Source organism: Macrobrachium nipponense, chromosome 22 (genome assembly GCF_015104395.2).
Source record: "Macrobrachium nipponense isolate FS-2020 chromosome 22, ASM1510439v2, whole genome shotgun sequence".
NCBI lineage: Eukaryota > Metazoa > Arthropoda > Malacostraca > Decapoda > Palaemonidae > Macrobrachium > Macrobrachium nipponense.
In genome coordinates, this window is record NC_087213.1 from 54,663,047 (window position 1) to 54,722,665 (window position 59,619).

General features: G+C 38.7%; 5 protein-coding genes across 13 annotated transcripts; all 5 read right to left on the bottom strand.

Annotated features, from left to right (window-relative positions):
* Nucleotides 1–87: 87 nt before the first annotated feature.
* LOC135198669 (uncharacterized) lies at nucleotides 88–15,817 on the bottom strand. 2 transcript variants are annotated; one of them, XM_064226479.1, is made up of 11 exons: nucleotides 15,516–15,817; nucleotides 11,748–11,833; nucleotides 9,182–9,550; nucleotides 7,038–7,341; nucleotides 6,430–6,584; nucleotides 4,900–5,090; nucleotides 3,800–3,936; nucleotides 3,528–3,640; nucleotides 2,279–2,530; nucleotides 1,871–2,011; nucleotides 88–1,453 (listed from the first exon to the last, which is right to left on the bottom strand). In XM_064226479.1, the coding sequence occupies exons 2-11, from the start codon at nucleotides 11,803–11,805 to the stop codon at nucleotides 1,290–1,292; spliced, it is 1,884 nt and encodes a 627-aa protein (XP_064082549.1). In that variant the 5' UTR covers nucleotides 11,806–11,833; nucleotides 15,516–15,817; the 3' UTR covers nucleotides 88–1,289. The 2 variants fall into 2 exon arrangements, with proteins under 2 accessions (XP_064082549.1, XP_064082550.1); XM_064226480.1 differs by lacking the exon at nucleotides 15,516–15,817 and adding an exon at nucleotides 15,461–15,482.
* A 4,778-nt stretch (nucleotides 15,818–20,595) lies between these two features.
* Nucleotides 20,596–32,845, bottom strand: LOC135198667 (piggyBac transposable element-derived protein 4-like). 6 transcript variants are annotated; one of them, XR_010310860.1, is made up of 5 exons: nucleotides 28,502–28,702; nucleotides 26,900–27,046; nucleotides 26,532–26,678; nucleotides 21,755–23,782; nucleotides 20,596–20,695 (listed from the first exon to the last, which is right to left on the bottom strand). XR_010310860.1 is itself a non-coding variant. In XM_064226475.1 (5 exons), the coding sequence occupies exons 3-5, from the start codon at nucleotides 26,963–26,965 to the stop codon at nucleotides 21,821–21,823; spliced, it is 2,175 nt and encodes a 724-aa protein (XP_064082545.1). In that variant the 5' UTR covers nucleotides 26,966–27,046; nucleotides 32,346–32,508; nucleotides 32,716–32,845; the 3' UTR covers nucleotides 21,394–21,820. The 6 variants fall into 6 exon arrangements, 5 of the variants coding, with proteins under 5 accessions (XP_064082545.1, XP_064082543.1, XP_064082544.1 ...); XM_064226475.1 differs by lacking the exons at nucleotides 20,596–20,695; nucleotides 28,502–28,702 and adding exons at nucleotides 32,346–32,508; nucleotides 32,716–32,845 and having other exon boundaries at nucleotides 21,394–23,782; XM_064226473.1 differs by lacking the exon at nucleotides 20,596–20,695 and having other exon boundaries at nucleotides 21,394–23,782.
* Nucleotides 32,846–32,892: 47 nt separating this feature from the next.
* On the bottom strand, nucleotides 32,893–43,266 carry LOC135198670 (THAP domain-containing protein 1-like). Of its 3 annotated transcripts, XM_064226481.1 has the most exons (5): nucleotides 42,376–43,263; nucleotides 41,240–41,567; nucleotides 38,892–39,087; nucleotides 36,486–36,659; nucleotides 32,893–35,581 (listed from the first exon to the last, which is right to left on the bottom strand). In XM_064226481.1, the coding sequence occupies exons 2-5, from the start codon at nucleotides 41,305–41,307 to the stop codon at nucleotides 35,120–35,122; spliced, it is 900 nt and encodes a 299-aa protein (XP_064082551.1). In that variant the 5' UTR covers nucleotides 41,308–41,567; nucleotides 42,376–43,263; the 3' UTR covers nucleotides 32,893–35,119. The 3 variants fall into 3 exon arrangements, with proteins under 3 accessions (XP_064082551.1, XP_064082552.1, XP_064082553.1); XM_064226482.1 differs by lacking the exon at nucleotides 38,892–39,087 and having other exon boundaries at nucleotides 42,376–43,266; XM_064226483.1 differs by lacking the exons at nucleotides 38,892–39,087; nucleotides 41,240–41,567 and having other exon boundaries at nucleotides 42,376–42,681.
* A 2,292-nt stretch (nucleotides 43,267–45,558) lies between these two features.
* On the bottom strand, nucleotides 45,559–46,578 carry LOC135198274 (uncharacterized). Its single transcript, XM_064225844.1, has one exon. The coding sequence runs from the start codon at nucleotides 46,576–46,578 to the stop codon at nucleotides 45,559–45,561; it is 1,020 nt and encodes a 339-aa protein (XP_064081914.1).
* A 1,655-nt stretch (nucleotides 46,579–48,233) lies between these two features.
* LOC135198275 (uncharacterized) lies at nucleotides 48,234–49,613 on the bottom strand. Its single transcript, XM_064225845.1, has one exon. The coding sequence runs from the start codon at nucleotides 49,611–49,613 to the stop codon at nucleotides 48,234–48,236; it is 1,380 nt and encodes a 459-aa protein (XP_064081915.1).
* Between the last annotated feature and the right edge of the window lie 10,006 nt (nucleotides 49,614–59,619).

A 59,619-nucleotide genomic window follows, 5' to 3' on the forward strand; every position in this document is an offset into this window, starting at 1 on the left:
TATATATATATATTATATATAATAGTATATAATATATAATTATATATATATTATAATATATATAGATATATATATATATATTATAGTTGTATGCAGTATTTGCAACGAAAACATCTGACCTAACTTCTCAATTTCTTATTAAGAGGTCACTGCTGCTATTAAGACTGCACACAAGGTATATCTACTAAGGAAGTGACCAAGAGATTCCATCTACTTATGTCTATAAAAAAAAAAAGCTACCTAGTATTTTCCTACCAATATATTGTCCATTCCTACATTTTCCCTTTTGCCTTGAGTACTTATTGCATCTTAAAGAAAATTAAAAGAATACAGTACTGATGGATTATCCATAAAAATAAGAAGAAACATTCTTGAAATATTTGAAGATGGCTTTAGTCTTTAAAGAATTACTAATGCAGGTCTTTGTTTTTTCTTTCTTTCCCCTCTTGCACCAACCTGGGCTAGGCATATCAGCTGCCCTTTACTGTTGTTGCACAAGGCCATCTAAGCTGCCTTTCACTGTGCCACTTACCTTATATTGAAATGTGAAAAAAGAAATTGTAGTCTTTGTTACTGTCGGTTAACAGAAGGCAGCAAAAAGAGCAGAGGAGCCATGTGAACAAGGATTTTAGTGTCTCAAACACTGGTGACGTCAACATTAGGAATAAATTACTAATACAGTACTACATTACACAATTACTCAAGCTCATACCCACACATTCATTATATATGCAGTGACATGGCTGCATTAGCTCCTTTGATTAAGCAATTTATCTGAAATGCTGTAGAATGCAGAGCATTTTTGAGCTCAATGTTACCAGAGTGATGTAGAATCACAGATCTTGAAATAATGTAAAACAAACACTTTATATACACAAACAACATACAGAATATTATATCACGTATGTACACTTTAGGAAAATGTTCCTAAATAAATATATATCAACTGCAATTTAAATTTTTCAACTAATGTGTAATGCAAAAATTAAACTCTAAATAAGAAATATCTATTTATCTACTTAACAAAATGTTTACGACAGCATTTAAGACTAAATCTACGTCTAACTTTTAAGATAAGTCACTTTTTTTTGCAAAGTTAAAAAATACACAAATACTACAAAATTCAGAATGTAAAGTGATCAAGAACCATAAGTGAATCATGGAGTCTACCAAATGCAATACGCAAGTCTGTCATCACTCAGGAACAACAGATTCATCATCAGCCTAACTTTCATTACAATAATGATAATGATCATAATAATTATAATGTTAGTAATATACCATAATAATTACTTCAATTCTAGTGAAACTGTCTCCTCTACAGTCTGGGCAGACTCAATACTTCCTCGGTGGCTTCTGTCTGGATCATCAGCCTCATTAAGGGCCATTTCCTCTTCTGGATCTCTTCCAGGCTCCTCTCTTTTTGGGGATGCTGCAACCCCGTTGGCAAATTCTGGAAATTGGGGAGGACTGAAACTATTCTACTCTAAACGTAAAATACTTAAAAACAAATCTTATTGTTTTTTACTGTTTTCCAGCTGGCACCGAAAGATTTTTCCTAATGTTAAAACCCAAGTTTGTTCCGCACATGAACATGACTTAACTAGAAACAATTTTTAGTTTTTTCTAAATGTTCTCAAACAGCTTTTAAAGAGTATAATAAAATCTACTTTATAAAGCACACAATTACAGCAATAGTCAAGTGCTACGAATGTAACACAATAATAAGATAGTTCCCATACAAAACAAAGCATAAACTTAATTGAGTACTGTATTAAGTACATATACTGGAATGTAAGACATGATATACATTGACATATGTATTCATGCATGCACAAATAAGATAAATAAGATAAAAATAATATCTTACCTTCAGGAGGTGGAAGGAATTTAAGCGACAAATAATGCAAAAAGAAAGTTACGATTGATGCAAAGCCCATGACCAAGTACATCTTGGCACCCCCTAAGGCTTCGAATAACAGACCTCCAAGAAAGGCAGCCAAGGCATAACCTGAAAGATGACAGGAGTAAATATAATTTTCTTAACCTAGCCTACACACTTCTGTTCCTCTAATCAGACCTCAAATCCTCTATCAAGTACTTCTAAAGGGCACTGGATACAGTCCATGCAAGAAATGCAATACGTACAGTATACCTCCATTTCATTATTAAAAGTTTATCATTTCTTAAAATCAAGTCACTACTCAATCATGATTATACCTAACAAAAATCCATATCATTCCAAGTCAGCTAACGTTAACACAAGCATTTGGCTTACCAAAGCTTTCATAGCAGATATTGACAATACTTTGGATGGTTGTAGATGTGCCTGGTGGAGAAATTTTTGCAGAGAAGACTACTATTGCTGTGTAACCAAGCCCATAACACGGTCCATTCAGCAATTCGGTCAGAAGAGTGGCCCAAACCGGGCCATAAAAACCAACCATGGACAGGCCAAGGAGACGGAAGATGTACAAGAAAAATACCAAAGATGTGACTCTCTGTGCTCCTAATTTCTGCATAAACCATCCTGAAAAGATCAGTAAAGTAAATACTTCTCTGATATGGAAATGGATAAGTAAGAGAAACGACAAAACTTTAAATATATAACTACTAAAAAAGTAACTATAACTACTAAAAAGTAACCAAACAGAAAAACATACACTTCACATGGTTGTAAAAGCCACAGCTCCAGTCACCCTAGCATTGTAACTTTCTACCTTTCTTTCTTGCCCATCTCATGAATACAATACCATATATTTTTAAGGCCTTTGTGACAGTTCACAAATATAAACTACTAATGGCCAAACACCTTCATTCAGCAGTCTTTGCAGGTCCAACCACCACATTAATCAAAGGTAATTACCAAAAACCCAATATACATTGCCTAAATTCATGTAATTTACTTACTTTTGGCCCTTAAATTTTGATGAATAAAAATTGTGAAGCTTTAAGATTCTTTTAAACTGTCCAACTCTGTAATAACTTATGACCTTGACAAGGAATAAGGCAAGTCCTTATTTGTTATGAAGCTGCACAAACAGCACAGGTGACAAAATTCAGCAAGCCAGAACCAGATGGAAGCACCTTGACTTCTGGAATCTAAAGCCACTGAGATTCCATTTTCAATTTCATTGGCCTATCTCTTTCATTTGGCCATTGGAATAGCAGTTCTAAAACCTGTTTAGATTTAATGGAACATCACCATTACTGATATTTTTACAACAGGTTTCCCCTTTTCAGGGTCAGACATGTATTAAGTCCATGTCACCCAGATTTGAGAATGATGATAAGGGGTAAAAAGTGAAATGCAAGTGTGACAGCAAACATAAATCCAAGATAATTTGATGGCAAACAAGCCAAGATTGAAACTGAGTGACAGAATCAGGTCCTGAAAAGCAGAATCAGAAAATCATAAAAAACTGGTAGAAAAAATGTGTAAAAACAACAGTTTTTACCTCTGATTAGCCAGTGGTTCTACTACACCTCACCCATGCACAAACCAAAGTAAACTTTTTTCTACTCACCATAGACAAACATGAAAGGAGCTTCAATGGAACACTGAACAAAGAGTGTGAAACCCTGAAGGAACTTCATATATCTCATTGCACTCGTCCCCTGAGCCATTTCTTCCTGTAGTCTGAAAGTACATCCCGGAAGATATATAAGGCCATTGAGCCTTCTGGTTTTTTAAATATTATGCATGATTCATGGGAATGTGGGGCACTGAATTAAAATACACAAAGAGAAGTTTTTTCTATATTAAAGTGAATTATATTTGAGTGCACAAAATACTTACATGAATATAAAATTGGCTACAACACCATCAAATAAGCCATTCATAATGACAAAGCAGCAAAAAATGAAAAACCTAGGCTGACGGAGAAGGGGACCAACATCTTTCATGACACTTTTTTCACTTCCTATTTGTGGAACCTGAAAAGAAGTAAAAAGTCCTTAATACAACTTTTAGTATTCAGACCTGTTTTCTTATGCAAAGCTCAATCCAATGAAAATACGTAAAAGGCTCAAAACAGTACAATTTACTCTTGTGTAACCATTAACTGTATTCTGACATTCTTGCCCAACTATATCCTTCAAATAAAATCATCTGGGCATTAACTTTGTAAATGACAATAAAACTGTTCATAAATAAAAGGGGAAATGGAAATAAAATAAATAGCAGTGATATGCAGCAATTTCAAATTCTATTATTCCCACAGATAAAGTGCAATTTTTTACTCCAATACAAAACATATATTACAGGTAGAAGCCTTAGAACCATTAACACAAGTTGCAATGGAAATCCCAAGCAAAATTGTATAATGTAGTTACCAAATTATATTTAACCTTTTTCATATAAGTATTTACTTAATATTTAACAAGAAATGTAACACAATATTGTACTGTACGGGAGGACGGTTCGTGTTATCCTGTTGGGCATAAAAAATTACATAGAGAAAATAGAAATCTTATGGACTTGGCCTGTTTCTGGGACTTGCAGAAAAGGAGGTATGTATAATGCCTTCATAGAATTTTCATTATGTCATGAAAATTTAGTTAACAGGAAAAGCCTAAATCAGAATTATGAAAGATACTAAAGTGATGATAATTATTAAGAAAAGAAAGGAATATTCACAACTGTACAGGATATAATTCCTTCTATTTACCTAAACACGATGTCAAACCATCGAAGCAGTCCACCTTATGAACTTGGATAAGGCCATAGCTAGGTTCTCAAAAACCAAAGGAATTAGACCTCAAAAGTTCAACAATTACAGATTTACTTTTGAGCATTCTCAGGCACTGCCATTTTCATTTGCAAAGTTGCTAGATTTCTGCACAAATCTTCTACAGACTAGAGATGCTTTAATACATACTACCATCTCATCATAATACCTTGAGAGAAGAAGCACAAGTGATGATGTCAAAGGATCCCAGAATGAAAACCAGAAGAAACGCCGGGGTATAGTTTTTCGTGATGGAAGACCCAGACCACAAATCTACGAGCAGCCCACTGATGGGTCCCATGAGACCCCATCCTACAGTACCCCAGGCCCTCTGAGAGCCATAACTGCCTTGGTTGTCACCTGCAATAATGATTACATCAAGGTCCTAGAAATTGAACAAAATCGGTCCAATTTCTACACCATTGTATTTACATCTGTTAAAATTCTAAAACTTTCTTATTCAAGCAAATCTGTAGTAATATTCTCTCTCAATGTTTTTATAAAAGATTCTCAATATAAATATGTCACTCTCTATAACTACATATGTAAGACTTTTTGACTATGAATTAATGTTTCACCATTCATTCATACCCTATAAACCAAAAGTTCAGTTTATCAGACTTCTTTTCATAACAGCTTCTTTATTATGGTAGTCTTTGCGAGGTTATCTTTTCAAATAGAATGTAATTTTCTTATACATAGTTATGTTGAATACTAAAGAGAAGGTATACAGTCTTATTCAGTCTAGAAAGAATATTTTGTTACACATCTGATTAATATGTCAATCATCAGATGGCCAGACCAATAAGTAGCTGATAAGATAAGAGCCTACTGTAATTAGAATCAGATTTTCATTGTACATTGACTAAGAAAATTTCTTGGAGATAAGAGCACACATTCGGTATCAAAATGGTACGATCTACAGATTGCAACAGCTTTCCTGCTGTCCGTATCTCTCAAGGTAAAAGGGTTCAACACAGCTTTCAATTGTGTGCTGAAGGTTACTGTGATAAGAAAGGCGTACCTAGCAAAGTTAAACCTCATATTTCCCACAGGTGGCATATAATAAGGCTTCCCTTTCAACAAGGTAACAGATAGTGAGGGACATTTGAAAAAACTCTATGCCTGAAGAAAGTTACATTAGAAGGATTCAATCAAGTTACACCATCCAACTACACAGAGACCTAAGTACACCGTGTCAAATGTGGCTCATTTATTTCGAAAGACTTCCAATCCAAAAGAACTTTTGATTCTCCTAAATATTTCTGAACTTGCAAAAGATCTATAATAGCTAGATAGTGAATAACTTGCAGTTGAGACAAAGTTCAAAGCATTACTACAGGAAAATCCAGTGAGTTTTAATCTCCCAATGAGAACAAGAATGAAGGTGTCTTACAGACTCATAAAATACTTTGGAAATGGAAACAATACAGCAGATTCTCAGATATAATATTTGCTGAAGGCAGTGAAAAAAGCAACTACTGTTTTAGAGGCAAACCAAAAAGAACTATGTATCACAAAATTTCCATATACTAGTATAATATAAAAAGTATATTACATAACAATTAATAAAATTAACATAATCAACATAATCATATACCAAAAAAGAAAATGTATACAAGTGGAGGAAAATGAAACAAATTTTACTTAAAAATTACTGTGCCAATAATCAGAGGAATGTATAGCAACAGCTACTTACTTGTAGAATCCACTGCAATGGCATCCGTGATAGAAACACCCGTAGCAAAGGAAATCTGTCCAAACAGCAGCAAGAAAATGTACACCCAGAACTCCCAGTAGTTCCAAGCAGCTTCACACTTCTGCCCAGACATGTTTGCTCGGGAACAAATCAAACTGCAACAAGTTTAAAAAGAGAAATCCATTAACACATCTTTTCACGACAAGTGAGTTGGATTTGAGCAGTCCTGCCTGCCTTGGGTTATCCACTGTTAAAATATTCAAATTAGAAAGGTATATAATTACCTTCTGAGTACACATAGCATAAGGGACACAGAGGATACAACGAATTAATGTAATCTCTAGCAACATCCTATAAGCAAAAAAATTGATTCAATTAAAATCAAATATAACAGCTATTTATTTAATTTGAACAAACATCACCGGAGCTATAAAGGAAGGTAGCTATAGGAAAAATGTTTTTATCAAGTGGAGCTCATACATGGATATACAACGTACAATTAATCAACAATGATGGACAAAGTACTATATTTTTCATCACAATTAAGTACTCTCATTTGCATATTTCAGAAAGAGAGTTACTTTACATATCTAATTCTAGGATCGTACCTTACATTTTCACTCATGTGATCCCAAGATAAGTCAATACCCTCCAAATGATAAAGATGACCTTTGGCAACGTCATAAGGAATTTCTGTAGGAACTGTCCAGTTGAGCATCGTGACATTGTCTTGAATGACCAAATCTTCGTCAGTTGGGAGGACATCTGATGGGTCAGTGGCTATCTGGAATTCTTGGTCTCCATCGACTTTCCTTGCTTTAATGTTTCCTTGAGAGCTATTTCCACTGATGCACATCCATGGCTCGCTACACAAAGTTACACAATCCCACGCTACAGCTATGTAACAGCTTCCTGTAGATGGTGACTGAAAGATCATTACTTCAACCCACAATATTCAAAAGAGGAAATAAATACATCAACTTTAATTTACTCAAGTAATATTGCAATGAAATCAGCGTACTTCATCGTGTTTGCTTCCCCTGGATAAGACATATCTCCAGTCCTAAATGAAGCACAATTATGGTCAAAATAAAATGGGAAATCATCTAAATTTAAAAACATAATGACACACACTTAATATTATCAATATGTATATAAACATCTGCTATTCCTTTCTGTGCAATTCTACTGCAAATGAGCAAACCACATCTTGGAGAGAATGCAGTTTGGTTGCATTCAAGCACTGGATAGAAAGCTATAATAAACTAAGCAATGGTGTACAGTCTACAAGTAAGCAGTTAAAAGGACAAGTCATAAACTATGTGGGTGTCACCTCTCTCTCTCATCAACGAACAAATTAGTCAAAGACATTGCAACAAGACAATGAGAATTCAAGAACCATACTCTGCCTAGCGTAACGACTTTAAGAAAACAAATTGAGGAGCTTTAACTTTTGTGAGGAGGTTGTTCTCCTAAGAACTACCAACCAAATGATTTTGTTACCATAACTTCATTGTGGAAATGAGAGTTGAATGTCCTGCATTCTAAAGCATAAGTAAAATTCTAAGTACGTACACAAGATTATGAAGTAAATAATAAAAAGTTTGATGCATGAAAGCAAAACAACACATAAAACAGAATTTTAAGGACAAGAGAAGATACAGATATGGAATAAAATGAGGACTTTACTGGACGATCTAGTAGGGTTTTCCTTCCTATGCAATATCATGAGAGCTCTGAAGCTTAAAACTTGAAGGCCAATTTTGGAAGAGACGTGACTGAGCATGCAGCCACACTCTGGAAATAACGTCAACTGACAGACCATGAAAGTTATGAAAAAAACAAACTTTTATTTCAAACACTCAACTGTATATGGTATTTAATGTACTTTACATAACGAACTAAAACATATGAGCACAAAAGTTCTGTATATTGACAGCAAAAAGCCCTCATTCCATGAAGCAGTTGCTGATTTTCCAAACACTAGACTAAACAAATTACAATTCTGAGTGTCAAAATCCACTTCAGCTGTGCTGACAACGAGCCAATTTCATATATGTACGTATTTCATTATTTGAATCTATTTTTCAAGCTGTTATGAAAACAAAGTGCCAATTTTGAATACAGCAGGGTATTTCATTACTTAAGGTTTTTTTAATGTAAAATCTAAAAATATTCCCATTTTATCTTCTAGAATTTCATTAACCAAATATCAACATCGAAAAGAAACTGCTCATTGCAAAGTAAATGGCATCATCCTCTGTCAAAGTCAGAGGCACAATACTTCATTGGGGTAGTGCTTATGGTGTTCCTTGATAGGGCTTATAGTGTTCCTGTCTTGCAGGTGCTTTGATGTCTAACCATTTACCTTTATCTGCTATCTTTGCACTCCTCCCATCTACATAGCTGTCCCACTTCTTTAACTTTACTTCCATCCCATTTTCATCTTCCATTTAAGAACAATCTTTTGGGGGAGCTCAAAAGTCTTGCAACAATTTACACTTGGTCTTGTTAAACTGCTTTAAAATAAACTAGAAATAATAAAGATGTGCTAACAATAACAATAAAAGAAGAACTTTGCTGCCTACAGGTCTTTCTCCCTATACATAAAGTCTTAGATCTCAAGTGGCCTCTCGTAATTACAAAACCATGCAACAAAAACTGAAGTACATCTTGCAAAGACCGTCACAAAATTGTCCGAAAAGACAAACACTTTTCTCTCATAATAATTTACCAACAGAAACAAACTGACCAGTATCATAGGACAAGAGCAGAGGCTGCGAAGTGAAATCTGCCAGGGCAGCCCTGCCGTTCCCAGGGAAGGATACCTTGGAGGGCACTTTAGACTTGACGGACGCCCTTACAAGCTGCCCACTGAGGACGGGCGTCTCTCTCATGGGCGGAATGAACCACACAGAAGTATAGCAACAAACCATCAACGTTAATGTGACCAGAAAGATGCCTTTCCTGTACTTGGGGAAGGTGTCAGCTAAGGCCGCTATGAAAGGCTTTCCAAGCACAGTCATGAGGAGGATGATAGCTGACAGTGTCCCCTGGATGGACACCGGTATCCCAAGTTGTGCTGCTACCACTATGATGAAGGGCAGTATGGGGGCCATACCTACAATAAGAGAGAAGTTGCAAGGATTGGTCAGTATTACTTTCGCTGGTTATCTACATGGCAACTACTCCAAGAGTGCTAATACTCAATATGGCAAAAGCTCCTTGGGATGCCATGTTCAGTTCAGTATACGTACTAGGCCTTCAGGGATCAAAATATTATAAACACTCATTTCTATATTATGTGGTCGACAAGTTATATAAATAAATGATATCTTCGTGCACCCGTCTACCTCACATTTACCATACAGTGTTTAGTACCAGCACCTCTGAATAGGTGACATGTAGATAACAAGCCAAAGTGGTACCGATTAGTAAATAAGATAAAAGTAATTTATTTGACACGTCATGGCTTTTATTAACCTAAGCAGTATTATAAAAAGCAAGAGCATAGGTCCTTTATCATAATCTCAGCAATGGTACTGAAAATCAGAGCAAGAGACATCATGCACAATACTGATGATTAAAGCTCAAAGCTGCCCCACTACTTTTAATTCCCAAGCTGGTCCGAAGTTAAGATTTCCATATCAAAGCCCAAAAATTGCTAACTACTTTGTCTATACTGAGCGATAAAGATGATGATAACTGTTCTGCTTTGAGTTCACAAACGGAATCAAGGTTCATACTTCAGAACTTAGACAACCTCATTGATGTACTACATAGTTACAAAGTCAACACTAATATTTTTCTGCTGTAGTCATTTACTTTTGCACTAACCAAACTAATCTAGGTTTGTCTGGTGTTTTTACGTTGCATGGAACCAGTGGTTATACAGCAACGGGACCAACGGCTTTACCTTGCTTCCAAACCACGTCAGAGCGAACTTCTATCACCAGAAATACACATCTCTCACCCCTCAATGGAATGCCCGAGAATCGAATTCGCGGCCATCGAGGTGGCAGGCAAAGACCATACCAATCACGCCACTGAGGCACTCTAAATTAATCTATGAACTAAAGTGAAAAACAGCATTGCTGCTTTTGTCATGTATATTAGTGTACAAATGATAAATCTGCATACGGTAAGGCCACAAAGTAAAGAAAAAAACTTGGATAAGGATATCTCATCTCAAATTAAGAACCAAGTTTAAGTCTGTATCAACCCGAGATAAAAGGTGAGATTCAATTAAAATTTGAGTGTCCTTTAAATATTTGTCTATAAAATTTATCCAAGCAACTTGACACAAACAAGACTAGGGATCATCACTCTTCATATTTACTCAGAAAACTTATTCTAAGACTTACAATTTGATTGATCATTACAGTCATTGTTCACACCAATTCCCAACAAGAAACAAACGCTTAAAGTAAATGCTTGAAATGTATTATTAGCGCCCATATTTCTCTCACAAGATATCAGATTTTTTTTAATAACATTTCTGCCTAGCAATCGATGTGACTCTTTCTTGGCTTATCTAAGAACTAACCCATGTTTCTTTCTTGTATTATCCATTGTCTAAGAGGATGTTTCTTTTCTCTATTGTCTAATATGAACCACATCTTTCCTGCACCTGAGACTTGAAATCATTTTGCTCTGCAATGTCAGTCTATGGTGGTAGGTATGTCTCTTGGCCACAGAGCACTGATATAATCTGCCTCAATAAATTGATACTATAAACTCAATCGTTTGTTTGTTTGTATGGTGTTTTTACGTTGCTTGGAACCATTGGTTGTTCAACAACAGGACCAACGACTTTATGTGACTTCCGAACCATGTCGAGAGTGAACTTCTATCACCAGAAATACACATCTCTCACACCTCAATGGAATGCCCTAGAATCAAACTCACACACACTGCGGTAGTATGCCAACACCATACCGACCACGCCACTGAGGCGCTTTGTAAACTCAATTGAACCTGTAAGTATTTAACAATTCGTGCTCAGTGCCAAAAAATAGTACTGTGGCTTTTCCAAATGACTTGTATCAATATAGGTAACACTGTAGATGCATAATTCCAGTAAATTAGAGTGCAGTAGGCTTAATACAACTGTGACATATTTCTTTCTAGTCAGGTCAACTCACCACACCGAACCTCATGTTACACATATAAAGACAAATGTGGAAAGACTGTATTTATCAAAAGTAAAAGAAAAAAACTTTCCAGATTAATTACCAAAGAACAGATACCTAGGTCGAAACCAATACATATATAACATTGAAAGCAAAAAAATCATCAAATGCCCCAGAGTTACTCACATCCCAAGAAGAAGAAGTAGTGGATTTTGAGAGGTACCAATCGCCTGTTGATCTTCATGGCTGTCTACGTAGGAGGCTCACACTACCTGCAAGCGAGAAAAAGATGGCTTTATAAAAAGAAAAAAAAATCTCTCACTTTGGTTGGCTTCAGAAACTATGACAAAGAGATGGGCCCTCACCCTGTGGTGTGAAAGGGACTAGAAGGCCTTACGTGGACCTCCGGGCTCTTCCGAAATAACAGAAGCAAAATAATCTTCAGTCCGGACGTCCTACAAGAGCAATCAGGTGCTATATATATGTGTGTGTGTGTGTGTGTGTGTGTGTGTGAGAGAGAGAGAGAGAGAGAGAGAGAGAGAGAGAGAGAGAGAGAGAGGTGAGTGTAGCATTCTGTATATATTCAGCACTGGGCTTACAGTCTGCCACGCTGTTACGTAACAAATACTGAAACATTAACACATAATCTTTCTTCATTAACCCGACCAAAGACGGTTCACTTCAGGGCACAATGATGTTCTAAACGAGCGTATACATAAAGAGAACAAACTGGAAGTAAAATGTATGTGGAAATATGTCAGTTAAGAGAAAAAAAGGAAAAAAAAACTGGAACATAGGTCTAAAGGCCGCATAAAAGAAAAAATACAGATTTCCGATAGAAGAAAAAACCAGTTATTGTTATCTGATACCTTGAGTGACCAATCGTATGTAATGGGAGGAGGAGGAGAATATAAAGAAAAGAAGAAGAAGAAGAAGTAGTATTAGACTTATTTACTTAAGTATCAGCGAGACACGAAGAGTAATATAAAGACTTCTTTACTTACGTATCGGCGAGACACGAAGAATAATATAAAGATGGAGAAAGAGAGAGAGAGAATATATATATATATATATATATATCTATATATAATATATATATATATATATATATATATCATATCATACTATATATATATACATATATATATATATATATACTATATATATCTATATATATATATATATATGTAGGGGAGTGTATTTACCTTGGAGTTAATGAAAAGGAAGAGTTAGGGGATAGAGACTTGACTTAGGAAGAGTTAAAGTGATATTGCCAGTATACTGCAATGTGCAAGGGATTATCCTGCGCCCACTTACTTTATGGCCGAGATGACTATTGATTACAGAGAGAGAGAGAGATGAGAGAGACCGAGAGAGACGAGAGGACGAGAGAGAGAGGGATTACGATGTAGAGAGAGAGACGAGAGAGAGAAGCTAGAGAAAGAGATAGAGAGATAGAGAGAGAGATAGAGAGAGAGAGAGAGAGAGAGAGAGAGAGAGAGAGAGTTGCTCGAACAAAATTAATTCTTAATAAGTGTTGAAGGCCCAACTACCCCGGTCAGGAACACAGCAGAAAACGGTTATTTACTTTATTCTTTAAATAACCCCCCAACCCCCCTTGTGCAATTATGCACAAAAGTCTTGACTTCCGGTGTGCCATCAATAACCCCAGGAGCAGAAGTGTCAGAAATTAATTGATGTAGTATGTACCTAAGTGTTGCTCAATATTTCACGTATCATACTAAATAAGAACTTTTACCACTGGCGCATACTATGCAGTGGCATCAATAATGCATTATTATTATTATTATTATTATTATTATTATTATTATTATTATTATTATTATTATTATTATTCATAAGGAACAATCCCACCAAAGGGGCCAACGACTTGAAATTCAAGCTTCCATACAGATTATGGTGTTCGTTCGAAAGTAGTGACAGAATGTAATGGGAAATACAAAAATTACTGTAAATATAACTTTATAATAGTGATTTTAAACAGTAGTTATATACTATAGATTACAGGTGGTTATCACTTTGTGGTTGGTGTGGAGCACTGTATTCACGAGTTCGCTACAATGTCCCATTTGGACAACTTTGCTCAATTTGTGGGCCTGATACAATCAACAAAAAACCAGAATAGTTCTTTACTGAGAATATTAATAAATAAATAAATAAGTAAAACAGACTATACCCGGCCTTTTTAAAGCAGTCACTGCCCGCATCTATTTGAACAGAGCTAATTACGCCTGGCAAGACCCATTGGACGAGATATGATAAGTTTCTGGGCTCCTTAAACCCCCCTGCATCCGTCCCTGCCCACCCCTGCCCCCCATGACTCATATATACCCCCCTGCAACCGGTCCAGCCCACCCCTGGCCCCCATGACTCATATATAAAAATCAGTGTCACTTACAAAGCACCAGACACACTTCATTTACATACAGTTGCTCACGCAAGAAGTATATACATGGATAAGAAATTCAATGCGACTATGCGAGCTCACCAGAGGACAATTCCTGCCTAGCATCGGGGGAAGAAGATCCCTCCCTTCCCCACCCACCCAGCAACCAGGCTCCGACAGGCCTTGGGAGGAACATGATATACACAAAAAAGGACAGCATACACAAGTATACGCATCGATGACTATAACTAGGCCAAGTGATAAAAGCCAAATTTATGTCTTATCAGAACACGAACACACACACACGTACACACGTTTACGTTGTCTGATTACGCTAAATTCTGTCGGTTTCCGCCCTCTACCCAAGTTGTATTAAATTTTCCTAACTTACAACGGCTCGTTTGAAAACTATGAAAAAACGCAAGAGGTAAAGAATTTCGACAGCCGCCGAGTAGGAATGGCCCCTGGGCCACGAACGAATGGAGAGCATCAGTTATCAGGACATAAGATAGAAACTATGCCCGGCTAAATTTTCACCATTTTCCTCCTAGGCCTATAGAAGGTACTACTACAGCTCTTCACTAGAGAGAGAGAGAGAGAGAGAGAGAGAAATTCAGTTACATTTGCTGCATTGCGATGTATTCCATGTACACATACCAAGAACTCTTACGTAATTATCATTTTAATTCAGGCTGGCCAGTGAACCCGGGGTTTAATTAAACTAGAGTGACGCAAGACCGTTGTCAAGGTTACGTTTTTACGACTGACGAATTTGCTCGGCAATGTTTCTCTCTCTCTCTCTCTCTCTCTCTCTCTCTCTCTCTCTCTTTCTATGAAAACCATTGGTTTATCGATATCATAACAGCACGATATGCAATAAAAAGTTGACTGCCATTTGATATCTATTCATATTATGACACTGGAAAAAATAATCAAACTACACGGAAACGTGTTTTACGGTAATTAAAGATGTAGTATTTCACCTGCGTTCGGCACACGCGTTGCCAGGTAATTACTTTTTTAAATTACAGTAATCACTAACAAACTGCCAATGGCACACACACGGCATTGCGGTACATTTTCATGTCTCTGAACTTACTCATTTAGCACATACTTGAATTTAATCGTTAAAAACATAATTAAATTCATGTCGATTTCTTCAGTTCGATCATAGTATAGTCCATGTAACAAATGACAAGCGGAACTATCCGTAATCCAAGCCGGTAGGCACCGGGGGGAGGAGTATTATTCGGCACTGAGGGACAGGGGGGAGAGGGCTTTCAAATTTAATCTGAAAACAATTAATTTAAAGTTTATTTCCTCAGTTCGAACGTAGTATAGTCCATGTAACAAATGACAAGCGGAACTATCCGTAATCCAAGCCGGTAGGCACCGGGGGGAGAGGTATTATTCGGCACTGATGGGATATGGGGGAGAGGGCTTTCAATGACGTAACGCTGACCAGACAAATTCAGGGAAGAGGAAAAATAACCTGAAGGAGGATGACACTGGAGCGTCCAAAATCCGAAGTATTAGACGTCCCTCACCTGCGGAATCCAGGACGTGCCGACGCGCCTCCGAGCCAGGAGGTGGTGATGGAGGGGAAGAAGGGGAGGAAGAGGAAACCGAAGACTGGCCGTCGGAGGAGGAACGCGTAGGGAAACGGCGAGAAGACTCATCGGCGGCGCCATGCACTGAACACTACTCCCGATAAAGGTTCTGGGGAGGAGATGGACCGGGACAACACACCAGGCTAACAACACAACTCGCGGTGTTGTGTGGCGGGCGGCCCCGGGAACGTCAAGTCTTCTCGTCGTCGAGCCGCCCAGGCCCAGTCCCCCTACCCCCACGCCCCTTCCATCAACCCACACCCACATCCCAGGAGCAGCAGCAGTCTACGTATGCCGACGCGTTTGCTGCTGCTGCTGCTGTCGCTCCGCGCCGCGGTCGATGGCTGCTGCAGCAGCAGCTGTTTTCTGCTGCTCCTCGTAATGACAGCCCATCTCATAGTCCCCTCTTGATATTATTAATAATGGCGTAGTCACGCCATTTCTCCTCCTAGGAATATATACCAGATGAGGTCTTTCGTCACTCGCTGTAACGAGAATGGGGCGCGACGCGTCGAAGAGTAAATACGATTGCTTCTACTGATATGGGAAACTGCGATAATATTCTCTCTGGGGTTTCAGTCATGTGACTCATAATAATATTAACTTAGACCGAGACGAGAAGCGACCATTCGGACGACGGGGAAAAAAAGAAAGAAAAAATACGACTATAGAATGCCATGACACCCATGACGTCATAATGACGTCACGGCCATTCAATCTGTCGTAACTATACGACCAAAGGCCAATTTTCACCGTAGGGTACAACATATGCTTCCGTCTGATCTCGGTTTTGTACATGCAGCCATCATCATTAATATCTGCACTGGCCCTGCCATCCCCCCCCCCCCCCCTCTACTCCAACTCATCCCACAATACCGAAAATCGTTATGTGGCAGCAGGAAGAGATTGCGCATGCGTGGCGAGCCGCCATTTCGTGAGCTTGTCTATGGGACGAGCCAGAGAGACTGAAGCTGCCGCAGTAGACCGATGGCACCCTTCTAAAGAGTGTCAGTGGTGCCACGGAGTAGGTGTCGGGTCTTTCTAAATGTTAATTAAAGGTACAAAGGCTTTTTTTTTACAGATTACAAGTAATTGCGAGTGGTATTCCCCTGCGGCTGGTGCGTCATTCCCTCTAAATGCATTTTAGTTTAATATAGTTTACAAAAATCTCTTGAAGAATCACCGAAGAAATATATAACAATATGGATAACGATAACACAAGGGTCAATCTTATCAAGTGATTCAATGAACACACCTTAAAATGACGCTATTATAAATCAAGATATCCGATATGACTGTGTGATTACATGACACAAATCCACGATATTATTATTTTTTATGATATTAAAATATTATTCATATATATTCCGAAGACAAACCCTACTCATATGAATTATTTGTTTATTCTATGACAATAATATTGCTTTGTATGGTATGTAAATGGATATTATGAATAGGCATATGTATCATAATAGTAATATGTATACAAAAATGATAATTTTACTAATAATGCGACAGAAAGGATTATTATTATTACTAATGTTACTGAATGACTATTATTATAAATACTAAATATTACTTATGACTGCTGTTGTTGCTAATATTGCGAAATGACTATATTGTCATTGCTAATATTGCTAAATGGCTATCATCTTAACTAATAATGCTAAATGACTATTATTATTACTGATATCCTTAAATGGCTATTATTATTGCTAATACTGCTAAATTATTATTATTACTGTTAATACTACTTAATGATTACTATTATTGCTGATATTGCTAAATGACTATTATTACGGCTAAATGATTTTTATTACTATTATTGCTATATGACTTATTATTGCTAATATTGCTAAGTGACTATTATTATTGCTAATATTGCTAAATGATTATTATTATTTCTAATATTGCTAAATGATTATTATTGTTGCTAATACTGCTAAATGATTATTATTATATTAAATATTGCTAATTGATTATCATTATTGCTGATATTGCTAAATGACTATTATTATTGCTAATATTGCTAAATGATTATTATTATTTCTAACATTGCTAAATGATTATTATTGTTGCTATTACTGCTAAATGATTATTATTATATTAAATATTGCTAATTGATTATCATTATTGCTGATATTGCTAAATGACTATTATTATTGCTAATATTGCTAAATGATTATTATTATTTCTAATATTGCTAAATGATTAATACTGCTAAATTATTATTATTATTATTATTATTATTATTATTATTATTATTATTATTATTATTATATTAAATATTGCTAATTGATTATCATTATTGCTGATATTGCTAAATGACTATAATTATTGCTAATATTGCTAAATGATTATTATTATTTCTAATATTGCTAAATGATTATTATTGTTGCTAATACTGCTAAATGATTATTATTATATTAAATATTGCTAACTGATTATCATTATTGCTGATATTGCTAAATGACTATTATTATTGCTAAAACTGGACAAGACAAAACAGAATGAGGTAAGGATACGCTACTAAACAAGAAAAAAAGACAGGACAATCTGCGGTATATGATAGCGACTAAAAAGCGACAGATGACGTTCTGCGTCAATGTCAGCGACTACAAAAAACATCATGCATCAAATGTCAGCGCCTACAAAGCGACGGAAGGTGTTCTGCGGAAAACCTTAGCGACTACAAAACGACAGATGAGATGACGTTTTGCGTGAATGATAAGCCAGGATGTAATAAAGGAAAATTAATAATAATATATATATAATATATATATATAATATTATATATATTGTATAATATATATATTATGTTTATATATATAATATAGTATGTATCGAAAATAAAGGCGTTTTTTTTGCCACGAAGGAAAAAAATGAAAAAACGAGTTGGCCGAGTAAAAGGTCCGAATAGGACCGAAAGTACTCGGCCAACTCGTTTTTTCATTTTTTTTCCTTCGTGGCAAAAAAAACTTTATTTATACATAGCATCACGTTTTATATACTTTCGTGATCAAGTTATTCATATATATATATATATATATATATATATATAGATATATATATATATATATATATATATATATATATATATATATATATATAATTTTCGTAGGGTTTACATCTAGAAATTCTATGTTCCCACATTGACAGAAATAAAAAAAAATAAGAAAAAAATAAGAAAACTGAGAATCACTTCAATGTGAACAGTACAATCATAAGGCCAAATGCCAAGCACTGGGACCCATGAGGTCATTCAGCGTTGCAACAACAGGAGGAAAACCTCAAAGCAGTTGCTTTATGAATCAATTGTTAGGAGAAGGTGGACGAAAGAGAATATGTAAGGAGGTATACAGTAAAAGGAACGAAAGGGGTTGCAGTGAATCGTCCACTAATTATAATCCTAATAAATAATTCCCCACATAATATTGATAAAGTCGAAGAAAAGACTCAATACAGAACAAAAAATGGAAGAATCAATATAACAAAGTAATATATTAAGACATAGTTTTAGCAGCCAGAGAAGAGACTTTGTTAGACTAAGAGATCTGGATAAACTAATAATAATAATAATAATAATAATAATAATAACTAATAATAATAATAATAATAATAATAATAATAATAATAAAGATATATTTACAAAGCAAAAAAATCGTTGTGGAACAAATGAACAACGTTCGCTTCGGGATACAATTGTTATATTATATATATAGTATATATATACTATATATATATATATATTATATATATATATATATATATATATATATATATATATATTACCTATTTCCTGTTCCTCCTCCTCTTCTAACCTCACTTCTATTTCATTTCCCTCTACTTCTTTCACTCTAAATCTGCATGTAATGAGAGAGAGAGAGCGAAGAAACTCGGGGTCTATTTAAGCGGCAAGACGTGAAAACGGATTCCTCGCTGAAAGCCGACCTCACTTTCTGCGACTACGCGGAGAGTGAGTTAAGTGCAGTGATTACCATTCGAAGTTTTCTTTTGTTTTTTCCGCTCTTTCTCTCACACCTTGGACAGGTTTTTCGACATTGAAGGGCGTTTTTTACAACGATTGACGTAAATATTTACTTCAAGGCCCCAAAGTCAAAATGTCACTCAGGGATCAAGAAAAATGAAATAAAAATCAATGTCATCTGTTACGAATGTGAAAGATGATGATTATGATGATGATCTTCGTCGTTCAATGGCGACTGGATTGATAATTTATCTTTTTTTCAGTGACACTTCGACACAAATTAAAAAATTCATTATTCAACAGACTAAATAAATAAACGAAACTTACGAGAGCACCTGTCCATTGGTCCACTATAAAAAAAAACTCTGTTTTTTTTCATCTGTCCATCCGCCAGTGGTGTTTTTGTATGGTAACACTGCGTCCCGGGTTTGAAATAGTTACGCTGTGTAAGTTTTAGGTAAATAAAGGATATCTGGTTGTACATTTGCAACTGAAAAGTGTTTTAATAATTTACTGTATGCGAATTACACCGTTAATATTCGAAATAGGATATTGTTATTATTGTCGAATGTAAGCTGCCTTTCCGGGGTGGCGAATGGAACAGCCAGACGCAAATTCCATCAAACAGATGCTAAACCAAGTTACGTCATATCGTATCTGGCTGAAACGCACTTTATAAAAATTAACAGTACATACTGATATACTTACGTATAATGAAGTAATACGTTGACATCTTGCCGTAGCGAACAGCGAGAGAAGCAATTTTACCGCCACTGCGTCTGGCTGTTCCATTCGCCACCCCGAAAAGGGAGCTTACATTCAACAATAATAACAATAACCTATTTCGAATATTAATGGTGTAATTCGCATACAGTAAATTATTAAAACACTTTTCAGTTGCAAATGTACACCCAGATATCCTTTTATATACCTAAAACTTACACGTAGCGTGACTATTTAAAGCCCGGGACGCAGTGTTACCATACAAAAACCCCACAGCCGGATGGACAGATGAAAAAAAACAGAGTATAGTTGTCGTATGCAGCACAGGGTGGGAATTCTTGCAAATTCTGCATGACTGGTGACTAAACGTTATATACTTATCTCTCCCGTTATCTTATTTTCAATACTGTCGAGGAAAAAAAAAAAAAGCTTCATTATTTATGGATAACGAATTTCTGGATTAAGCTCAAATTTCATCTGCGATCATTGCACATTATCCATTCTGAATTCTTATACTCTGACGAAATAAAATAAAAAAATCACAAAACGTATCAGTACAGCATATACTGGTAACAGTTAAAATCATTCTTTGCTTTTCCCTATTCATTTATCTTGAAACACAACTATCCCTAGCAACTTACCAATTCATTCCAGTGATAAAATGAAGCGGCATTATTTCTCAACTACTTCGATTTCAATATTTCAAAATTCCTCTTATCTGCGAACAACTATTTGCATTTAAGACTGTACTACTGTATTCCTTTAACCAACATATGCATTAAGATTGCAATGTCATAACCAGTTTCACCAATATTTCCATTAAAGATGTCATCTTCTAACCAGAATTTGCATTTAAGACTGTACTACTGTAACCTGTCAAACAACATTTGCATTTAAGACTGTTCTGTAACCTGTCAACCAACATTTAAATTTAAGACTGCACTGCAATCTATACACAAATATACTGTACTAGCATTTAAGACTGCAATGTAACCTGTCAACCAACATTTGCATTTAAACCAATACTGTTGCATTTCCCTTTTATTCTTAACAGAAAAACCTCCTTGCAAGTTGCTTTTTACAGGTACATATAAAAACAATCAATTAAATTCAAACATGTATTCATATACAGCAAAAACCTCTGTAACAGAATGATGCAATTCCTTAAATACTAGAGTTTCAGAAGGCCTGGCTACCTTTGCCTTTGAGAGGTTACCTCGAGTTCTATTTTTAAATATGAAAGACTGTTCAGGTAATGAATTTGTGCGTCACCACATTCCCACATTCTTGAGCACTTCCAGGAACCACTCAAATTTCCAAAAAATAAGATTTCAGCATTAACTCTTCGTATGAATGGGTAAATTATGAAAAAGTAAGTTCTATTACCAAGATGTGGTGAGATACAGAACTGCCACAGAAGTATTCTACCAGCAATTATTATAAAGTACAAAAATATGCAACTTACGCTCAGATTCTTGTGTGCACTTTGTCCATTTCTCAAGTCCCCCTTTCCCCCTGGGTCAATCTCTCACTAGAACTTGACATAACTGTGGTATTCTCTGAAGCAACCCAAGCATAACCCCACCTTACAGCTGGGGCACCAGGTCGTCACTCTCTTATTTTTCATCTGCTTTCGTTTCTTCGTATTTGAGCACACATAGCACAGTTTTTGTCCTTTTGCTCTGCTCTGTGTTGGTGGAACAGATGCAATATAGTGCCTCTGGCACCACTGGTCGGGTGCAATGCGATCAGTTTGTATTGTCAACACCCTTCTGCCAACTCTTTCTGGCTGAAACGTGGCATACTTGTTAAGCAGCTGTTTGCAGACGCTAAGAGAGAAATTTCGTAAAGACATGGACTTTCTAGTTTTATGCTTATAGACATTATAAGCATTCAACATGCAAATGTCTACTAGGTGTAGAAACGCTTTTATGTACCACTTAGGTGATCTCCTTGCACACTCCACATTCCCCATCTGCATTTCACACTTATCTACAACCCTCATGTTTTTTATGTAGTCAGTAACAACATCCAGCTTCATACATTGGTCCCCCGTCTGATGTTCAAACCTCCCTGTGGGAACTAACTCGCCAGTGTGTATTGTCGTCAACAAAGTGAATTCTTTTCTATCTTTCCACTTAACAGCAAGATGATGCCCTTTCTTTCGAAGTGCAGTCTCCCCTTTTTTCAAGCCTGAGGGAAAAACAGCCATCCCCCTTCTATGTTCACGAACGGTACCAACTAGCCCAGTGTTACTGTGGTGTAGGTACTCACTCAGGCCTGGGCTGGTGTAGTGATGGCTTGTGTACACAATATGACCCTTACCCAGATAAGGGGTCATAAGTGATTTCACAACTGCTCCCGAGCGGCCCAGCGGGTCAAACACAGGGATATATTCATCCTTTCCGGTATAGAAAACAACATCCATCACACAACCAGTTTTACAGTCACAGAGAACATGTATTTTTATACCAAACCGATGCCTCTTGGACCTAATGTACTGTTTAAAAATATTGCCACTTTTGAACAAAACATGGCTTTCATCTACCACAAGATTTTGAAATGGATAAAAGTATCTTTTAAATCGATCCCGAATCTGATTCATAATGATCCTTATTTTCCACAGTCGGTCTTTGGAGTGGGCCCCTTTCAAATTATTATCTGTAAAATGTAAAAATCTGTAAAGGGCATGGTACCGATCACGGGACATGTTCTGCGAGAATACTGGAGTATGAATGTACATATCAGTCGACCAGTAATCCCTAATACGATGTTTAGCCACATGGGGCATGAGTAATGTGATGGCAAGAAACACTACCATTTCCCTCAGGCTTACATCTTGCCATGCCTTCGACCTACCCACGACTAGGGGTCGATCGGCAACGCGTTGAGCGTGGTAACGGTTCGTTTCATCAACCATGATTTGCACTACTTCATCATCCATAAAAAGCCTAAAATAGTCTGACTCATCACTATGACCACTCAATTTAAATGCATCTGTCACTCCTGCCTTCCCAGTAAAATCATATTCATTCGGTATATAGTCACTTCCTTCTGTCCAACCGTCATCATCCCCACTGAATTCAGCTGCAGAATCGACATTTTCATCTCTTCCAGTACCAGTAGACTCTTCTTCCGGGTAAGTTGGATCAATCATGTCATCGTCATCATCACCATCACCATCATCCGATAACCCTAAGCCATCCAGTATATCATTATCTTCATCACTTTCATCATTTTCACTATCAGAGTCAGCAAATTCACCGTCTTCGAATTCACGAAACACCACCACATAAGATTTTTCCTCCTTTGTTGAGGGAACTTGGGGCAGTTTATTCCTAAAACTCTGGTCTCTGACTTGGTCACAATTGCCAGGAGGTGTGCTGTGATGGGCAGATCCAGGATCCTCTGTCTCAAAGGTGCATTTTTCTTCTTTGAATTCATCATCAACTGAATGCATTCTTGTTTCCCCAGTATCACAGTCATACTGCACCTGAAATAAAGTAACAAAAGAATATACCTTCCTCTTCCAGCATAACACTGATACCCCAAGAGAGGGTAACTTAGGAACAACACAAGCCAGCAGTAACTGCGTCAATCATCCTCATATACATAATCCAAAGTGCTCCTGAAACATGAAAATGAAGACTAGTAGTTCATCTAGAACCTCTACGATCAGGAACTTAGTCTAAAACTACTGTAGTATACTTCACTATGCACACACTCTCATTCCAGCCTTAGTGGTTACCCATGCTTTTTCTCTTCATACATCTCCCAATTACATCACTATGCTTTTTGAAATTCCTACCTTCCTTGTTCCCAAATTATTTCATACTACTTATCAATTTATTGTCCCGTATCTCTCTATCCACATCAATTCAATATAATACAATGGTTCATTTACCACCTCATTTCTTATTCTTTCAAACACAACCTATCTATCCACAAAGTATTTTACTTTCACCAAATAAAAAAACTCCACTTTCTAGGACACAACTTGTCTTTAAACTCTTTGGTATTTCCTACTTAGATTAATAACTCCTATTCCTTATTCTTATTAAAATGCTCCACAATACCATCATGGACTGTAACAGATTCTCTCCTTCATCACTTTCAATTTTCCCTCAAATGTAACAAATTATATTTCCAGTTTTCATCCACAGTTCAAATTTTCCATTTTTCCCTCTACCCATCTTTAATACACACCATATGGAACAAAAAGGCACTGGATTCATGGAACATTCTTGCCTCAAATGAACTCGAAATATTCCACACAAATATTATATGTACTAATGTTGGTCTTTACCCTAATCTACCTCAACTATCTTATGTAGACAGTATTACTTTGCCTAATCTTTCCCAGCAGAGCAAAATGTGGGATTCTCTCTCTATTCTCTCTACTGTCAAATTTTCCCTATTTCACTACCAAGGTATTGCTCCATATTGCTAGCTGATAGGTCTACCTGCAAAGGGTAAGTTTCAGCTACCTCAGGGAGGTAGTACTTCTGCTGCTGAGTCAGCAACCAGGCAGACCTACCAAAGGCCAAAACATTCTCTGGTCTGTGGATCAGGTCATCTACTTCATTCAGCACACCTTCAATTTAGAAGGAAGCTAACTGTAGCTAATACCTAGTAATGGGTCACAAATATACCTCTACCCATGGCCCTCCACTAGTTAAAAGAGAGCAGAGGGAGAAACATCTTAGAAACAGCTACGTTTATAAAGACTTGCGCGTCATGAGGTTCTATGCCTGCTCGGTGACCAGCTTCCACCTCTTATAGGCATGAGTTGCAAGATGCCACAGATTCCTTGCTTTAAAATCCTAGATGTTTTTAACCAGTTTCCAGCTGGTGCAAGAATATTGTCCTATTGTTAAGACCAACGGTTTCTTCCGCGTATGAACCAAAGCAATTCAAAAAGTTTTTCTTTATTGCTGTACTGGGAAGAAGATGACATTTTTTATTTTCTGTACACCATGTCATATGCTGTTCATAATGAGAAGTTGAGGCACCAACATTCATACCACTATCCTGATCACCTTCAGCATTGTCACACACTCTCTCAGGCAAAAAAAAAAAACAATGAAATCCAATCACAAATAACTGGATACTGTTTAGCACATTTCCCAAGAGATGAATAGAGTTCTTCATCTTCTATAGGTAGGCTGCAGTTACAGATACGGACCTGTTCTTCTAGATTACAGGGGTTCTCAACTAGTGGTCCATGGTGACTTCTGGGTGATTCACAGGACATTCACTACACATACATTATCTTATGAATAATAAGACTTTAAATAACACTTTATATTCATGGAAATGTGTTTTACTAACCCAATCATTATTTTCATTTGACATATTTACTCATAAGCACCATTTTCAAATCAGCTGCATGCCTGTGATGTTCCTCAGTAGCAATGATGTTACAAACAGCCTTGCCACCTCGCAAGCAAGAGAGAGAAACCAACCCAGGGTTCTCAGATGCATGATAACTACTGTACAAATACTATGATCATTTAATCTTCTGTATGATTTACAATACCAAGCGTATGATACTGTGATGATTCATGACTCTGTAATATAATAATCTCTCAATATATAATAATTTAAACTTTTGTCAATATGAAAAAATCAAGAGATTACATTCTCTTTCCCTCTTGAGGGAGATATTCTATACAGCAGCTAATTCTTTTCCCACCAGCACAGGAGTCAAAAGGAGGGAGGAGGGGAGGCAGGGTGAGCTGTGAGAAGGGACAGATGGCTGGTAGCACAAGACGACTATCGAGAACAAACAATGAACAACGCAAAATGCAGAATTTATTGTTGTCTCTGTAACCTTCTTATGTATCAATATTTCTTTAAACCTTATGAAGTTCTAGTAAACCCTCCAAATACTTAGGAGGTAACTACATTCAGTAATAAAATGGAGGTTGGTGGATATACATATTTTAAAATTTTTTGAAAATGCAACAAAAAAAATTTTATCAAAATTATTCAGCATTTCAACAACCCGACAACTGAATTAAGGTTGGCTTCTTGAATTACATAACAGGATAACAAACTTTCAAACTTATATAGGTATCATCATTTCAGTTAAAATTAGGTAAAGTACTGCCTTAATGGGGCAGCTTCAACTATTTATCTTTTTAGGCATTATTTGTTTTAAATAAAAATTTACAATACTGTTATGTCAGTTAACACTATGGATAGTGAAGAATCACGATAGGGAAATAAAATTGCAATACCTCATCGTTCTCCTGCATCCACTGAAGTTGCTCATCTTTGGATGTAGCCTCCAAAAAGTCAGAGGTGTCCCTCTGATCAGGTAGGATACTCAATGGGTCCTCTTCTTCAATTTTGACCTCTTGTAACCAACCGCAGTCCACTAGTTCCTGAGAAAATGAAAATTAATAAATTGCACAAGTGCCTCTTCAGTTTGTCTAATCTTACCATGTGTAAACAAAACTGTACAATATAAACTTTGCCCAAAATAACACACTGCATAAGAAACCAAAACATTAATGAAGCTTGAATCTAGTACATATGCTTATTTTTCATTCCATGTTTTCCATTGTACCTATTACTTTAACAAGGAATTTTTCAAGTACTGTACCTTGTGAACAGCTTTACGTCTTCTCTTTCTGACTACTGGCTCTTCTTCGCTAGTTAATTCGTCCATGTTCTTCTAGTATGATGTCACAAATAAAGACATCCTAGATGGAAGGTAGTCTGGTGCAAAACTGGTTTTTACTCTCTGCCCCTTAAAAAGAGAAATTATGGAAAAAAAATTTAAACTAAAATCACCATTTATTTTTCCTTATGTAGAAAAAATTATATCAGTTTATATAGATAAAATTTAAACAACAAAATCCATTAGCCTAGAATTAAAGTTCAATATGAGACCAGCTAAACTGGCTGACTTGTGGGTGTTCATACATATTTTCTTGTTCTGAATGAATCTGACACACTCAATATGAAAATATGTACGCAGGTGACAATACTGTGTTGCTCCAATGAGCCTATTACCAGGTCACAGGAACCAGAAGCAAGTTCAATCCCTGCCTTCAATGACCCAGGTCATGCCCTAGGCCTACTGGTTTTTTAAACCCACCAAAAAATAAAACCTTCATCAGTATGTTTAAACCTCCACAATGGATGGAAGGATGTGCCATTAATGTTTACTGTGAAATTTCCAACTTAGAAAATTTGAAGTGGTTCAAAATTCTCTTTTTTTTCTTCTGAATATTTGAGGTTGTTGGAGAGATTCATCATGTTACTGATATATCGTTCTGGCACTGAAATTCCTCAGTAAGGTATATTGCGATAAACAGTGCGAGTGACCTTGCATCACACACTAAGGCAAACGACCAAGCAGCAACACAGCAGCCACCAATCCCGGAATGCAGGCCACCTTCCCGAAAAAGTACTTGAATTTGCTGCCGTGAGCATCAGTCAAGAGTTGTGGCCCATCCAGGCAGCACACTGAGACCCATACACTCGTCTTGAAATAAGTGTTTTCTCCTAGTAAATTACGAAATAATGGCATAACTCAAGCGCTTTCTCGGGAGGTGGCCGCTATGTCGTCGCTCAGCTATTTACCTGACATCGGAATGGAATATAGGCTAGGTAGGCTGGCGTTAAGGCCAAAGGGCAAGCACTGAGACCTATGACATCACTCAGTGATGGCAAGGAAATTGATTGTAGGCAGGTTTGAAAGGCGTAACAGGAGGAAAACCTTGCAATTACTAGGTATGAGATTAGGTCATTGTTACGAGGTGGACAGCAAGATGTAAGGAAAATATGAGAGGAGGTGCAGTAAAATGAATGAAAGGGGTTGCAGCTATGGACCGAAGGGACGCTGCAAAAGCACCTTCAGTATTGTGTGCAGTGGACCCCGTGAGGTGAGGTACACTGACGTCACTAACCTAACCCCCTACAAGGCACACTATGGTAACTGATTGAAACCGGGATGTTTGTTTGTTATTTACGGCCTCTTATGCTTTCACGGCCACGCCCACCTCACTGGGGCCGTTACTATGGTAAACAAAACGCCCTCCTTCATGCGGCCCGTACTTCGGCAGTTGAATGGGCCAATAATAAAAATAAGAAAATTCTAACCAAATCCTGATCTACATTAACGTGAAAACACTGACGCCCCAAATGTAAACAAAGCAAATACCTTACGTGACAAATAATATAGATAATGATATAGTACCTATGGATTGACAGGCGTCATCTGTAAGCGTAGACGAAGGAGGTTGGCGTCGTCAAGATATCTAGAGTAGTGTCATCATGCCGTCATCCATCGAGCGTTGTGATAACACAAAACCAAAACATCATTCATACCCGTTTGTTTTTCAAGTTTCGCTACCATAAAAATAGCTTCGTGATTTTAAAATAAATGTTTATATTTCTTGTTGCATTCCTGATACTGACAATGATTGAAAAAAAAAATAATAAAAATCTATACTGTCATTGAAAACTTCTTCTTTGGCCCGATTGGCTAGCAGTGAGTGACGTCACTAAGCTCCTCCCCCATTAATACCATGCTCGTCATCTTCAGTTATCACAGCTACAAGGCGGTCTTTTTTCAACTACGTTCACATTTCAACATAGCAAAATTACACTGTCATGTGCCACATAAATCAAGAAAACACGAGGAAATTTGAAAATTTTCATTACTTTACAAGAAATATTTCCACGTGACGTCATATCTTTAGTATGACGTCATGCTTGAAGTATTTACATATACTTAATGTCAATTAGAGTTACAACTATAATTACCAGTCCTATTATTAAAGTAAAGCTAAAATTAATGTTAAATAGAAATAAAGAATTAACATTAGAATTGCCTTAAAAATGCGTAATTATTACATTCAAAATAATGATTACCACACCAATACACAGCCCGTGTAAAATGGGGGCGTGCCCTAAAGACAAGAGATGCCGACTAGTCAAACTTCCTTCGCTCCAGATGCAACCACCTTTCTTATAGGAGTCATAACAACGACTGATAGTAGCAAATCAGACGGGATTTATCTTTGAAACGGCTCCTTCACATCGTTACGGTTTAGATTTACCTTTGAAAGACTAAACAGGTCACTTTATTTTAGTCTCTAAAGTATCTTCTTTTATACTTTCATTTTTTTTTGTTCTCTTTCTTCTTTCGACAGATCTCTGAACAGTAAAAGATGTTGGATATCAGTACCTTTTTATCTTCTTCATGTGGTTACTGTACGAATCTATCTACTAATGTTACTATACCTATGTAAAACAATGAAGTGAGAAATGTTCTACGTCTTCCGTTATTTCTTCAAGACATTATTAATTTGCTTTTTCTGTCAATTTTTCCCCCACCATTTACTTCAAGTGTAAAGCCAAGAAGTGGGAATAATATGTTTGGAGGTAGAGTAAAAGGAATGAAAGGGGTTGTACACGCACATGCATTCATATATGACATCAGATGAAAGCACTCTTCCTCAGAAAACATTGGGTCTTTTGGTGGCAATGTGGGAGGTGGGGGGTTCCCCTCCTATATCTAAAGGCCTGTCCACACGAGCGGGCCTGATCGGCGTGCTCCGGTTTTGATGGGCAAATTCTGACGGGCTTACACGTGAATGTTGTCCACACGGGTGAGGCGATGGAGAGGTGGGCGCGCCCGACAATGCCAGTAGTGTGTTCAGTGCGTTACGATAAACATGGTGCCTACCGCAAAGAAGAAGATATTGTGTAGCATGATAATTGCTTTGTGTGTGATGACAAACAAGAAAAAGAAAAGAATATGATGCAAAGAATGGCTCAGTAAAAGAAATGTATACGGTTAACGTACGTCTGCCAGGGTCGAAGCTCAAGCCATCGGGCACCACCATGGTGATTTTGCTACAAGACCCAACGGGCAATTTGACGGCCTTTAAGCAACATGCCCTTCATTTACGCTCACCACCACCGAGACACGTCTTTCCTTATGCAAAATACTCACCAGTTTATAATTCAGCATGCCTGCATCACAGTCCCAACCAGTGATTGGTGTTGGTCATCTTTTCATAGGTTTTTTCTTCTGTTCATGGAAATGAATAGCAGATGAATGCTACAGTATGTACAACTGATTATTGACCTGTGGGTGTCAAAGAACATCTCAAGTTGTCTGGTCTTTAAAGGCAAGCCATATGCTGTCCATACTCAGTTGGGGTCAGTGGGACATTTCCAACTTTCTTTCAACACCTTCCTAATCACTCAAGGTCAAATCATAATTCTTTTTTTTTTATTAAATCATATCATTATTTTATTTCTGCTTTGCAATTGTCATAGTTACAGAAAAAAGCTATAAATATTATTTTCTTTTTATCAGCAATGATTACATAAATAAAGTACATAAGCAATACATATTAATACAATTAGCTGTAACTATCTCAAATTGCTAAGATTTGAGTTTGTTTACACTATAGATCTGTAATAAAAAATTAAAATTTATTTTTGAGAAAATTTTAAGTAAAACAAACAAACACTGATGGGTAAAATAAGCCTAAAGATACAACTGCACTAAGTTTACTTAAGCAACCCAATCCACTGTTGTCAATACCTGCCCTTGAGGCACTGGGAAGGACTTGGCATTATCAATGGTGTTCTTGGGAGCTCATCCAAAGGAAAACTTTGGGGTCCTTGCAAACTTGGCCACAGTAAGTCTGAAGTGTTTCAGTAACCCCAGCCAAGAGCAGCACAGCCTCATCTATAAAGAAGCCAACCGCTGACTACATACAGGCTGATGGAAGTGTGCTATGAACCTCAGATACCATCACTTGGATTTCATTGGGGTTTGACATAGATGGACCAGTACCCTTTTTATTGACTCCTCCTTTATGTGCTATATAGGCTCCAATGTCTGACAGTGACAGGAAACCTCTCCATTTAGACTTGTAGCCTTAACATATCTGAAGACCCTTTTCACAGGTAGACACTTGTATCATTATTTCTCACCATCACAAGTGTTCTTCCACTTGCAAACTACAAAGCAGTAGAGTAATATTCAAAAAGCCCCCTTGGTGATTTCTTACTATTCATAAACTTTGTTGAGGTCAGTGGAGGCCAACCTATACAATTATCTCGAGCAACACCCATGTACCTAAAAATGAGAAGTTATCTGCATTTATGCATCAGGGTTTACGTACTTTGGTCAACAGTCTTAACCACGGTTAGGATGATACTTTCCTGTATCAGTAAGGTTTACTGGATGTGTATTTAGTTGTTGCCCTCTGATGCAGAAGGTAATCACTAATCATGCACAAAGTTTAAAACTCCATTTACCCGATGTTTTCCCTTTATAACAAACTATAACCTCATTGATAGTCCATTTTGTAGTAGGAGTTACACAAAGAAATGCCTTGGTTATAAAATCAAACCGTGGCCTAATATTATAAAACCTGTCGTATGACCTAGCAACATTCTCATTAGCCTACGTCTTAGACGAAACATCATGTAACACGAGGTGCCCTCAACTTAGATCAACTGCAATTAAAATAAATTAGAAACCTGACAGGAAGTACAAATTATCTGTCTCAAATATGTCAAAAATCTTATGTACGTGCATGATAAATCACTCATGAAAAGCAAAGCAAAATTACTCAGGCCTTAAAAGGTTTCTGCTTGGGTGCAGAAGCACTTGTGCTTGGCACTGCAAGGGCTCACCCCCATCACTTGAGGTTTCCCTGCCTATTGGAGGCATTTATTTGGTGTCAAGATCATCTTCCTCAACGACTTAATCAACAACACTTTCAGAATGCTTTCATGTTAAAGCAGATAAGAATTCCCATAGAATGTAGATGATCCTAACTGGAAAGAATAGACACATAAATATCATGTGTATTAATTATGGTAATGACCTCAAACTGACAAACAAAAAAACAAAACAAAAACAAAAACAAAAAAAACACCAAATATGTAAAACAACAAAAATGATCAGCCTCTTCAACAACCCTGTAGTCTAATCTGGGTCAGACTTTTTCTACAGGATGACAAACATCCCAAAGTAAATTATCAAAAATATGAAAATAAAGCTGCAATACCTCGTCAATTTCCTGTGCCCAGTGAAGATGCTGATGTTTGCCTACTGCATCCTTAAGGCCAAATGAAACCACTGGGGTGTCCTGGTTCAACTGTCATGGATGGGACGCTAAATGGGTCCTCTGTACTTTTCATCTCTTGAAAGGTCTTGATGTCCACCAGTTCCTGACAAAATGGAAATTAACCTGTTTTTTATAAATATAATTCATTACTATTGGTGTTAGGTATATGATAAAGCGTAACGAAATAAATGCAAAAATAAATAAACTAAGATGTCTAATTATTCATTACAATTTCCATTTCCAACAAGATATATTTCATTACTATATGTCACATATGACAACACAAACCCAAAAAAGTAAACAAACTTACTCACTAACCAGTAGTTAACACAAGACCATCCTTGTAATCAGGACAATTGCCAAAATCTATTGGGTTTCTTAAGGACCTGGCTTTTCTCATGGGTGAGTATCATAATAAGGAACTCGTGACTACTTCTAAACTTGGATACTTTTTACTAGGATATATGACAAAAAAAAAAAAACTTACTAAAAAAATACAATATATTTACTCAGTCATTAGTAACAAAATTAGAAATTTCCTCAACCACTATACATTGTACTTGCACAAGTTATTTTACTTCTAGAAGGTAACTTCAAGAACCTGAATGGAACAGAAGTTGAAAGAAGTGCTATATTTGAAATTCCAGAAGACTTAGCCACATGAATTACAGAGCTTTTCCAGGATTCTCGGGTAACTTTTCAAACACTTTTGGTCTTCCCAGAATCTTAAAACTGCATGACCATCAGAAAAGATCATAAAAGTCATGTCAAGCATTACTCATCTCAAATTAACACTCCAGTGTACATTCACTTGTACTATATGCACCAGTGCAGAAACCATTCACACCAGAGGACCAAAGTCAACTCGATTTTCAAGTCTAGTCACACACAGGACTGGACCAGCTGTCTTCATTTGTCTATGCAAGTCTGCAGTGGTGTGAGCATCATGCAAGTGGACATTCCAATAACTTTGGTTCAAGAACATCCTACTGTTTAGGATCCGACTGCTCGTAAGGGGAGAAATGCTAAACTGAAATGTACAGGCGAGACAATTTCATCACTTTGGAAACTATATATTCCTTCAGGATGTCCTCAAACTGACATGGTTCCTGCTGTGGGCCCCATTGGTTCTCACCTGTGCTCAGGTTTGAACAATGGAGACTGCATTACCATCACTAAGAAAGTATTTGAAATCATTTCCATGCTGAATGAAAATGTGAAGCACAATGATTCATTGGAGTTGAAACACATACACCAAGTTTGTACACATTCCAAAGGCACATTCTATCACTCTTCTAGCTTAGCTGATGCAAGTTATTTACCCTTTTAGAACAACCCAAATCCCTTCTTGGATAAGGCTCCATGAGACCAGGCTTCAGATGAAAAGCAGAAAAGCTTCACCTTTTACAGAAAAGAATAGTATTTTGGTTGTAGTATTTGGTATTTTACACGACTGTGGAATACCTAACATTCCAGAAAGAAATTACTTCCCCAAGCAGTATCTGAATCACCAAAAATCAAACGATCCCTACTTCATCCATATAGCCCCACATCAATCATTGTAAAACAGCAGTTGGCATCAGCAATTGCTAGGAGCGAGACAGAATGGAATCCACCTTATTAGTAGGAGAGTAATCCTGCTCCACCTTGGCTTTCCAAGTTGATATCGTCTGCCATCAATGCTCCCAGTACAGCCTTACAAAAGTCTTTGCTATTTCTTCCGACTGATGTTTGTTTAGAAATAGCACTTGAAGTAGCTGTAGTGTTTCCCACACAACAACACTTTTTCTTTGACAATGTTGTGTCCTGTGGCCTCTCCAGCACAAAACTGGATACCAAGGGAAGCAAAGGATTCTCCGGTAACTACAAGTCTTGTAAGAAAGAAATATTACATGCATTAATAATTTTATTTCTTATATAAATGCTAGGTTTTCAAAGTCTTGATCATGCAACATACTGTGGTAGACTTCTACAATACACCACTATACTGTATTTTATAAATAATTATGTAAACTGCTGATATACTGTAACGTCATAATTCCAACATGAGAATTCAATAACTGAACTATACTACGCACAGCATAAACTTCAAATCTGACTGATAATTTTTATAACAACTATATAAATTAGATATTTTATACAAAATGTTTTCATGGTCCATATGCAGGGTCAAATCACACCATATGCAGAGCAATTTTATGAGGGAAAAGAGAAAGAGTATAGTGCTAACATAAGTGGATCTGCTAGCATGGATACACAGGCATGAAATGGAAAATACATTACACAATATTCTTCACTTTCTCATTTTTAAGATGATTCAAGGAAAAGTCAACGAGCCACTACTAACAATATCAAAGAAATCTAATGTAACCAAAACATTCTTTCTCCAGCTTCCCTAGCATGCTGATAAGAGTGGTATGCATTTTCCTTAAGGAAGATCCAGTCAAGTCCACCCACTTAAAATTTTCAATGGTCATCCTAAAGAAATTGCTGAACAAATTTTCTGGATGATTTACCAAGTCTGGGAATAACTGACCACATCTTCCACAATGAGGTTTGTTGATGTTTTGTTATTGCATCTATAGTAGTGTTTCCCTCTTGCATTTACATTGCAGAATCCAAAACAGCTCTGATGACCTAGCGAATGAATATGAGTACTGACTGACTTGAATTAATTCAGTCTGTGTGACTGGTAATGAGTCTAACCACTTTACTCAACTCGGCAACCTTACACTGTTGGGTTGGTCAGGACTATAACCGCCTAATGGATCAACAGCATCTGAGAGTTCTTCTTCTTCATCTTTGCACACAGGTGGCAATATTACCTTTGGGAAATCTGTACTTGCTTTAGAACCATTCATACTCCGCACACCATTCTCTGGAGACGATTTTGAACAACGGCCAGCTACGGCATCCAAGAGTGTTTTATTGATTCTATTCACCACTCTACGAAATGTAACGGGATTTTTGATGTCTCTGAGAGTTTTAGCAATTTGTAAACCATACTCATTATATTGATCTCTAACAACACTAATCAGATTATCTGAGTCTTCGTGGGAACCCCCTCTTGGCATCTTCCGATGTCTCTTGTCAGTCTTCATGGGTTGAGCTAATTTGTTTTGCTCCCTTTTCTTTTTCTGTTCACTTGCCTTCCATAAATCCCTGTGGTCCTCATCCTGAAAAGCAATAAATTACCTTCAAATATAACAGATCAACCACAGGAAATTCCCCCAAAAAAACACTTGTAGTAAATACACAGTAATTCATCCTCAGACTACTATAACTGTAATGAACCTAATGTTCATGGCTTAAACTTTTACACCATTAACCAGTCTGGTTGCTCCATGAACAGGAAGTTGATAAAAACTAGTATTTTCCTACCAAACATACAAAACTGAGGCTCATCTTAGTCATTTCCATCTTTGTTTCACCTACATTTGGCAAAACAAAAAAAAATCATATCATAGCCAGAAAGTGAGTAAATCTGTCAAGCTGAGGTGTTACTAAATAGAAAACTTGAACACTGTACAGAGAATAGTAAGAGCCAGTCTGCATACCCATGGGCCACACTGCTCACCTGAGCAGAAACAAGTGAACTTTTCATTTAGAAGTCTTGTGTTCATTCAGGTGTATAATATTTTAGGCAGAAAGACAAGGGCACTGAATAACATGAAGACTGAAAATGTACAACTGTGGTATGTTAAAACAGAAATGTGGCAGAAAAGGGCTGTATTTCCATTCCACCAAAACTTCAATGAGGCTGCCCTTGAATGAAGTTGAATGAATAAAATTCATGATGTTTACAAACTCATTGACACAAGCAACCTGAGTTTTCCCATAATCCTTTCCTCTATAAAACTATACTAGAATTTCTAGACAAAATCAATTGTATTGATATCAATACTGCAATTCAGTCAAGAAACCAAACCTGATTTAAGGCAAAACCCTCACAGAAAAGAAAAGATCTCCTAGCTCAGTCATTCTAGTTAACAACTGTTGTGCTATGCCACCTAGTGTTTAAGGTATAACAGTAAATTCCCAAAGTCAAGAGCCATACACATGGAAATAAAAATGTAATACCTTGTTTCGTTTATGCATAAAATTGAGGTGTTCATGTCTGATTGTAGTATCTGCATCCATAAGTCCACACGGAACTCCAACGAAGTCAGACTGTTGAACTGTCGAGAGTGGGGTGCTCAGTGGATCATCTTCTTCAATTTTTATGTCTAGTACGGGCTTGATGTCCTCTAGTTCCTGCCAAAGAACAAACAAAATGTATGGGATGGAATATATAAAGTTTAGGCCAGGGGCCATTCACTGGGACTTGTGAGGTCATTCAGCACTAAAAGGGAGGTTTCAAAGTGTGACAAGAGAAAATCTTTGCAGTTACAGGAAATTGTTAAGAAAAGTAAAATGGAAAAATGACAATATGAATGGAGGTATAAAAAAAGGAATGAGAAGGGTTGCAGCTATGGGCCACAGGAATGCTGCTAAAAACTCAAGTAATGCCTACATTACAATGCGTGAGGTACACTGACAGCACTACCCCCTACTGGACCCGCCAAGGAAGAAACAAAATGTATTCAATATGTCTGAAATTTATTGCATATTAGGGGTTATTAAAGATACTTACACACACATTTTCTGACAAATCGGTTACACAGTTTGTTATTTTGTCTTAAAATCTTTCAATATAAGTGTATAACTTTTGTTTCAATTTATAGTTTTCATTATCTTCATTTCTCATGATAATATTAATGGAGTTATTGTTGATTTTGATACACAAAAGGTATCTAAGCTGGAATTATTTAATCAAAAATGTGCAAGGAAAAGAAAATGGACTTGCTTTATAAACTGTATGTACACTATCTTTATTTTAAATCCAACATAAGAGCAAAAACTGTATTAGGACCTAAGTGCACTCATACTTCTAAAGAAAACACGGATAATACACTTAAATAATAAACTCGGGGATGATCATTTTCATGCAAAAACTGATCTTTATCAGCAAAGGACTTCAGAATACCCTTTTTATATAAAATACCTTCAAATAATTCATTTCTGATTCCCTTCTGAACTATCCATTCAAAGGAGCAAAAAAAAATCTGTCATGCAATTACTGTAACCATTATGAATACTGTGTATTTATTCCTAAACCTTTCCCTTGTTATTTCCTTTTTCCATAAGTACTTTTCCACAACTTTCACAAACGAAAGCATAACAGCAGTCGAGACCAAGTTGCTTGTATATTGCAAACAGATGCTAGCCACTCAACTACACCGGTACTCGTCACTACACTCACTATGCTTTTTGGTTCTCGTAAAAATAACGTGAAATTTTTATTACGAGTGCCTTCAGCAGCACAAGCATGCTTTTGCATCGGTTCACTTCGTAGAATATTAGTAATAGAACTGTCTTGTTCAGGAGTCACCGTGTCATATCTCTGACACCATATGCGTTTTCCAAAACTCGACCAGTCCAGCACCACCACTACGGCTGAATAGAAGATGTCTTTTGTAAAGGATTCTCTGTTTAACACGGGATGCCGGTCATCCCTTCACTTCACTTGAAGCAACCTTTTATGTGCGTTACATTGCCAGTCATATGTTGTTGTACCACACAGTAGGGTGAAACAAAGTACAAAAAACTGACTGGCTGGAAAATACTTTGTTTCTATATATATATATATAATATATATATATATATATAATATATATATATATATATATATATATATATATAGATAATATATATATAATATATTATATATACAGTATGTTACACAGATCAAGTTAAACAGCCAGTCATGCAAGTGAACCCACATTTACCACACCTTGTTACCACTTTTAAAGGCAAGACAATTGGCAATTGGGTAACTCCATATGGGCACAGTCATTTAACAAGCATTACGGGAGATGCAGCCATTACTGCCAATTCTTGGTGCAGGATAGAAATGACAAGTTGGCTTAGAGTAGTAGAAATTTTAAATGCGCGCCTATCGAACATTATGAAATCTAACCTACTTCGGAATAAGACGAAATTTTGAAAAGTGATATACGTGAACATAAGTTGTGACAGTATCATTCAAAACATTAATACCGTTTCTTTATATTAGCTACAGCTACGTAAATAAATATGAAATGTTTATGTGAGTTTTAAATTGTAACTTGAAAAAGTTACTCTGTAATAAAAAAAATTTTATTTTTAGGACAGACACATCACCAGAGGGACAAAGTTGTAGCTAAAGAATTCAGTCTTTTGAATTACGTATATTTTTTGGAAAAATAGTGTAGGTAGTTTGGATAATATAGCAGTCAATAAAAGTGTTTATCACGCGATGGTCTACCACTCCATGCCAGGATGAAGCTGGGCGTTGGTAGCCCCACTTCAGCGCTGCATTTGCTTTTATAACATTTATTAACCAATCATAGTAGTCGCTCAGCCTACTTCAGGCTGAACGTTTCTTAACGCCCAACTATCTTTCACCTGTGACTCCTGAGACAAAGGTGGAAAAATCACAGGAACTGCTCCATCTCGAATTCGCACACAGGATAATGATGTCCGGTCAATATCTGCTTCTTGAAAGTGTTCAGAACAGATCCGACTGTGCTTTTTTGGCTCCCAGTCCTTCCTCTTAACGGCATTAATCCAATTTTGCCGATGTTCTGCATTTTTAGGAAAACTGCAAAAAAAAAAAAAAAAAAAAAAATTGTAAACAAATCATAGACACAAACTGAGTGAGTTTGCATTCTGTAAACATAAGCAGGCTTAAAAGCAGAGGCAGCACAAATAAGTGAACGTGAAATGCCAAGGCCTAAGACCTTAGTGAACATGATCGAAGCATGTTTGCCTACTGTGAGCAGAAAACTGGTAGATTGCCTTATAGACCTACCTTATAAGGTAAAACTTACGACAGTTGTGCGGCCTGATTCCTTCCAGTTGTTAACCGGGGCAGGTTTCTAAAACATACATGGACTTAACCAGATCTTACCTACCTAACCTACATTAAGGCAACGTTTCCTGACCTGGCAGGGGATCCACCCCCAAAAAGGCAGTAACCTGTCCAAGTTGGCAACTGCCGGAATCAGGCTGTGCATCTATATTTAAGTTTTACCAGTACATGTACTACTAAACTACAGTATGACTACGGAATATTTGGGATGCAGTAGAAATAACACCCACAATTTAAACACTTATAACTCTGGATGACGATAATGCTGTATCAACCTTTATTAAGTACTATTTTAATAGATTCTCAAATTAACTAATACTGGCATGACAAATAATTTAATTGGAAATTGCAGTTTTCTCCAAGTAACACTCTAGTCTGACTGTTGCAAAAGCATTCGTCTTGATTTGAAACTATACAACTTAATGGTAATCTCCACTATTGGGGCACTGGATCACTGTCTACAAACTCTGCATTACTTTCCTAGGAGGTTTGAAAAAAAGATTACAAAGTAGTGGGTATAAAATGACAAAACCAGCTCTGTAAATATATGTTATGAAGTTGTATAGGGTAAAATACCGAAGAGCCGCCCTCTACTGTAGCGTGACCACTTTCCTAAAAAAGTACACTGTAAGTTTGTAACACGTCCTGTAACCCAGGATAGACATTAGTCAAGAGCCAGCGTCCATCAAAGTAAAACCTCGAGACCTACTTTTCTCTCGAAGTAAGTTTTTTTTCTCCCAAGTCACAAATTTAGGCCATAATTTTCGGGATGGTGGTCACGCTATGGTAGAGGTAGCCGTCAGGTGGCCATTCGGTATTTCACCCCATACCATAATGATGTGCTACAGATATTGAATTGAATATCGAATTTAGGCCAAAGGCCAAGCACTGGGGCCTATGAGGTCATTCGGTGCTGAAAGGGAAAACGACAGTCAAAAGGTTTGAAAAGTGTATGTAACAGGAGAAAAACCTGCAAGCAGCTGCATTATGAATCAACTGTTAGGAGAAGGTGGCAGGTAAGATGGAAGAAAGAGAATATGAAAGGAGGTACAGTGAAAGGAACAAAAGGGGTTGCAGCTGGGGGCCAAAAGGCATGCTGCAGAGAACCCAAGTAGCTTCTGTGGATTCGTTGATAATTTTGCAAACCGTCGATTTGCCTATACTGTATACAATGCTCAAAATAGCTTGAGAATCGCCGTGTCCAAGAAAACGAAGTGTGAGTGCCAGACGTTCAGCAGCTGTAATGGATTTTCTGAATCGTGTGTCCTTTTTTGTTATATCGTTCTCGATAATCCGAAGCAAATGATGGTAGGTATCCTTCTTCATCCTCATGTAAGTCTGGAAAAATTCTTCGTCTCCCTCAGTGATGTCCTGCACTAGAGAACGGTACTCTCCTCTCTCTGCCCTTCGCGCAAACAGCGGCTTCACCCACACTTTTCGTTTTTGGCGCCTTCGCCTGAGCAGCATAAAAGCAGCAAGTTTCCGGCGGTTCACCATCATCAACAGTCAAGTGGGAACTGAGATACAAGCATAACCACAACCGGCTTGCAAACCAAGCCACAAGCCAAGCTTACAAGCCAAGCCAATCAGGGTTCTTCCAGCCAGCCAGACTGACTGCCAGCCACAATTTTGGCTTCCAGCTCATCAAGTGGGAACCGGCTATCAGAGCACTGACGGCAATCTCAACCCACTCCCCCCCCCCCCACCCCCATGACCATATTATAGTGTTTGAAATGTGGTTGTTTATTCTGCTGCACCCCATATACCATTTATAACCTATAGGAAATAGTTATAGCAAAATATTTTAATAAGTTATAGCAATATTTTGATAACAGTTATTGCAAATAACAACAGTAACAGAACTGTACATTTCCATTCTCACCTGTGATACGTAATGCCTTCCATCTTCCCCTTGTTTGAGCAGCCAATAGCAATGCAGGTCGTCGGCATTTGCAAAAGGAACCTTGTGCACACTATTGTAGAGCAGTCTACAGGACAACACACCTGTCCTGCCGTCCCCTCTCTGTGAGTCTGGGATACAGAAAGCCCTACCTCGCCCACCCCCAAGGGAGGGCAGGGGAGGCGGGTGGTGAGTCATCCAGGGGGCGGCGCCATCTTGGTGTAGGTAGGACTCATGGTCACACAAGTTGGTTTCGTCTAATTGCTTTTATGTGACGTTCATCTTTTTCTATTTTCCAGCCACGAGTTGTCTGTGACAATGTACCATACAGTAGGGCCAGGGGGGAGGGGGGGATTTATGAAAGAAATGACTGGTTGGATTAGATTAATTATAAAAAATTTTGGCACATAGCCAAGTGCATGACTAGTTGGAAATTATTTCGTTTAAATTAGCCTATATAGGTAGTATTTCTTACGCCCACTCATGTATAGATAGTGACATGCCCATCTACCACGCCTGGGTTTTGGTGGCTTGACAAATATTGCAATTATTACGTAGTAATATCATAAATAAGGCTTTCATAGGGAGCGTGTTTCCCCCCCAAAAAAAATCGCCAATACTCTCACTTTACAAAGAATAATATATTAATATTATTCCTTTAAAAATGCTATAAAATATTTTAAAAATCATTCTAGGTTCTACGCCAAATTAAATAAAGACCGAAATACGTAATAACGACATAGATACAAGGTCAAAATTACATAATGAAAACGCAGCTCTTTACGGCATAAGTGAGAAACACGACATAATGATGCAATCTTGATCTCACTTCACCCACAACACGTGGATGTCATTCTCTCTCTCTCTCTCGATGACTTGCGCCTCTTCCACTTGTATTTCTCTCTATCTCTCTCTCCCTTTCTCTACTGTCAGAAGAGGCGAGACCTATTAAGTCTATCTCTCTCTCTCTCAGAAGAAGAAGCAAGATCTATAGCATTTGTATTTCTCTCTTTATCTCTCTCTATACATAGGTATTGTCAGAAGAGACGAGATTTCTCTCCCTCTCTACTATCAGAAGAGACGAGACCTATTTATATTTCTGTCTCTCTCTCTCTCACCTCAACTATCAGAAGGGACGACATCGCCTGCGACTCCGCTATTTTCATCTCTCTCCTCTTGTGACCGAGTCTTGCGTGCTCCTGCAAGACCCTGCGCCTTTTGCTGACTCTCGGCATCACTGTCGTGCAGCGGAAGTGGCGATTAGTCCTCCGTAAACAATAAACATCCGGAAAAATAAGACTTCAGTTCACATTTGTTTACCAAAACAAATCTACTGAGTCGTTCCTCACTCTCTCTCTCTACTATCCCTCCCCCCTCATGCGGCCACGACGAGTCGACGACGGTAGGAACTGTCGTACGCGGCAGCGTGACTGATGGATATTTCCGTACATAAGTGAGATTATAAGTTTGTAAGTCGAATGTATACACGAAATTCGGGACTTTGGAGTGCAAAGACGCTGCCCCTTTCAATTATACCGATTTAAATTGCAAAACACTGGCCATGGTGGGAAAAACGTCGTGCGTTTGGCACTGACGGCACTCTCACGTGTTGAAACCTAATTTTGGCTTAGTATAATGTAACACCAATGTAAATACGTTCAACTATGTAAAAAAATGTTCTGTCTAAGCTTATGTCCCGTTAATTCTCACATAAAATTCAATATTACTAAAGAACAACCTAATAAAACTTAAAACTGCTTTATATCGAGCTAGTACCTAAATTTAGCCTAAGTTTAAACAAACTGATGTTAAGGAAATACCCTAAACTGACATAAATCCTATTTATTTGGTTGGTTAAACCAACGACCTCTACCCTGTTACAAAAGTGGTCGTGTAATACCATTTTCCGATTTTTTTAAATGGTGGAAAATTCATTTTTGCAGTCTGTTCATTTCTACATTGCCACAAATACTATAGAGGGTCAAGCTGCCCAGCAAAATAGAAATTTGCAAATAGATGTCGATCGCTCACTTGCCTCTCCCTTATGTTGTGAGCACACTGATGTGGCAGCTTTTCATTCTTTCCTGGGCCCCAAGCTCTCATAGCATTCATCTGTAATAGCAGCAGAGTTGCTTGTGTTGTAGTACCCCACTGACACAGCAGGTGCCCAGTCTGGATTGGTCTCATGGAAGCTTGCAGGTTTTCCTGTAAAAATATATATAAACGTTAATGTGATATATCAAATTTTAAAGATTTTACCAAAATCACGGTGTTATTTTATGACAACAGTTCCAAATTATTCTATAAATAATTTTCTATAATATTATAGATGCATTTGTCATATGAAAAATAATTAAACTTTGTCTCTGAACACTGATGGGGGAAATTCACCATATACTATATAAGAATGTATATATAATTAGTACCATCCTTGAAAAATTTATATGAGTTTTTGTTTACTTTAACACAGACACTAATAGAAGATAAAAAAAAAAAAAAAAAACTTTGATAATGACAGTCCCTACTCTTTTGTGAGTTTGTTAATCCTTAAAATTCCATTGTGATTCTGGTGCTTCTCCGTTTCTTCCTTACAACTGCATTGTGACTAGTTATGTCTTATACTTCTAGGAATCATATGTGTGACCAGGGGAATATTTTACAAGGGTCAGATATTTTCTTATCAAAAAGTTGACATTTGGCTGAACTCTTTCCTCCTACAACTTGCATTATTTATCGTTAATTCATAATTTTTATTATGAAAATGAATAGCAATTCATCAATTTTTTTAAGGCAATATGAAGCATTACTTCCAACAGTGTAATATTTAAATGGGAGAGAGAAAATATTGTAATTGTACTGATGAGGCCAATTGTGGGAAATTTGTTTCACTCAGTGGGAAGATTGAAGGAATATACTCTACAAAATTACAAGGGTAATTCCTTCCACTGAGTGTTCTCTAGTAGTATAGTAAATGGTATATAACGGGCTGTTAAGTACACAATTCTTCCGTGCGCCTAACGTGTTTTCAGACTTGTGCCAGAAAATCCAAAGGATTAATAATTGCTTGGTAAGTTTAAGTAGGCTAGTTAAATTCAGGTAAATACCATTAATCTAATAAGGACTATGAATAAATCAAACCAAGGCCATAAAATTCCCAGGGTAGTACAGTTTGGTCCCAGAATTCAATTAAGTTCCGACCCAGTTAAAGTAAAATTAAGGTAAACTAATCCCAAATAGTAATGCTAAGTAAACAGACAGACCTAATTTCGACTAAATTTATTACTACGCCCATATAATTATATAAGCCTCTGTAAAATTATTCAATCTGAGTCTATGCCTAATTAATTCTCACAAACTCCAATTTTACAATAGCCTAACTATGTAAAAGGGCTTAAAATTTAGTCAAGATAAAGAAAACAGTGTATTACATCTTGAATAAGTAAGTTAAGTTAAATACGTAAGTTAAACGTTAAAAGACGAAACCGCTTCCTAACGAAATGTCCGTTGGCTCAAATCAGCCGTCCAATAATGGCGGTCTAGTCTTTGTGGAAAATTAGTATGTTGACCTACCTTCAAGTTAACCCAGTTTGGACACACCTCTTAATTCACTCGTAAACTAAAAACAAATCCTATATATTTAATCAGCAAACCCAGCGACCTCTAATTACATTCGTGGAAGTAAATTGGTACGTTGACAAGAAATGTTATTCTACTTACCGAATTTTCCGTCGACCGATCAGTGAGGATGGCCGTTAAAAGTTTTGGTTGCAGATAAGGATATGGATAGGATGTGGGTTTGGATAGGTACAAACAGGAAAGATCATGCAAACCAATTATCTAAAGGGTTATTAATTTCTAAAACCCTACACAACGTAAATTAAACTTAAAGGCGAAGTCGACGAAACAAGTTGTCGCCCTTCTTCCCTTGCCGTCTGTTTGAACAAGGTGCAAAAAAAACCCGCGCCCGGCCTATCCCTACCCCTCGAAAAGGCCTATGTCAGGTCAATGGTTCTTATCACTCCCTAAATCAATTAAATAATTTCTTAAATAATTTGAAGGGACAGTTAAATCTATTTATTAAATCTATCTATCAAATATTTTTAAATGCTAAGTAAAGTTAATCAAGTTATTCAAAATATAATATTAATTTTTCTGCAGAGCTTATACTAAAGAAAATGGGGTATAGTTATTTTGTAGCTCTTAGCAGTGACTTCGTTAAAGGTTAGAAAATGTATATGTACAAATAAATTTACAACATCCTCCCAGGGGTGATAACACAAAACACACAGTTTTGTGTTAGGTTAAACAGCTTCATCATTAATCAACTGCTGTAAGAATCGCCTCGAGTTGGTGGCGGCTCTTCTCTTCGGTCTCCCTTCTGTTTGATAGCCTTCAGAATTTTGACTGTCTCCTAAAATTTTCTCCGCAGCATCTACAGTATACACATCCTCTGGCTTAGAGACCTCTAGCGGGTAAAGTTTGTCAACTGACCTAGTTGTCTCTCCATTGCCAGTCTGTAGCTTCACAACTCTGACCAGTCCATCAGAGCTGGGCATCAGCTGAATGACCCTTGCCAATTTCCACATGCAACGAGGGGTGTCATTATGTACTAACACCTCATCTCCTACTTTAATCTTAGTTTGGAACGGTTGGGTTGGGTCCCCGTTGAAATAGTGTCTATCTCTTAGGGACTGCAAGTATTCCTTCTCCCACTGTTCTTGGAATGCATGTATTACCTGACATACAGACTTGTATCTCCCATTACACTGTTTGTGGTCAAGCTCAAAATCTGGGTCATTCAGGTAGTCCCGGTCTATGGTAGTGGGTAACGAGTTTAGCCGGTAGCCATACAACAGGTGAGAAGGGGTAAGGGCATCGACGGTATCTGGAGATGTAGCATCCACATATGTAAGAGGTCTATTGTTAATGAGACGTTCTATTTCAGTGACAATGGTATTCAGTTCGTCAGAATTAATCCTCTTCTTGAATATAGCTTTCTTTAGTGCTGATTTGACACTGCCAACCATCCTCTCATAGAAGCCTCCTTGATGGGGTGCCCTAGGTGTGATGAATGTCCATTTACAATTTTCCCTAGTCAGTGTGGACTGTATGTCAGTGTCATCATACAAAGACTGAATCAAGGAAGAGCCAGTTTTGAAGTTAGTGGCGTTGTCAGAAACGATTCGACGAGGGCAAGATCTTCGTGCAGTGAATCGCCTGAAGGAATTGAGAAAAGCAGTGCTGGTTAAGTCTTTTACCACTTCCAGGTGACAAGCTCGTGTTGAGGTACAAGTGAACACGACTATGTAAACCTTGTCCATTTCTTTAGTGGCTGGATTGCAGATAAGAATTTGTCCAGTCAAATCTACTCCGGTCACCTCAAACGGCCGGAGACTGTTTACTCTGCAAGCTGGTAGAGGTGGCGGAGGAGGCCTGCGCAAGGCAGGTCCTTCCAGACGGTTACATAGGTGACACTTTGTTTTCATCTTCTGGACACACTCTCAGTCTTGGTATCCAGTATTCTTCTCTCACCTTGCAAATTGTGTCTTGAATGCCTGCATGAAGAACATTTTCATGTGCTTGAATGACTATAAGTCCAGTCAAAGGAGAATTTGGAGGTAAAAGCAGAGGGAATTTACTGCTATATGGAAGGTGGTCCGCATTTTGTAGTCTCCCAGTGCATCGCAAAAGTCCACTCTCATCCAGGAACAAGCCTAGACATTTAACTCTGGTTGGAATTTTGTGGGAATTCTTGTTAAGGTATGACAACTCCTCTGAGAAATACTGACTCTAGTGTGAAGCCAATAAGAATTCGTAATGCTTCTGAGTTCTGTACTTCGACATTTTCAGAGTTTACGGGTCCCGAGTTCTTAGTTTTACGATTCTCAATGGTACATATAAGGAGCCTAGTGAACTTAATTACTAATTTGGTGACATTTATAAGTTTAGGAAGGGAAGCGAACCTACGGATCTCTATGGGACAAGTAGCTTCTTCACTGACAACTGTAGTTAAAACTTCTTCAGGTGTTTCAGGTGGGCAGCATGTAGACACTTCTGCCTGCTCTGGCCACGTCTCTGGGTTCGGGAGCCAACTTGGGCCATGGAACCAAATTTGACTTTTCTTAAACTGCTGCATGGAAATTCCTCTAGAGACAAGGTCTGCTGGGTTTTCTTCACTCGGTACTTAGAGGTACCTCACTTCAGTGACCTGACTTATCTCATTCACCCTGTTGCGGACATAGACGTTTTTAGATTTGTTGTTCTGAATCCAGTGTAGGGCAACTTTACTGTCAGGCCATTTGACAGTTTCAGTAATCTTGACACCATCGGTAGTGAAAACGGTTCTGAGGTAGTCAGCTATTTCGCCTGCACTATAGTTGGCAGTCAGCTCAAGTTGTGGTATGCTCTTCTTTTTGAGAGGGGCAACTCTTGCTTTAGAGAAAACCAGGTTTGCACCTGCGTGTTGGTTTATCAAATAGGCTGCAGCCCCATAGGCCTTTTCACTAGCATCACAGAATGCATGAAGAGAGTAGTTGGTCCCTCTGTTGGCTGTGAAGCTTGGGAATTCCTGGTATGATATGTTCTCAAGGTCTTTCTTGATCTTCGACCACTCTTCTTGAAGTTCTAGTGGCAAAACATCATCCCACCTTTTAGATAGTTTCCAGATCTTTTGCATAAGAACTTTGGCTCGTACAACTATGGGAGCAAACAATCCTAGAGGGTCAAATACTTTTGAAAGGTTGCTCAAAAGTAGCAGTTTGGTAAGTGGAGCTTCCTCAACGGTAGGGGGTTTTAGGCTTAAGTGGTCAGTCTTGTAGTTCCAATGAAGTCCTAGAACTTTGACAAGATCTGAGCCATCTGTTGTTCCATCACCTTCTTGATTTACCATTTTGTTGAAGGTTGGGTCATTACTGATCCATTCTCTTAAAAGCATTCCGGCATCTGACAGGACTTCCTTTGCAACCTTGTAAAGGCTCTAGAGGCTGACTGTTGTAGGTAAGGAACCAATTAAGTTGTCCACATAAAATTTGGTCATGAGGAAACTAACTTCAGGTGAAGTGGGGTAGGTTTCAAAGTGATGTTGCAAGGTTGACTGGAGTAGAAAAGGCGAGCAGGTGGCTCCAAAGAGAACTAATCTAAACCTATAGGCTTGAAGGGCCTTTTCATTGTTAAGATCTTTTAGCCAGATGAAATGTGTATAATCACGATCTCTAGGTTGGAGACCTACCCGTAAGAAGGCTTTGCTGATGTCTGCCGATACCGCAAATGGGTCGAGACGGAATTTCAACAACAAGTCGTTTAGATGACTAGTCAAGGATGGGCCAGAGTATAAGCAATCATTCAGACTAGGGGCCTGCTTGTCCATCCGGGCACTTGCATCAAACACAATACGAATGGGCGTCGTAGTTGAATCCTTAATCACAGGTAAATGGGGTAAATAATGGACATTTGTCAACTTGTGGTCTTCTTCTGGCACTGTTTCAATGAAGCCGAGAGACAGTTGTTCTTTGATGATCTGGTCATAAACTTCCAGATACTTATTAGTTTGTTTCAGCATCTGGATAGTACTGTTCAGTCTTTTCCTCGAGAGTGCTAAGTTAGTAGGAAGTTGTTTCTTATCGACTTTCCAGGGGAGAGATACTTCATATCGTCCTTCAACCATATTGATGGAATTCTTGAATTCTTCCAGTACAAATTTATCCTCAAGTGACATATCTTGATCAACAATTCCGACTGATTCTAGGGTCCAAAGCTGTTGGATGGGGTCTTCAGCAAATTTGCTATCAGACATCTCAAGTGGTGTCTCTAGAGCAGCTTCGGAGGGTTCATCAACTGCCAGTCTCATTACAGTTACAGAATGAGTACTGATAGGGGTGTCATTACTAGGCAGTTTACCAGCGACCAGATATCCTAAGGAGGACTCAATCAGGTTCACTCTGTTTGCTTGTGAAGAATGGATTAAGTCAACGTAGTGATCTATGCCAACAAGCAGTTTCACCTGGTCAACCTGACTACTTGACAAGTTAGGATCAGCTAGGGTGACATTCTGGCTCTTCAGTTCAGACACTATCTTACATAGTCCACGAGGCCTAGCGCTCTGAGGTAGTTTAGGTACGACAATAGCCTTTAAAGTTACAAGGCTGTCATCGTTTACCCTGACAGGTACAGTGACCGTACTATATTCTCTAGGTTCTTTGGTATCCCAGAACTCACTGATGCTCAGTTGGACAGGATTGTCTCGTTCAAGTTTACACTCTTCCACTGCCTCTTGTGTGATGAAGGTGCATTGCGCCCCAGAATCAAACAGTGATCTAAGATCCTTGGTGTTACCTGAGGGCGGACACACCACATTCATTAAGGCGGTAGGGAGAATTCCACTTGTTTGCGACTTTTAAGTCTCTGTCACTGTCTCCACAATAGTTCACAGCAGAGACCTCAGTTGATGAATCAGGGCACAATGCTGAATGGTGTAGTCCAGTTTTATATGACAGACATTTGGGGAACTTTACAAGACAATCGGTTGTCTCATGGTTAGGTGAAGTGCATTTCACGCAACGATTTTGAGCGGTAAGTCTTGAAATGCGCTCTTGCGTGGTCTTGTAAATGTCACACTGGTAGGCTTTATGTTCTGGTCTATCACAGAATACACAACTTTGAGTTCTAGCAGTCTTATTAGGCTGGCCTGGAGTGACAGAAATATGATATTGTTATAATACAATAAAGTTTGTTCATACTTACCTGGCAGATATATATATAGCTGTATTCTCTAAAGTCCGACAGAATTTCAAAACTTACGACACACGCAGTGGTCGGCCAGGTGGTTAGTACCCATTCCCGCCGCTGGGAGGCAGGTATCAGGAACCATTCCCATTTTCTATTCAGATTTTCTATTACCACTGTCTCCTGAGGGGAGGTGGGTGGGCACTTTGATTATATATATCTGCCAGGTAAGTATGAACAAACTTTATTGTATTATAACAATATCATTTTGTTCATGAAGCTTACCTGTCAGATATATATATAGCTGAATCCCACCTTTGGAGGTAGGGAGAGACAGAATAGGATTTTAGGAAACATATACATGCAGATGATTGACATCTTGGTTCCATACCTGTTATCATAGCTGACTTCGTGATCACTGTCACCCAAGTCGGCTTTTGCTTTACTAGAGTCTCCAGCAGAATTGAGAAGTCCGCCACTGGCGGCCAACCCAACAACTATAATTAACAGTTCTTCCTAACCATTTTCTACAGGATAGGATGAGTGGTACTTCTTGCCCCCAAGATTGTGTCAGCGGACACGTATGGCCCTAGCAAGCAGCAGATCTCATATGTCGACTTCACATCTCGCAGGTAGTGTGAAGCGAACACAGAGATGCTTCGCTAAAACGCGGCACTCAGGATGTTACTGAGTGCCATGCTCTATTGAAATGCCTCCGAGGCCGCGCCCTCACCTCGTGAGCATTCAGTTTATAAGATTTCAAATCCTTGTCCAAACATGACGAATGAGCCTCTTTGTAAGAGCTCTTTAAAAAGAACGCCAGGGCGTTCTTTGACATGGGCAAGTCTGGTCTTTTTACGGAACACCGCAGATTGTCCGAAGGACCTCGACTTCCTTTAGTTTTATCTACATCAAACTTGAGAGCCCTGACAGGGCACAGGACTCTCTCTGGCTCTTGCCCAATAATTTGTGCCATCCCCTTGATATCCAAGTTTCTGGGCCAAGGGTTAGACGGGTTTTCATTCTTAGCCAAGAACGAAGGGCTTAGAGAACACACCGCATTATGTCTCTAAAGCCAATATGTCTGCTGATGGCTTAAACCTCACTAACCCTCTTTGCCGTAGCCAGAGCGGTTAGAAAGATTAGCCTTTCTGGTCACGTGCTTCAAGTTTGCAGAAAGGAGAGGTTCAAACGGCTTCGACATCAGGAACTTCCAGACTAAGTCCAAGTTCCATGTCGGAAGCTTCGATTTAGACAGTTTCGAGATTTCAAAAGACCTCAAAGATCGTGAAGGGCTTTGTTCGACAGATCCAAACCTCTGAGTCCAAAGACCGTCGACAACATACTTCTGTATCCTCTAATAGTCGAGACTGCCAGCTTATCCACATTCCTCAGACAGAAAGGAAAGACAGCAATCTAATTCACAGAGGTCGAGGTGGAGGAACAGCCATTCTTCCTGCACCATCTCCAGAAAACGGCCCACTCCGATTGGTACACTGCAAGAAAGGAAGCTCTTCTAGCCTTGGCAATTGTACTTGCCACTGATTTGAAAAGCCTCCCGCTCTGGTCAACTTCTTGATAGTCTGAACGCAGTCAGACTCAGAGCGGAGAGGTTTTGTAGTACCTCTCGAAGTGGGGCTGTAAGAGTAGATCGACTCTCTCGGGAAGGGTCCTTGGAAAGTGCGCTAGGAAGGACATGACCTCTGTGAACCAGTCGCTCGACGGCCAACATGGGGCGATCAGCGTCATCCTCGCTCCCTCTGACGCCGCAGATTATCTTATTACTTACTCCTAAGAGTTTGAATAGGGGAAAAGAAACTAAACATCCATCCCTGTCCAAACCCAAAGGATGGCGTCTATTGTTACCGCTCCCGGATCGTGAAAAAAGGGGAGCAGTCTAGAGGAAGCCTCTTCGTCTTCAACATTGCGAAGAGATCTATCAAAGGACGCCCCTAAAGTCTCCACAACTCTCGACATACTTCTAAGTGAAGAGTCCACTCGGACGTCAGTAGTTGCTACCATCGATCGAGAAGATCCGCACGGACGTTCTGCAATCCTGTAACAAACCTTTTGAGGATCGTTATGTTCCGTGCCTGTTCTCACCACAGGCTCTCTCTCGTTAACTCGAACAGGGACCGAGAGTGTTTCTCGATACTTCTTGCGACATGAGAGAGCTGTGGAATTGTCAGAGTTGATCTGGACCACTCGGTCAACAACTCGTTCTTAGAAGAACTGGAGAGCCAACTTCATTGCCTCCAATTCTTTGAGGTTATGTGCCAGGACATCTGTTTCCCTCTCCAGATGCCCGGCACCTTCTCGCTATCACCTTAGGTGATCATTGACCGACTGAGAAATGTTCAGAATCACTTCCATATCTTCGATGGTATTTCAGTTTTCCGGTAGGAAAAACTGGAGAGGTCTGAATTACAGTCTCTTCAGGGAAACAAACTTCTCCAGCGAGGAAATGGTCCCCAGCAGACTCATCCATTCCCTCACAGAGCCTGTTTCCTTCCCCAATAAGGCTGCGCTTTGCCTAAGCAGGTGTGCATTATCACCATAGCACTATGCCGCGGTAGACTCGTACAGAATTCTGTTACAGTGCGGTAAACAGAACCGAAAAGTCTAAGAGATCTCTGTTGAAAAATTTCGCAAAGCGAAGGCGATGTTCATTCATGCATGCAAGAATTCCCTTCAACCCAAGGCAAAAGTCCGTGATTGTAGGGCAGAGATACGGTTAGTCAGTCAATCCCGCAGGAGAGAGAGACGTAACCGACCGCGCATGGCAGACAACCAGCTGGAACTGAGCTGGCTTTACAGCAGTGTTGCCACTGGATCCGCATATGAATTCTGTCTGGATAAAAAAAAATATATATTTGTTTAGCCTTGATAACTATGCGGAAATTTTTTTCCGTTCCGGACAGAGTAGGACGGAAATCGGAAAATGAAATGATGGTGCTCACACTGTGGATTTATTTTTCCGTCATAACCTCAAGAATTCCGCATTTTGGCAACACTGCTCTACAGTGACAGCAGTCTACTTTTGCCGTCTCGCACTATTCTGCCTGAGTTGCCAGCTATTCCATTGTACGAAGGGATATGTTTGATACCATCATCGAGCAGAAAGAAACTCTCAAGCAGGTACATTTAGGCGAAACAGATTTCGCTAAATACAGAAGCTGAGCTGGTGTTGTCGTAACAATACCTAAAATAACTAAAAGGGAAACTGGAAACTCCTGGAGGGTTGCCGGGAGTACCGATTAAATGTAATTAGAATAAAAGTCTTCTCGGTCGCCATCCGTAGGGGTAACTACGGTATGCCTATATAACTTGAACCATACAATCGCTTAATAGCAATATGACGTGAATGTAAAATACGTAGAGTATTTTGGCCACTTGGACAGCTATCTCCCTACTACATTCTTTCTTCGACGAGGAAGAGAGGGAATGGAGATCGACTGTCTTCGTCCTCTTAGCCAAGAGAACGAATTAGTATTAGCCGCAGGAGAGCCTCAAGTGAGAACCGAGAACCAAAGAGGACAACTCAAGCTTCTATGTTATCGGACAGAAGGCTTCATGGACATAGTCTACAAGTCTTTTTCCCCGACGAGCCTCAGCGAGGTAGTAACCAATGAACGAGAGTTCTTCTGAATCTTGTCAATGAGAGCTTATCCGATTACACGATCAAATGTTATTGGGATCTTTGTCAATGAGAACTAACCCATTTACGTGACAAAGAGTTTAATATTTTGTCAATGGGGGCTTACCCACTTACCTGACAAAACGTTTAGTATCTCGTCAATGGGGGGAACCCACGGATATGACAAAAGGTAATCTAGGAATTTTGAGCATATAGTCTTCCCGATTCTCTAAGAAATCGAGGAAGGGGCAGGATTCCTGCTCAGAGACTGGGCTTACGGCAGGTAGGACCCGAAGGTTCCCCTCAGGCAGCGCCTTCCTGAACGCAGAAGAGGCGTTTTATGACACCGAAATCTGCTTCAATTTACTAGAGTCTCCTTCTAGATGCCATACCATCAGAACCAACCTGACTACCTTATCCATGCAGGTTGGATAGTTATTCGAGAGAAAGAGAGTCAGGTCCCCGAGACTGCAGGTCCAGGGCTCCGAAACACCAACCTAGGAGTTAAAAATATCCATCGTCCTGAACAGCCCTTTCAGATGGCAATGCAGATCTGAAAGTGTTTAGGAAACTTTAGCAGAGGACGGGAGAGAACTCCTCGGGGCGTCTATCTGGCTGGTAAAATCGTCCTGGGAAGAGGAAGGAACTCTCCAACCAGCTTCCTCTCCCCGTCTCATATCAAATGCCTGCTCTTACGCTTAACCTCGCTGGAAGTAGGGCAAAGGAAGTCTTGCCTTGCGCTTTCCTAGAGTCCATCTAGTCATGGATTCTTTTCAACGCTCTCTTCGTAGAAAGCGAAGAGGACATCTTGACGAGACCAGGCGCCTTCCTCTTCTTCGACGACGCCAACAGCGAGAGAGGAGAGCAAGGGACCGAGGGCCAAAACTTGTCAGCAAACAAGTCTTATAGAAGGCGGGTCGACACCTTGATAGATGAAGATGACAACGAAGTAGTCTCTTCTTCATTCGTAGGTTGTGAGTCGCTCGAGGACTCTGTCTCCTTTACGGGAACAGGAGAAGGGTCCTTAACAGACCGCGAAGTAATCAAACCTTGAGGCTCCTCTCAAAAAGGTGGGTCTCCTACTTGAAGTAGGGTTCAAGACGAAAGTCGGGAATGCTTAAGAGCAAACTCCGAAGCTTTGCGAAGTTCCGGTAAAGGAACGTCCTGCGGGGCATTATGAAGAGTGTCTGATAAAGGAGCGTCTTGAGGAGCGTCCATGTCAGCGTCCTGATGAGCGTCCACAAAAGCATCATGCTGAGCATCCTGACGAGCAGCTCATGACGAAGCCGCATGCAAAGCGTCCAGCTTAACAGCTTGAGAAGAGTCCAGCTTAGCTGCCAAACTAGCGTCATGCTTCACAGCAGAGCGAACGTCACATACCGTATACGGAGCGCCACGAGGAGAGGAGGGGGGAGCGTCTTGGGGAGCAGGAAAACAATCCTTGCTACAAGAGTAACGACGTTCCTTCCTCTCGACAGAGCGTCGAGCGTCTCGAAAGGCGTCCTAGCGAGGGGCTTGCCGAGCGTCTTGATGCATAGAACGCCAAGCGTCCTGAAAGACGTCCTCGCGAGGGTATTGCCGAGCGTCTTGCCTTGAAGAGAAGGAGACTGCCTGATTCTCTTAACAGACAGCCTCGAAACCTTCCTGCAGCGACGCAGTACTGCCTCTCTCTTGGCGAAAAACGAGGCTAACTGTTGCTGATCCTGTGAGAAGCGAGGGGACGCCTTCTTCCTTCTCACAGTAACAGAGTTAGGGCGTCTGGCGCTCAAAAGCGTCCTGCTTCGATGACGTCCTATTTCTCTTCTGCGGTGGAAAGTCGTAAAAATGTTAAGGCGACGTTTGCAACGCATGACGAGAGAGAGGACGTGAAGCGTCCTCTTCTATAAAGCTTCTCTTTAGAGGGCTCGAGTCCTTCCGAAAGTTCCAACCCCCGTGCGGGGAGGACGCTTCGGAGGACAAGAAGCAATCCTTCAGGATTCGTGCACGTGCACGATCTTTGGTAGCCTGGGAAGCGTCTTCAGGTCCTGCCGAAGGGACGCCAGATCAGTGGGGAGTCCCCGTAACCCTCCTTCGGTTTTCGACTTGCCCACTCCCTGTGTCCTGGGAGTCCGACAGAGGTCCAGGCCTAGAGGCATTATAGGGCCGATCTGACGCCCCCTCCACATTACTAGGGGCACTACACTTCAAAACACTGATTGGAGAGCGAGCACTTTAGATTCCAAGATACGGATGAAATCCACAATAACAGAAAGGGCATTACCTCTCACAGACATAACCTCATAGCCCGTAGGCCATACTACAGGGTTAGGCAAAACAAAGTCTACAGGAAGGTTAGCAGGTTAACTACCCTGACTTCTGTTTACTGATGCAGTCTTTGAGGAAGACTGCCTAATTCAATCACGCTCTAATTTGCGTACATACGAATCATACGTCTTCCCTTCGGAATCAGTCAAACTCTCACACTCGTTACATCGATCTTTCAATAAAGAAACATGCCCTGTACACATCGTGCATACCAAGTGAGGATCTAACGAAGCTTTCGGTAGCCTCACCTTACTCTTGCAGACAACACAGTCTGAAACTAGCCGAACTAGATTCAGACATCTTATGCAAAGGTCAATCAAAACCAAATTGAAATCAATCTATGATAGCGTATGCCTAGCCACAAATCCAAGTCAATAAACCAAAAGACAATTAGGATACTTAAGCGGCAATGAAGTTTACAAAATCCTAAGACAGGGGTACTGAAAACAGGTGTTGACAGTACCAGCGACAAAGAAAATCTGAATAGAAAATGGGAATGGTTCCTGATACCTGCCTCCCAGCGGCGGGAATGGGTACTAAACACCTGGCCGACCACTGTGTGTGTTGTAAGTTTTGAAATTCTGTCGGACTTCGGAGAATACAGCTATATATATATCTGACAGGTAAGCTTCATAAACAAAACTCAGATTCGTAACATCATTTTTCTTAGGGGTGTAAGAACTAACCTGAGTTTTCTTCTGATTACCTGGTCTATTGGAACTTTGGTTAGGCTTGGGTTTTCTATGGGAGTAATCCTTATTCTTATCCCTGGGTTCAAAATCCAAAGAAGACAAGGTAAGGATTATCTTTCCTAGCCCCTCTCTAATATCTAGGAGTGAGGGGTAGTCCCATCCGCACTTGTTTTGGATTTGTTCTTTCACCTTGCCAGGTAGTTTTTGGAAAACTAAAGGACCAAGTGTCCAGGTACAGTGATCTGAATTAGGTTTATTTCTTTCTATGCCTCTAACATATTGTTCAAGTTTAGCCCGGAAGCCACGTAGTGAATCCAGATCTGCAGAAGGTTTAGGCAGGCCTGCTACTTGACAAATTAGAGTTGAGGCTATTTTCTCTGGATCAGCATAAGTTTTCTTCAACATGTCAATGGCGTCTAAATAGTTTTCATTCGTGACAAGGATATTTTTAATCAGAGCTAGAGCTTCACCCTTCAAACATCCCTTCGGGTAATTAAATTTGTCAACAGCTCTCAAGTCTGGACGAGAGTGAACGTTAGACTCAAAAACATCCCAAAAGGGGGGCATTCTCCATCGATCCCTTCAAATTCTGGTAGTGATAAAGACGGCAACTTAACCTTATGCAATGGCCTAAACTCTGTTGCAATACTCTGGGGTTTGGCTTCCATGCAAATGATTTTTAGTTTCTCCAAAACTTCAGTGCTCTGCAGGATGACTTGGTTGGCATGACGCTGCTTTGCAGTGAGCTGTGTTCTATCAGGGTCTTGCTCAGAGAACCCTTCTTCTCCAAGTTGAACTAAGTACTTAAAGTTGAGTTCTTCATACTTCTTTATTTGAGACTCTAGCCTAAGACGATATGTCTCCAAGGTCGAGGATTCAACATCACTTGCCCTTTGAATCAGGTGGGCAGCGCTTTCGCATAGATCCTTGCAGGTTTCCTCATAAAGTTGGAGGGAATATGCTAATTGTGTCGCAGACATTTTATGAGTTTAAAAGGTATCAAAGCAATTTGTTTCACTCAGTGGGAAGATTGAAGGAATATACTCTACAAAATTACAAGGGTAATTCCTTCCACTGAGTGTTCTCTAGTAGTATAGTAAATGGTATAAAACGGGCTGTTAAGTACACAATTCTTCCGTGCGCCTAACGTGTTTTCAGACTTGTGCCAGAAAATCCAAAGGATTAATAATTGCTTGGTAAGTCTACGTAGGCTAGTTAAATTCAGGTAAATGCCATTAATCTAATAAGGACTATGAATAAATCAAACCAAGGCCATAAAATTCCCAGGGTAGTACAGTTTGGTCCCAGAATCAATTAAGTTCCGACCCGGTTAAAGTAAAATTAAGGTAAACTAATCCCAAATAGTAATGCTAAGTAAACAGACAGACCTAATTTCGACTAAATTTATTACTACGCCCATATAATTATATAAGCCTCTGTAAAATTATTCAATCTGAGTCTATGCCTAATTAATTCTCACAAACTCCAATATTACAATAGCCTAACTATGTAAAAGGGCTTAAAATTTAGTCAAGGTAAAGAAAACAGTGTATTACGTCTTGAATAAGTAAAGTTAAATACGTAATTTAAACGTTAAAAGACGAAACCGCTTCCTAACGAAATGTCCGTTGGCTCAAATCAGCCGTCCAATAATGGCGGTCTAGTCTTTGTGGAAAATTAGTATGTTGACCTACCTTCAAGTTAACCCAGTTTGGACACACACCTCTTAATTCACTCGTAAACTAAACACAAATCCTATATATTTAATCAGCAAACCCAGCGACCTCTAATTACATTTGTGGAAGTAAATTGGTACGTTGACAAGAAATGTTATTCTACTTACCGAATTTTCCGTCGACCGATCAGTGAGGATGGCCGTTAAAAGTTTTGGTTGCAGATAAGGACACGGATAGGATATGGGTTTGGATAGGTACAAACAGGAAAGGAGATCATACAAACCAATTATCTAAAGGGTTATTAATTTCTAAAACCCTACACAACGTAAATTAAACTTAAAGGCGAAGTCGACGAAACAAGTTGTCGCCCTTCTTCCCTTGCCGTCTGTTTGAACAAGGCGCAAAAAAACCCGCGCCCGGCCTATCCCTACCCCTCGAAAAGGCCTATGTCAGGTCAATGGTTCTTATCACTCCCTAAATCAATTAAATAATTTCTTAAATAATTTGAAGGGACAGTTAAATCTTTTTATTAAATCTATCAACCAAATATTTTTAAATGCTAAGTAAAGTCAATCAAATTATTCAAAATATAATATTAATTTTTCTGCAGAGCTTATACTAAAGAAAATGGGGTATAGTTATTTTGTAGCTCTTAGCAGTGACTTCGTTAAAGGTTAGAAAATGTATATGTACAAATAAATTTACAACACCAATAGCACTAGAGAAGCCAAAGCCACCTTCTTCTGGATATAAAAATGTATAATTTTGATATAAAAATGTATAATTTTACTCTACTAAAGTGACAGCAGGAAACATAGCAGATAAAAGGTGGGGTTGGAGTGGGGATGCAGTTGGGGATCCCCTGGCTAAGCAACAATGCCTACAAAGTCATGTTATGTTAGGAAAGCTTATAGGTTAGGACGGTGTCCTTTGTAATCAGTTGGCCTTTCTAAGGGTGGAGCCCCCGGGCCAAGTTACCTGGCTTACTAGGTTAGGTTAGGTTAGGATGGCGTCCTTTGTAACCAGTTTGGCTATCCAGGGGGGATAGCCCTGTTATCGAGTAATGGGTTAAGTTAGCCTATAATAGGCTAGGTTAGGTTAGGTGATGTTAGGCTTACATTAGACTAGGCTACGTTGCCTAACTGTTGGTCGATTGGTATTGCTCTAATAATTGTTTTTATATCTTGTTATTCATTCAATTAAAATGCCATTTTTTGTCGACAGTGATTTGCATTCTCAAAGGGCGCCCTAACCTTATTGGATGTAGTATGGGTGTGTAATAACTAAAAAAACAACTCATCCGCCAAATGTATTACTAACATAATCATTCAC

Bases quoted from the DNA above. Each gene is read 5' to 3' on its own strand.
- LOC135198669 (XM_064226479.1), bottom strand. From the start codon at position 11,805: ATGAAGATCAACAGGCGATTGGTACCTCTCAAAATCCACTACTTCTTC. The intron at 7,342-9,181 runs GTCAGTTTGTTT...CACCATCTACAG, and splicing joins GCTCTTGTCCTATGATACTG to GAAGCTGTTACATAGCTGTA. The intron at 6,585-7,037 runs GTACGATCCTAG...AACTTGTTGCAG, and splicing joins CACATGAGTGAAAATGTAAG to TTTGATTTGTTCCCGAGCAA.
- LOC135198667 (XM_064226475.1), bottom strand. From the start codon at position 26,965: ATGGACGAATTAACTAGCGAAGAAGAGCCAGTAGTCAGAAAGAGAAGA. The intron at 26,679-26,899 runs GTACAGTACTTG...TCATTTTCTCAG, and splicing joins GACGTAAAGCTGTTCACAAG to GAACTAGTGGACTGCGGTTG. The intron at 23,783-26,531 runs GTATTGCAATTT...ACTTTATTTCAG, and splicing joins GGATGCAGGAGAACGATGAG to GTGCAGTATGACTGTGATAC.
- LOC135198670 (XM_064226481.1), bottom strand. From the start codon at position 41,307: ATGCCGACGACCTGCATTGCTATTGGCTGCTCAAACAAGGGGAAGATG. The intron at 36,660-38,891 runs GTGAAAGATAGT...GTTCTTTGGCAG, and splicing joins CTTTGTCTCAGGAGTCACAG to GAACTAGAGGACATCAAGCC. The intron at 35,582-36,485 runs GTATTACATTTT...ATTGCTTTTCAG, and splicing joins TTATGCATAAACGAAACAAG to GATGAGGACCACAGGGATTT.
- LOC135198274 (XM_064225844.1), bottom strand. From the start codon at position 46,578: ATGGACAAGGTTTACATAGTCGTGTTCACTTGTACCTCAACACGAGCT.
- LOC135198275 (XM_064225845.1), bottom strand. From the start codon at position 49,613: ATGAATGTGGTGTGTCCGCCCTCAGGTAACACCAAGGATCTTAGATCA.